Source organism: Saimiri boliviensis, chromosome 1 (genome assembly GCF_048565385.1).
Source record: "Saimiri boliviensis isolate mSaiBol1 chromosome 1, mSaiBol1.pri, whole genome shotgun sequence".
NCBI lineage: Eukaryota > Metazoa > Chordata > Mammalia > Primates > Cebidae > Saimiri > Saimiri boliviensis.
The window spans coordinates 101,780,252-101,834,465 of NC_133449.1; the positions used below are offsets into that span (position 1 = coordinate 101,780,252).

A 54,214-nucleotide genomic window follows, 5' to 3' on the forward strand; every position below is an offset into this window, starting at 1 on the left:
GGGCCAGGGCTCCAGGTGACTCCGGCTGCTGCACAGGCTCCCAGCTGCACCCCAGAACCCTCTGGTCTGCCGCTGGGAAAAGGCTTCCCTAAAGGAAGGGCCCAACCCCCAGTGCCAGAAGACCTCTTGCTAACACCTCGTGGAGCTGACAGCTTACTCGAATTTATATTCCCAGCACCTGGGGCCCTTCCGGTCCCTCAGCACCAGGTGGGACTCAGTGTCTCCAGGATCACTCAGCCTATGGGACCCACTCAGGGCCTCTGACCCAAATCCCTGTCCCCCACCGCCCATTCAGGTGGGATGAGACTGCATGGGTCCTGGCGACAGGCACCTCCACTGCTTCCAGGACGGGGCCCCACGATTGCCCTCCGAGGCTTGGGGGTGTCCTGGGAACCCAGAATCGGTGCTGCCTCCTTTCTTGCTGTGATCCCAGGCTGGAGAAAGGCTTCCTTCCTGACCTCCTGGGAGCTGGAGCCCTGTGTCCTCCCAGCAGGTGACCCCCCAAGCCCTTCCCAACTCTGCTCCTGCAGCTCTCTGGAACTGAAACCTTCCCCCTCCACCCAGTGGTCTCCACCGGAATGTCCCAGCCCCCCACTCCCAAGGCAGATCACCCTGGAGGGGGGCGTGCTCACACGTGGGGCCTGTGTTGCCTGCTCACGGCTCACCCCCACCCGGTGGCCTCAGCGGGCTGTTGGTTGAATGAATGAATGAATGTGTGATGGTGGAAGGAATGGGGTGACCAAGGGGGGCTCAGGAACGTTCCCACACCCAGAACCCGGCGCTGAAGAAAAGAACACGGAACATCAGTCGTAGGATGATTGAGTGTTTCTTTAAAAACAAAAACCCCACAAAAAAGCCCGAATGCCTTGCCCAGCCCAGCCCAGCCCAATATAACAGGTTAGCCATTAACACAAAACAAAAGACATCCCAGCCACACACGTCATTACTCGGCAGAGGGTGTCCGGCCTGCTCGGCCGGCGTCACAGTGGATGGCCCTGCGTGGCTGGGACACAGACACGGAGCAGGCGTGGCACCTGCGCCACGCAGAGCAGCAAGGCTGGGCAAGACCACTGGAAATAAATAAACACGGTGCCGACAGCATCTTAAATTAGTAAGACGTTAGCACAACACAAAAAAGCAAAACGACGGAAAACACGCTTGCTTGTCTTGGTGGGGTGTGCTTTAAAACACGCAAGACCCATGAGTGAAAACCATTGTGGCATTTGTCAGTGGAGGATGGAGAAAAAGGGAAGGGAAAGGGAAGTCTTCCCTGGACCCTGTGGAATTCCAGCACAGCAGGAGGGGAGTGGACACAGCCCCTGCTTTCTGAATTGGGGTCCCTGGGCTGGGTTGGGGGACACCGCCCCATGACCTTCTGTGGAGAAGTTCTTCCCCCTCACAACCCAGATGCCCGAGAGAGACTTTGCAGTGTGAAGAGGGACCCCAGCGGCTGCCGCGATTTCACTAAGGAGCTACTTTCCGCCACGGACACGGGCAGCCCCCATGTCGCCCACAGCCACAGCAGCCAACAGGCAAGCGTGTCTCATGGACAGGCTGCTTGCTCCTGCTTCCTTAAGGCACGTCCACCTCCCAGAGCAGGAGGCCGCCACAGAATGGCATCCCACGGCCCCGCTGGGGGCGGGAAGCGGCAGACACCCACACAGGCCCTGCTGGCCCCCGTGGAAAGCTCCCAGGGGTGGGTGAGACCAGGGAGCACCTCCCCCGTCTCGAGAGCCGTGACTGCCTCCAATGTCCACTGCCTCCTGGGTTCACACACCCGCCCTCCAGGCAGGCTGGGCACCAGCTCTGTCCGTCTCTGCGGCCAGGAGAACAGGTACGGGAGGGACTTGGTGTTGTCTCATCCGACAGTCAGTTCACCTGCCGCTGCCGGTCCTCAGCCTCCAGACGGTGGGCTGATCCCTTGGGCCCCAGAAAAGATGCAGTTCCTATGAGCAGACACCGGCAGCCAGTCCATGGACAGCTGGAAGCAGTGTGGCAGGGGCGCCAGGGCTGGATGGGCTCCTGGGCTCTGGAACAGAGGTCTTCATTCCTCGAGCAGGAGAGACGGACATCTGGCCCAGGACCCCAAACTGTTCATCAGGTTTCTGTGGGCCCACTGGATGCTGAGGGGGTTGGTGCCTAGGCAGAGGGTGGCAGGCTCCACCGGGCACTTGCTCAGAGCTGGCAGCTTGAGCAAGCTGGTCAGTAAAGCTGTGTACAGATCAGTAAGCCTGCTCCAGGGCCTTCTGGCTTGGGGGACTCGGGGCTGTGCCACAGGGCTGCTCCTCTGGCCACAGCTGAGCGCTGGGGAGAAGCCGGTGGCTGAGGAGGAAGAGCCCCCCCAGAGCTCAGGAGGGGTCTGGCAGGGCGGTCTTCTTGTTCTGTGGGCACCTGGCTGCTTCCACAGAGGCAGGGACAGCTCAGGAAAGTGGGCCGAGTCAGCCAGGCCTCAGCTGCCTCCCCCAGGGAAGAAACAGGAACAAGGAAAACACGGGCCGCTAGTTCCACCTCTCCACAGGGGGTGAGGGCCACGCGAGGGTACAGGGGCCTCCAGACACAGGCCGCAGAGAGGTGAGCCGTGCTTGACGCTATCTCCAGGACCAGGACAGACCGTGAGGGGGATAGACAGGGCGAGGAGGTGCCTCGGCCGGGAGCGGGAACCCTGCCCCAGCCAGAAGGGGCTGCTGTGGGGTGTGGGGTGGCACAGAGGCCAGTACTCTGGAGCCTGAGGGCAGCGGCAACCTTGGGCTGGGGACACTGCTGTGTGGGGCCCAGGGTGGGCGCGCACTGGGGTGCCTGGCCATGGCGTGTCTGCCTTTCTTGTCTCTGTTTCCAGAAGACAGAAGTGCAGGGCTTCGTCTGCGTGAACCAGAGCTCGGCCTCCAAAACTGGACACAGAGGCCGCATTGCCTTAAGGCCAGGCCTGGGGAGCTGCAGGGATGCCAGCATGCCCCCTCCCCAGGGCTGCTCACCGGCTTAGGATGGTGTTTCAGGAGTCTCAGGCTAGGACAGGCCATCAGGATTCCAACAGGCCTGAAGCACCTCCTGGGAGGACCCCCGGAATCACCCACCCTGGATCCTTCACCTTGCCCAGCCCCCGACCCGCCCCATTCCAGGCACCTCCACCCTGGTGCCGCCCCACGGCTGAGTTTCTGCTCTGCAAGCCCTCTCTGCAGAGGCCGTGTCTCTTCTGGGACTGGCGGGGAGGGTCCTATCTTGGGTCTTTAAGGCAGAGAGACATAAGCCCATGGGGCAATTTTCACGAATGTCGCCGCATTTATAACCATAAAAAAATAAAGAAGACAAGCACGTGTGTGTGGGGCCGGCTGTCCGGCCATCAGTGCAGGTCTGCGGTCACGATGAGGTTCCAAGGCTCAGTAGCTCTGTTCGCCCAGGGACAGTGATCTGGTCCCTGGCACATTGTGTGCGGGAGAAAAAAAGGGGAGACAGGGAAAAAGGAAGGCTCCTGCCCTCCGAGCCCCTTCAAACATCCTCTTAGTGGTGTCAACTTGACCCCGAATTTAAGTTAAAAAAACAAGTAAACAAAGGAAGGAAGGGAAAAGGACCCAAGGAGGCCAGAAGCCGCTCCTGGCAGGAGCGCAGTCCCCGCCTGGGTCCCAGGGTGGACCTTACTTGAGGGACGAGATTCGTAGGTTCGTACCAGAGTTTCCACAGCAGCCTCAGCTGCCTGACCTGGGAGGGACAGCGAGGGATGCTGGGTGCGCAGCTGAGCTGTGGATGGCGGGGAGCTGGCGTGGGCTCGGGGCTCTGTGTGCTCCTCCGCAGCCTCTCGGCCTCCGGGCTATGTCTCCTGAGGCACCACCTGCATGAGCTTCTGACACAGGACGGTCGTGGAGACTGTCAGGAGAGAAGACTGCTGTGTTAGCCAGGGGCTGGACGGCAATATGGGACATGGGGGTGTGAGTTGGGGCTCCCCCAGCTGTGTCACCAAACCCAGGGCCACCACCCCTCCTGAAATAGCAGAGAAGCCAGAAGCTAGGATTTTAAGGACGCCTCCTGACTTGGGCACGTGGACACAGGGTGTGCGAGGTACTGTCTGCTGCTGAGATGCACAAGTGTGGCATCTGATCCAGAACCCTGGGGAAGGAGGAGGAGCATGGCCCGTGGAGCACACGACCCAGGCCCTGGGGCCTTGGCAAAGTGCAATGGGGAGACGACGGGCCTTCCTGCCAGGCCGTGCCAGGGGCACAACCTGGACATACACCCAGACGGCCAGGCCGCCCTGCAGGAAAAGCTGGAGGAGCCAAGTCTGCTGAGGGGTCCTTGGGAAGACCTGTCACACCCGGGACTTTGTAGAGAAATCGCTCTGGGGATGGAGACTGTTTCAGGATAGAGAGGGGGTTTTGCTTTAAGCTCTTGGTGTTCTGAATGACTTTTTTTTTTTTTTTTTTTTTAAGACGGAGTTTCACTCTTGTTACCCAGGCTGGAGTGCAATGGCGAGATCTCGGCTTACCGAAACCTCTGCCTCCTGGGTTCAGGCAATTCTCCTGCCTCAGCCTCCTGAGTAGCTGGGATTACAGGCACACGCCACCATGCCCAGCTAATTTTTTGTATTTTTAGTAGAGACGGGGTTTCACCATGTTGACCAGGATGGTCTCGATCTCTTGACCATGTGATCCACCCACCTCGGCCTCTCAAAGTGCTGGGATTACAGGCTTGAGCCACCACGCCCGGCCCCTGAATGACTTTTAAAAGCCACCTAGTGACATGGTGATGAGTGTCTAGGCCCGCAGGCACCCTGGCCTTTTTCTAGGAATATGGCCACATTTGCAGGCGCTGAGGGGTCCTAAACTTGGTGGCAAAGCACCCCCAGGGCCGCCGCTGCAGAGAGTACCGTAGAGGGGTTCGTCCCTCTACGGGACGACCACTGACCCCCCACCTCTTTTTTTTTTGAGTCGGAGTCACTCTATCACCCAGGCTGGAGTGCAATGGTGGGAGCTTGGCTCACTGCAACCTCAAGCTCCCGGGTTCAAGCAATTCTCCTGCCTCAGCCTCCTGAGTAGATTGGATTACAGGTGGCCCCATGCCCAGCTAATTTATTTATTTTTAGTAGAGATGGGGTTTCACCATGTTGGCCAGCCTGGTCTCAAACTCCTGACCTCAAGTGATCCACCTGACTCAGCCTCCCAAAGCACTGGGACTACAGGTGTGAGCCACCACGCCCGGCCTCCCTCTGTCTTGCTGGGTAAGTCTCCTGTGGCAGCTGGCAGGATTTTATTACTTGGCTGCAGCAGCCTAATTTCTGGAATCCCTCGTCCTAAGAGATTAGCTGCTGCTAATCTGAGTGCCTTATCCCTGAAACACGTGGGCCGTGAGTCACTGGCGGACAGTGCAGTGACCTGAACTGTCCTGCCACCCAACACACTTGGACCATGTGGGTGGAGACAGCCGACGCCTCTCAACCCCCTTCGCTGCCCCCGGCAGAGGGTACCGCGGGCTATGGGCCAGCGAGACACTCACAGATGCCCTGGAGAAGCCACTTGGGCTTGTTTTTCCACCAGACCCCTAAGAAGTAGACGGGCAGCCCGCTGAGGATGATGGTGAAGCCGATGCCACACTCCACAGGGGTCTTCCAGAAGGAGACGGCAATCAGGAAGAGGCAGGCCAGGATGAAGAACACGGGCAGGGCCAGGTTCACCTGCGGTAGAGGACAGAACCCGGGTGAGCTCTGCGGCTGTGCTGGAGCCCCCTCCTGTCCAGCCTCCCTCCCCCAGCCCCGAGGTTCTTCAGCCCTCCTGGGCCTTCCACACCCACTCGCTGCTGACTTCAGGTCACCGGAATGTGACCTGCACCCCGTCTGCCTCACATACAGTGTCACCTGCCCCTCCCTGGACTCCACACACAGTGCTAGGCCTGTTGCCCGAGGCTCTGGTGGCTGCTGCTGGGGATGGAAGGAACCGGCTCTGTCTCCCGAGGCATCCCATGGGCAGGGAAGGTCATGGTTCCACTCCCATGCCACAGGCCTGGAAACCCTGAGCCATCAGGAGGTGCAGGGGCCTGACGCTTCCGGGAGACAGCAGCCACCCGCGAAGAAGCCAGGAGACTGCCCTCTTGGAGACCCTGCTGTGGACAGGGCTGAGCAAAAGCCCATCCCTGAAGCGGCACCCTAAGCCGTCACCTCGAGCGGATGAACTCCACCCGGCACAGAACCCAGGCAGGGCTTCGAGGAGCCTGCAGGCCCAGCCCGTGACCCGCTGCTGGGCATGGCTGTGGGACTCAGCTGTCCTGAATGCATACTCAAACAGGCCACCCTGGGAGACGCAGAGCTGACTGCGGGTCCCATCAGTGCAGGCTGCATGGCTGCCCTGTCCCCAGAGAACAGATGTCCACCCTGTGCCCAGGCTCACAGTGGGCAGAGCCTATCCCGTGGCCTAGGTCTCCATGGGAGCGGAGCCACTGCCATGGCCAGTGACTGCCTTGTGCCACCTCTCCTGGGCCGGGCTGGGCCTTGGGCTGGCTCCTGCTCCAAGGCCCTGTGGCCAAGCTGGCATGGTAGACACAAGCTGGTGCCCAGGATGGGCGGCTCCCTCCTCGCCCTACACAGTCTTCTCTCAGAGCTGCATCTGGGTTCTTGTACTGACCATCTTTTAAAGCTCTTGTTAAACCGTGTTCACAGGCCTCCCACCGGACCCCAGACTTCAGGAACACAGGGGGCAAGATGGCCCCAGCAGGGGAGCGGGGCTCCCGTGAGAGACATATGTCAGCTGAGTGACAAGAGCTGCTGGCCAACGGCCACCAGGGGCTCTGCGCTCTCGTCCTGTGTCAGGGCCAGGGTGGCGGGGCTTGCTGGGCCCTGGGCGGGAGCATGGCCTCCGAGGGACAGCCCCCTTTTGAGGAAAGCAGCTCAGTGACAACAGCTGCCCCTCTGCAAGGAGCGGCTGGGGACAGGGAGAGCCCACCTGGGCCCAGGAGTTCCTAGGGCCAGGCACCCCACACCTTGCATTCCACCCCCTAGCACAACCGACCACCCTGGGAATGCTGCACCAGGCCCTGCGGGTTCACGCTACGCCCTTATCTGCCTCGCTTCATTCAAGGGAGCTCTGTCCGTCTGCTGTCCTTTGAGAAACCCCAGCTCCTGGTCAACAGTCAACACCGGAATTAGGTGACCCCCGTGTCTGCTATAGAAGCACAGGCAGACAGCCTCATGCCCCTCCCACCACACAGCCTCACCCCTCTCCCACTGGGACCCCCTGCAAAGTAAGCCCTGGTTTAGCTTGATGGGGACGTGGCCTGGCCCAGGTGCAGGCAGGCAGGCAGATGCAGGTCCAGAGGCTGAGCTGGGGTGCCGGCTCCCAAGCTCAGGTCCTCAAACCCTCGGACCCTCCCTCTGTGAGGGCAGCTGGGTAAGCGGGAGCCCGGGCTTACCTTGATGGGCCGCTCAAGCTCGGGCTTTCTGTAGCGCAGCCAGATCATGCCAATGATGGCCAGGGCCACGCAGAGCCAGTTGAAGAAGCTGAAGAAGTTGATGACAGAGAATATGTCCTTGGAGAACGCGTACAGCAGCGTCATCACACACTGCAAGAGAGGCGGCCAGCTGAGCCCAGGCCCACAACCCAGCTGGGAGGCGACAGTGGCCACTGGGACGACCTGGCTGTGCCCAGCTGAGCACACTTGCAGGAATTTTGTTTTAAAGGAGAAACCTCATCTGACCAGGAGGTCTTGAAGGAGGGAAGGAGGGAGCGAGGAGGAGGATAGGGGAGAGGGGGAAGATGGAGGGGAAGAGGGAGGAGGAACGGAAGGAGGGAGGGAAAAGAGGCAGGAGGGGAAGCGGGAGGGGAGGAGGCCAGAGGGAGTGGAAGAAAAGGAGACCACCTCCGGGTTTCAAGGACAGGTGAAGAGCGCAGTGTGCGTTTGCAGCTGGGCCCCTGGGCTGAGGCTCTGTGAGGATCACAACCTGACCTAACCCCTTGTCCATCAAGAGGACAGTTTCCGTAGCCCCCAGTGCAGCTGTCAAAACACAGTCCTCATGGATGCTCCAGGAAGCCCAGAAGTGTGGGCTGCTCTCCCTCCAGCTCCCCAGGCACACGGCACTTCCCAACTCCCTTCTAACACCGGGGAGGAGCAAGGGTCAGGACCCACAGGAGGCACTGCAGCATCCTCTGCCTCTGCTGCTCTCACTGGCTCTGGGGGAAGCAGCTGTGTCAGTGGCCTCTCCAGCCCTGGTCACACCCTCGGATGAGACTACAGCCCCCGGAACCAGCTCCCTGAATTCTTGACTCATGGGAACTGTGAGATAATAAGCGCTTTTCCTTTAGACCACGACACTTTTGAGCGATTTGTGACACAGCAACAGGGAACTAAGGCAATCCCACGGACCAGCACAGAAAGACGCAGGAGAAGCGGAACAACAGCACGTGATGCACCCCGCTGGAGAAACCAGCCCTGAGTGGCGCCTGCGGGGGCAGAGGTGGAGTGAGCAACCCAGCTGGGGTGAAGCTTTTGTCTCCCGAGTTTCCGACAGTGTGAACTGCTGTGGCAGCCACCATATGCTATTTTGGGATAAAACCTAAAGCCCCTTCAGCACTCTCAGGCATTCGGTGGAGCTCGCAGGAGGAAACATTCTGCTGCCTCTCCAGGCCACATGTGAGCTGCCACCCAGTCCACAGCCCGGACAAAGTTGCAAGCTGTGGCGGCCTCCCTCTGGGGAGCCCCCGACAACCCCCAGGGATGCAGGCGCGGGGCTGTGTGGCAGGCTTACCGTGAACACAAGGGATGGCATGGGGGTGAGGAGCTGCGGGTGGATCATGGAGAGGATGGAGGGCAGGTGGCCTTCCCGGGACCCCACGAAGAAGAGCCTGTGGACAGAGCGGAGAGGCAGTCAGCCATCACCTCACAACCCAGGACAGACGGGGACATGGCAGGCTGGGAGTGGATGGGGCCTGTGCCTGGCTTGTCTGGACCTCTCGCCAGAGTGGGGATCAGAACCCTGTGGCTTCCGGCTGTGGGCCTCTCTGCATCCACAAACGACTCGGCTGGCAAGGACAGAAACTCCAGCCCCAGGGGGTCAAGAGGTGGCTATGGGCACCTGGGACACCACAGCTGGCCTCTCGGCAGGGGTGGGAGGTGAGGGGCAAAGTTCATGCTCCCCCCCACCCTTTTTTTTTTGAGACAGGATCTCACTCTGTCACCCAGGCTAGAGTGCAGAGGCACCATCTCACTGCAGCCTCGACCTTCCAGGCTCGAGCAATCCCCCACCTCAGCCCCCCAGGGAGCTGGGACTATGGGCATGTGTATTTTTGTAGTGATGAGGTTTTGTCATGTTGCTCAGGCTGGTCTCAAACACCTGAGCTCAAGCGATCTGCCCACCTGGGCCTCCCAAAGTGCTGAGATTACAGGTGTGATCACTGTGCCCGGCCTATTTGAGCTTTAACAACGATGCATCCCGTTTCAGAGGCAAACCTTTCACAGACACAGAGCATGCTGGCCCTGGCCCTGAGGCCTGGGCCTCCCTCACCTGTAGGGGGTCGGGCTGCGCTCACCTGGAGGATGTGAACAGGGACCCATTGACTGAGCCGAAGCAGGACAGGCCCACAAAGACAGGGATGATCCAGGACATGACGCCCAGGTGATAGTTTCCGAAGTCCTAGGCAGACAGAGTGAGCTGGGCTCCGCCGGGCGGGCCCTTGGCCCTTCCCACCCTCGCCGAGAGCCCTCTGCAGAGGAGAACCTCTCGGGCTGGATCCTGGCCTTTGGGGGGACTTCCCTCTGCTCAGCCTGCTTACAGGGGAGCCCTTGAGGGGCCCCAATCTCCCCACTCCCCTGGAACTCCCTAGAGCAAGCTGTGGCCTCCATGTGGGGATTCTGCCCTCCCCATCTGGGGTCCTTCACAGGCCCAGCATGGTGCCCAGTGTGCGGTGGGCTGGGAGTCAGAGCCTGTTCAGTAGGAAGCTGGCCAGAGCTCCCACTCCGTGTTCCCCTGGGCTGGGAGGGCAGTGGGAGGAGCCTCAGAAGCTGCCCAACAGCAGTGTCCAGGCCTGGCCTCCGTCCTGCCGAGCCGGCAGCAGCGACGCCTTCCAGCAAACCCGTCGGCAGCAGCTGCCAACTTTTCAATACTCAGATTTAAAATGACTGCTGCCCTGAGTCCCCCAGGCATTCTGGCTTATAGCTGGTTCCAGGTGTGGCCTGGAATCAGATTTTAAACCCCCTCTCCCCTGCAACGAGGACGATCCCGACATTCCCTCTGCGGTTGTTGTGAGAGGAGACCCATGACCACCACTCCAGCCCTCCACGTAGGGGAGGCTTGGAGGTGCGGGGTATCCCTCTGGTCTGCAGGCCTCTCAGGGCCCTGGTGGAAGCTGGCGGGTAGTGGCTTACCACAGCCACGGCCTCCGATGACAACATCTGCTCGGTGGACAGGGTGGTGAAGTAGGCCAGGTTGGTCAGCACGTACACCAGTGTCACGATGGGGAGGGAGATGATGATGGCCAGGGGCAGGTTTCTGGAACCAACAGGGGCGACACGTCACTCAGGGCAGCCTGGGCTGAAGGCCAAACCCCGTGGTCAGGAGTCAGGCAGGCTCCCCACCTCCAGCAGCTCTGGCCTTTGTGCCTGGCTTCTCGAAGAAGGCGGGAAGCACCGAGAGCATGGGCTGGGCAGGCGGCTGGGCCTGGAGCGGGGACCTGCAGAGGCCTGGCTGGTGCCCTGGCCGCAGGCCTCAGCTTCCCCACCTGAGAAATGGGGATTCTTCTGGGTGACCACAAGGGCTCGGGAGAGCTACGTTAGGCTGCTGGGTCTGAATCCTGATGCTCTGCTCAAGAGCTGCCAAGCTAGGGACTAGAACCCAGAGCCTGAGCAGCTCCTCTCGACTGTCCTGCCCTGAGTGGGGGCCTCTGCTGCCACCTGTTCTCTGGGGAAACCTTGCCACCACCCCTGCATCCTGCTGGCCCCCCAGGCTTCCAGTGGAATGTGGCTGCCCTGTCTCACATTCAAATAATGAAAAAAGACGACTCAGAGCGGTTGTGCCCTTGGTCGCCAAGATGTCATTCTCAAAACATACTCTGTTGCACTTGGACTCTCTGCCCGCACCCCTTGACCCAGCCAAATATGACATCTCCCGCAATGTGGCGGGCACCAGTCCAGTGGTTAGCCGTAAGAACCAGCTGAGGCCGGGCGCAGTGGCTCATGCCTATAATCCCAGCACTTTGGGAGGCCGAGGCTGGTGGATCACGAGGTCAGAAGTTCGAGAGCAGCCTGGCCAATATGGTGAAACACCGTTTCTACTAAAAATACAAAAATTAGCCAGGAGTGGTAGTGTGAGCCTGTAGCCCCTGCTACTCAGGAGGTGGAGGCAGAAGAACCGCTTGAATGCAGGAGGCAGAGGTTGCAGTGAGTCGAGGCTGTGCCACTGCACTGCAGCCTGGGTGACAGAGCAAGACTCCATCTCAAAACAAGAGCCAGGCTAAACTGAGAGCCCCTGCTTCAGTACGACGACCCCAACTGCTGAGCGGTCCTTGAAGACCCTGCCTGGATTCGTGGGACCAAAGCAAGACCAGCAACATCTGTCCTAACTGCAGACCCATTCCTAAGCTCACGCTTGGGAGCTAGCTCTGTGGATTTGGGCCCCTCTTCTTCTGGTATCACGTTTTCAGAACTGACAGGGATGGGAAAGAAGAACGTATCCGGGAAGGAATATTGGACCAGACGTTTAACCTCTCACATCAAGTCTGGCAATGATGACATACATATTCCTTCTAAATAAAACGTCTATTAATTTAAAAAAACATAAAAAGCACAACTCCATCCATTCTTGCACATACACGTACCTGTAGGGGTTGATCATTTCCTCTGTGACAAAATTCAAGTAATTCCTAAAATTTAGAGAACAGTATTTAGTTGTATGATCCTCATTACAGAAAAGAAATCACCGGGGAGAGAGCATCCTGGGCCGGCTGATGAGACCCCTGCCCCCGGCGGGCTACTTGCTGGGCTGGAAAGCGGACCTGGAGCGGGAGCTCAGCCTCCTGTCTGCTTTGGGGGCCCTGGCCCCCTTTCCAGGCCTCCTGCATGCTCCCTGCCCACTCACCCACAGGGGTGATTCTCAGGCCCTGGTGAGGCCTGCCTGAGTGCAGGAGCTGGGCTGCGGACCTGGAGGAGAGGGGCTGCAGGGCTCAGCTGCCTCCACGTGCTGCCTCTGCCTTGGCTGAGACGCAGAAGTGGAGCCAGGGCAGGGCTGCAGCAGGCAGCCTCCCCACACTTCCTAGGAATGCGGGTGACTCTGGAGGGTCACCTGCCACTCTGTACCGTCCGCTCCCTTTAACCACTCCTAGATGGCTGGGAGGTTTGGGATTCCTGGACCCATCAGGGACCAAGTTCCCTTGTATCCCCAGACCAAGGGACCTAGACATTCCAGAACCTACCATCCTCCGTAGGCAAAGAGGCCGCTGTATAGAGCCAGCACAATGTTCCCCACATCCAATTTGGTGCCTTCAAATGAGAACTTGGGATCTAGATTGGACACATCACCTGGCAGAGGCCAAATAGAGAGAAAGGAACGCTGGGTTAGAGAGCGCTGCACAGTGCATGCTACCAGTTGTGCTTTTTTTTTTTTGCGGGCTGGGAATACAGCCAGGTCCCGGGACCTGCCGGCTGCGGTAACTGAAGGCGGGATCCCGGACGGGCGGGGGTACCAGGGACAGGAGTAGCCTTGGTAACCAGCCGCCTCTCCTGTCATGAGGCTGGAGGTCGGTTATGGTCCTGGTCATAGGATGGTCAGCAGGCAGGGCTTGACCTTGCAGGCCTGGAGCGCCTCAGGACAGGGCATTTCCCACAGCACCTCGGCCAAGACGCCCACAGCCCTTCTGGCCTCCCTCCCCCATCTGCTCTCTGACGGAATGTTCTGGAATGTGCAGACCTTTCACATCTGCAGAGCCCCACTGTGTCCTGCCCACTTACTTCTGCTGTGTGTGTGTATTGGGGGGCATCTGTCCTGCAAGTGGGGAAACAGGCACACAAGGACCTGCCAAGTCGCTTGAGAATCCAGGTCCTGCCACCCCTATCTGGCACTCACAGTGGGAGGGGGTGAAGGTGATTGCTGGAGGCCAGAAACGTGCCCTGTTCACTGTGACGCCCCCCAGACCCAGCCTGGGCTGATGGAAAGGAGGTCCCAGAGCACGCTCCCCACCACACACATCAATCCCCATAACCGACTTCCAGCCTCATGACAGGAGAGGCAGCTGGTTATCACACAGAGGGTGGCTGCTTTTGCTAAGAACAATACACTGAGGCTTCACATAGTGAGGTATTCAGGCAGAGCCAGACATCTGCAGCCCCAAGGCCTGGGTTACTTTTTTTTTTTTTGAGACAGGGTTCCACCACACCCAGCTAATTTTTGTATTTTGAGTAGAGATGGGGTTTCACCATGTTGCCCAGGCTAGTCTCGAACTCCTGGCCTGAGGTGATCCACCCGCCTCAGCCTCCCAAAGTGTTGGGATTGCAGGTGTGAGCACCATGCCCGGCGAGGCCTGGATAACTTCCACTCCGTGGTCACAGTCGTTTCTAGGACTTCAGCATTGTCACAGGACAGCATTCCCTGGGGTGCACAGCTCCGTGCTGCAGCCTCTGAAACTTCCAAGAAAATCAGTACCAGCTGCTCTGACCAAGCAGATTCGTGCCATTGCACTCCAGCCTGGGCAACAAGAGTGAAACTCCGTCTAAAGAAAAACAAAAAGAGCTGGGCACAGTGGCTCACGCCTGTAATCCCAGCACTTTGGGAGGCTGAGGCAGACAGATCACAATGTCAGGGGTTCGAGACCAGCCTGACCAACATGGTGAAACCCCGTCTCTACTTAAAAATGCAAAAATTAGCCAGGCATCGTGGTGCGCACTTGTAATCCCAGGTACCTGGGAGGCTGAGAAAGGAGAATTGCTTGAATCCGGGAGGTGAAGGTTGCAGTGAGCCGAGAGCATGTAATTGCACTCGAGCCTGGGTGACAGAATGAGACTCCATCTCAAAAAAAAACAAAACAAACAAACAAAAAAACATCCCTCGGCCAGCCATAGTGCCTCACATCTGTAGATCTAGTACTTTGGGAGGCCAAGACCAGCCTGGGAAACATGGTCAAACCCTGCTTCTACAAAAAATACAAAAACTAGACGTGTATGGTGGTGCATGCCCATAGGCTCAGCTATTTGGAGGCTGAGGTGGGAGGATGACCTGAGCCCGGAAGACGGAGATTGCAGTGAGATCATGCCATTACACTCCAGCCCAGACGAGAGGCTCCAGCAGGGGAGGCTCAGCCAGCCCCCTCTTCTCCAGCCCCCCGTGTGGCTTCCATTCTTAGGACAGTGTGGCCAGGGCTGTCCTGCTGGGACCTTCTGGGCTGGAGGCTGTCTAGGGCCTCTCTCTGCCGAGCACATAAGGTCCTGGAGGACAGTGGATGTACATGGAGGGATGGCATCCCCCAATCTCACGGCTTTCGGTGCGACCCACTCATCACCCCACATGGGCGAGGGCAGGAAGCCAGGGGTTCAGCTTTTGAGGACTCCAATCAAACCACCCGAAGTGCCTCTAAGCTGCCTGCCTACCATGGACACAGGGTGTCCCCCGCACTGACCAGGGACAGGGTGTGGGGTACATGTAGGAGTCTGGCCTCATAGCAGAGCTGTGGGGTTTGCCAGCCCTGGACTCTGCCAGATGGTGGCTCGGGACGGAGGTGGCTTTGTTGGATGCCTGACCAGAGGCCACCCCTCTCTCCATGGGTGTCACGAAGCAGGTGCCAGGTCTACTGGCCCACAACAGCGACTCAGCCTGGATCCTCTAGAGTTGTCCCTGGGGCTGGGCTGACACAGCCTGATCGGGCTTGGGGGTGCCACCCTGGGGCTCTGCCTGCCTCCAGCAGTCCTGCTCTGATAGCAGCTCTGCTTTAGGGTGGCCTGGAGGGTGGCAGGAGGGACCTGCCTGCAGCCCAGGGCAGCTGGACACAGAGAGGCCACCACACTCATCCGCTGATACCATAAGCTGCTGTGCCAGGCTCCTGGCTACACCCAGGGGAGAGACGCACCTTCCTGGGAGGAGGTGGAGTTGGGATTCAGAGTGTTCAAACCCCGGGGGCAGTGCCCCTGAACCTCCTCAGTGTGACCAGCGGACATTCTGCACGCCGGGAGATGTGGGGTTGTCTCGATGGCGGGGTGGGGTGCCACTGGCACGGAGTGGTGGAGGCTGGGGATGCTGCTGGATTTCCTGCAACGCACAGAACGTCCTCACCCCCAACAGAGGGCCCACGGCGGCAGCTGTGCCAGGCCGAGACGACGTGCGAGACGGCGACATGACGGGCTCCTCTCCGCCTTCTCTCCCACAAACCCTAGACTTGGACTGATCCCTGCTTCAATATCAAGCCCCAGGCGCTGGGCTGGACGAATGACCGAGTGACCCACTCATCCCACAGCCACGTGCTCCAGTGAGCCACTCATCCAGCTGCCACAAGCTCCACAGTGAGCCACTTATCCCACAGCGACGAGCCTCCACAGTGAGCCACTCATCCAGCTGCCACGAGCCTCCACACCTGGATTCTGTGCTCTGCAGTCAGCCTCCACCCACAAGGAGGGGACAGTGTGGCTGAAAAGACAGCGAGGAAGAGAATCACTGTGGACGGATGGAAGAAGTGATGTTTGCAAGAGCCCACAGAGATGTGAGAACAGGCTCAGTGCAAAGCAGACGAGTGGGCCCTCCAGCCCCTTGCTGGTTCCCAAAAGGCATCTTCCTCAGGGGCTGGGGGTGCTGCCGTGAGAGCGAATGCACAGCCAGGCCCTGGGGGAGCAAGCAAAGGGCAAAGGCCACGGTGACCCTGGGACCCAGGCACAGCAGCCTCGTCCCTGGATCCCCTTCCCTTGAGAACAGGGTAGCGGGTGGGAGCGCTCAAAAGGCCCTGGGGAGATGATTTCAGGGAAAAGTGGGCCTTGATCCCTGCGTCAGACAGATGCAGCCATGGGAACCATCCGCCCCGAGGCTGGCGGGGAGAGCGGAAGGCATCCGGCTGACAGAGCCTGGGGCTGCCCCCGGCGGCCAAGTGCCTGTGGAGCAGATGGCGAGCCTGACCTCCCCATTCCCCCGTGAGGTGGCCAACCCGCTGGCTCCTGACTCAGAGGACAAGTCTCTGAGTGGGGAGGCTCTTCACGGATACACAGCCACTGTGTCCCTGAAGAGCCTGCCCAGCCTGGAGAACATGGAAACGTGTAGACAGTGGATGTCCCAGAACCTCGGGGCTGACAGGGCCCCCCTCCCCACCCTGGAAACCCCTCCGGGGACAAGCCAGTCACTCCCCAAGCGGGGACCTCTGCTGTGCTAGAGCCTCCCACCTTCCGGCCACTTTGCCCCTCGGGGCTCTACGTGGAGTGTGTTGAACAGTGTCCCCAAAATTCACGTCTGCAGGATGTGTCCGAGTGGCAAATGCGGTCTCTGCATGTGCGATCAGACAAAGGACCTCGAGGTGGGGTCATCCGGATTAGAGGGGGCATTAAGGCCGATGACAAGCATTCTTAACAACAGAGGAGACAGAGCTGGAGCCAGCCCAGGATGCCCGCAGCCAGGAGCAGCTGCAGGGGAAGGCGGCACCCTGGGTCTGGACCTCTGGCTGCCAGGACCGGGACCGTCCGCGTGTCTGTTGCTAAAGCCACCCAATCTGTGGGCATCTACCGCCATACACGCAGGGGCCAACCGTGCCACCCCGGGGAGACCCCCCCTGCTTCTTCTGAGTGAGTCACAGACATGGTCGAGGGCCGGGCAGCTGCAACTCACACCTCATTTCTCAGTCATCAGCCTGGTGCGCAGCCCATGGCTCCTCATCTAAGACGGGGCTGGCCGTGGCCAGGGCTGGGGGCCTGTGAGCCCTGTGGGCTCAGGGAGGAAGTGCGGTGACCGCCACACGGGTTCAGAGCTCACGCCCTCCTGGGGACCACGCCGCGCTTCCTCTGGTCTGTCCCACCCAGGCTGCGGCACCTCTTTTCAGGTGCCTGTTTCGCGCTGGCTCTCTGAAGTCTGGGAGCCATTATGGGCAGGAATTTGGGCTTGGGGATTCTGGCAGACACCAGATGGCGCATTCTGACCAGCAACGGTGTCTGTCCGTCTTAGAAACGTCCGTAGGAGCAAGCCCTTTGCTTAGGGCTACCAACCTCACACAAGAAGGAAAAGAGCTTTTTCCAACTCCACGGGTCGGAAAAGACCCTGAGAAGTGTCCCCAGCACAGGGCTGTGGCCGTGACGCCTCCCACGTTCACCTTTTCCTGCGGCTGCTCCGGCCTCTGTCCGTGTCTGATCAACAGCACAGGGGGGTGAAGGCAGCGGGAAGACGAGCCCCCGTCCCCATCCTAGAGCATGCACAGCCCCTGCTCCCGAGCCTGCTATCCTCCCGAGGCCGACCGCACAGAAGCATGGCAGGCCCAGGAGGGGACACAAAGAGCTCCCGGAGGACACGGCTGCTCAAGTGTAAAGACTTCGAGGCCCAAGAGAGGTGCCATGAGTCGCGCAGCCTGAGCACCCGCCCTCGGGCGGCCATCGCCACAGCCCTGGCTCCAGGCCTGGCTTGTCTGCAGCAGAGCTGCACGTGAGCCGGGCACCAATCTGGGAGTCCCTGAGCGTGGTGTCCTGCCTGTCCCTGCATGACCCTGGGCCTGTCTGAGACGCCTCACAGAGATGCCCAGGAGTCCCCCCGGGAAGGCCAGCCTGGAAGCCTCCTGCAGTGAGCTCTGGCAGCTCGAGGCGAACTGTGGCCGGCTCCCACCTCGGTTAACACGGGCTGGGCTCAGCTGGGGGTCGCTTTGAGGCCCAGGACTTGCCCTATTTCCTGCCGGGAGAGCAGGGCCTGAAGCTGCATCTGCCCCATGTTAACCACCTGTGACTGCATGTGGACATGGGGCCTCTATGGATTAAGGGCAAACGGGGTCCTCAGGGTAGAGGGGTGACCTGACAGGATTCTCATCCTTACGAGGAGGCCCCAGACAGCTCGCTCTCCCACAAGGACACACAGCGAGGGGGTGTCTAGGAGCCAGGAAGCCCCCAGCCCAGGGTGTCAGGGTCCCTGGCCTGGTGGCGCCTTTCACCGACTGTCGCCCCCGACTCCTGCACCAGGCCCTCCGAGGCTGAAACCTACCCCCAGGCCTGCTCTCACCCCTGGAGAAAGCAGCAGTCAGGGCGTGAGGTGAGGAAAAGGGGCTGTCAGGTCCTGCACGGCACTGGGTCCTGCGCTGGGCATGCGGTGACCTGGGCTCGTCCCTGCAAGGGAGGACAGCCCATTTCGCAGGGGAGGATGCCGAGGCTCAGAGACCCACCCTCACACGCACTCAGGTGGAGCCAGGCCCAGAAGAAGGGTGGCTCTAAGGCACAGCCCAGGGGGGCCTCTCAACCCACCCCTCACAAGGTGACCTCTCCACACCCCAGAACCAGACTGCCAAGGTGCGGTGGAAACGTTTCTCCCACCAGAGCAGCCCAGCAGCTGGGTGTGTGCTGTGACCATCGAAGGGCCCTTTGTCAGAAACATCACCCAGGGCCAGATGCTCCCACCCACAGGAAGGAGGGACTGAGATAGGGCCCGGCACCCGCAGCCGGATGGGGCCAGAGGAGGGCTGACGTCAACCCACAGAGGGAGGCGGAAACTTCCTTCAGGAAGCTCCTTGGGACAGGGATTGGGAGGGGCCCGGAGGGGCTGGCTTCAGGTGCTCTCACCAGCCAAAGACATGCAGGCGGGGGGTGGGGGCCTGTGTCCTGGCTGCCATGAGGCCCACCCACACACCTCTGTCCCCCAGCCGTTCACATCGGGGTTGGACGGAGGCCCTGGAGCAGGGTGGCTGCTGTTACTTTACAGACGAGGCTCAGGAAAGCTCAGGGACCTGTGCGAGAAGGAATGTCCTGCAGACCCGCACCCTCTCAGGAAGCACGTGTTACTCAGGAACCGACCCGCCAGCCTTTCCCACGACGCATGACACCCCACCTGAACCTCCACCCAGGTGCACTCTGGGAAGAGGTGCGGGTCTCCCCGAGGCAGCGCAGGACCCCGCACACCGGCCCAGGTCACAGTGGGGATGGGAGGGACCCGTCCACGGCTCACGGCTATGGGATCTGGGGCGGGTCACCCCACTTCTCTGAATCTAAAAGGCCCAAGAACCAAAGGAAAACCATCATTTCAACAGTGTCACGTGACACACAGATGCAGCCCCCGTTCCACTGCCCGCTGGCACACACATTTACCGCCTGGGACACAGGACCGCCCAGAAGTGCCCTACTCATGGGTGCAGATCACATCCAGGTCTTGGCCACCGGGACCCAGGTCTCAGCCCCACGCAGGGGAAGCATTTTCTCCTCCTGCCCCTCCTCCTGGGGCGAAGGACAGCAAGGGGCATGCAGCGTGGCTGGCCGGGGCTTGCTCTGCTTTCAGTGCAGAGTGAAAGGGCAAGTCTTGCTCCAGGGGAATAATGACCTCCGATAGCACAACGAGGGAGGAGACAGGAAAGAAAGGTTTCATGGAACCCTTTTATCTGCCCAACTATCCAATCTGTAACTGCTCGAGGAGAGATTAGTTTGTTCTGCCTCTGCCTGCCGCAGCCTGAGCAAAGCACAAAGTGCCCCATTGTGTCCTCCAGGAGGGACGTGGCGCCGTTGCTGGGCACGGACAGTAGAGCCCGTGCACTCGCTCCCACCTCCGCCCTGGAAGTGAAGGCCCAGCCACCCTCTCTTCTTAGCAAGAGCCTGAGCACGGGCCTCGGCCTTGGCTGGGTGTTGGGAATGAGGAACCCACCGATAAGAAGCAGGAGACAGCAGGTGAGGGTATACTGGGGTGCCCCTGCCCACCATGGCCCATCCATCTCAGTGGTCTGGGGGCTCTGGGCTCTGCTCCCTAGACTTTTCTCCGCAGCTTCCTGTCTAAGCCACCGTCACCTCCTGCACCCTACCCACAACTTTGGGGCAGCGGGTCACATCTGAAACCTAACTTGAGTACTGTCACCCCTTTTGAAAAGGCTGGGGCTAACTGCAGAACCTTATGTGACACCTAGGCCTGTGCGCCCCTCACCCCAGCCCAGGGCGGTCCCTGCAGATCCGGCCCGTCACTCACCCAGCCACCCCTCCCACCCTGCGTCACAGGGAGGCCCAACCCCTCAGAAGGCCTTTTCTGGTCTGCACTGGGGGCCCTGCCTGTCCCCCATCTGCGACTCTCCCGCTCCCGTGCCTCTGGTTCTCATGTCCCCCCACCAGCTCTGGATGCAGGGCCGTGTCCTCATTGGGACGTGGCACAGATGCGGCACATGGGGCTGAGGACAGTTCTGCGGAGGCCAACTGGGAAGGGGTGATCGTGACCTTCCCTGACGAGGAGGCAACAGGCGAGAGGCTGTGCGATCGGTTGAAGGCCTGCGGGACCCTACGGCCAGTGTCTGCACAGCACAGAGTCCCCCTGGGGGCCCAGGGCAGCAAGGAGGGGCCTTTCAGCCCCGATGGAGCAGGGCGCCCATGGTGTGGGATGGGCAGGTGTGCAGGCCAGGCCTGCTCTGCTAGATTTTTGCTGCATTCTCCAGGCCCGGAGAGGGCTGGCCAGTCATTGCAAAACTGGGGCTGGAAGTATCTGGGGCCCTGCTGCCAGGTACCAGCAAGGGGAGGGGCAGCTGCCAAGAACTTTGCGCCCAGTGGGGATACAAAGTCAGACAGCTGCTTCGGGAGAAAGGGGTGGACAGGCTAACAAGCAAGGCATTCATCTGGTAACAAAACACATCTCTTGAAGCCAAACGGGAGCGAGGAATTCTGCAGACGTGGCACTGTAGCCCAAAGCTCAGAAGGGAGGTGCTGGGGCGGGGGCATGGCGGGGGAGGACGTCTCAACAGCTAACGGAATTACAAATGCACTATGCATTCAGGTTGAACAAAAGCTCTTGGCTATCCCTCCTGAAGTTTGTTTTTACAGAAGTCAGGTGCCCTCCTGCATCTTTCCTGGCTCTCTGACGAGAGCAGCTGAGCAGAGGCCGTCACGCCCCCTCCCTTCCCTGCACACCTCCTGGGGGCACGGGATGAACTTTTCTCCTGCTTGTAAAACGTTACTCAGGCCCGCCCACCTCTCTGGGCAACTTCCGAGTGCCCGGGAGCCATGGAATGAGTGAGTCTTGTCTTGAGTGAGGTGATGGAACCCGAGGTCCCAGTGAGTTTCAGGAGTGGAGTGTCCCACCAGCTCTCGGGTGGCTCTGGCACCCGAGTGACTGAGAATCTCCAGTCAGACACACGCATGGGGGACGGGCTTCAGCTCCTGAAGGGATGACCTGGGCCACCTTCTAGAGCCACCTGGGAGTCTGGTGGGACGTTCCCCTTGACAATGGTGACACAGGTGGCCAATGCCTACTGTGGGCTTTTGTACAGATTCATGTATTTGATAAAGGCAGTCTGGCGCCGGCCCCAGGAGCTCGTCTCCCTGTCGTAGGTCAGTATAGCCCAGCACTGCGTTCCCCGCAGCCCAGGTCACCTGCTGGGCACAGAGCCCCCGCCCCAGCTGCAGTCGGGCAAAGTGCTGTTTGGCCAGCAGGGGGCGCTGGGAGCAAGGGGGAGGCCCGGCCAAGGCGCTGGCTGCATGCTGGGTGGTGCCGGGCACCGTTCAGTTCACAGCCCACCAGCACAGAAAGCACACAGGAGGGCAGCCTGGACCCAAGGCAGGGCCCCATGCAGGACGAGGTGGTATCCACGTGTCTGCATGTTTTGGTCTGGACGTGCATGGGGTAGGAAGGGACAGGGCAGCTCCCAGCTTGCTGGGTAGGGGCCTGCCCTGTCCTCTGCGTCCCTGGGGTCCCACCTGCTTCCCCCACGGCCATGTGGGACCAGGCGGCCTCTCTGTAGCCATGAGCAACTATGAGTCACCAGAGTTTGCATCTGCAAGGTGCCCACACTCAGCGACAGTGCCACAGCTCGGGGTGGAGCCACCTCCACCTGAGGCTCTGGGAGAAGAGAATGAGGACAGTCCTCACTGCTCTGCTCCTCGGCTGGCTCCAGCAGGGATGGGGACAAACTCAGAAGGAACTGCAGGGCGGCATCCGCACTGGACTCCAGCACCCTCTACTCCAACTGCAGCCAGCCACGGGCAGGATCCAGTGCCCAGGGCTGTGCCCCCAGGAGCCGTGACCACCCAAACAGGGACTGCTTATTAAACCCCAGCCCTCCCTCACCGCAGAACGGCACAGTGTGGAAATGGTAGAGCCTTTGCAGGCAGGCACAGAACACAGATCTACGGGGTGTGTGTTGCAGGGTCCAGAGACACCCAGCAAAATGCCAGCTGTGTCAGCCAATGTCAACAGAGCACACACATGCCAGGGGTGGGTCTATTTCACACTCATTTTCCTCGTTATTCCTCCCAGCAGCCCCAAGAGACAGCAGCTCAGCAAAAGGCTCAGAGAGGGTGAGTGATTTCCCCGAGGCTGCACAGGACACGAAAGCCTGGGCCCCCCAGCCTTAAAACTTTCGCGCCTGCTGGCCCTTGCTTGCTCCTGAATGTGAATGGTGGGCACATCTGAGTGATGGGCTTCCAAGGTTTGTTTTGTTTTCCGTGCTTATCCGATCTTTCTTTATAAGCAGACAGAAACATGGAGACAATCCCACCCTGCCGTGGAGTGATGAATAAATCGCAGCACGACCAGGCTCACGGCCCCGTTGGGGGAGGGTTGGCGGTGACAGCACAAGGGACGCTGACAGACTCCGGCTGAGATGGTGCGGGGAGGTCAGCACAGGAGGCACGGCCTCCGCCAGGGCTGGAACGTCAGACATCCTCCGCAGGTGAGGTTACAACGCATCAGCGGGGCACTCGAGACTTACAGACATCACTGCACAGTAAGTGCAAACCGCCAGAGTCCCTCCTGGGGGTGCCCATGCTGTCCCACGGGAGCACTCCTGTGTCCCCTCTGGGTCAGATTTCACTTGCTGGGTAATTTTCGCAGAGGGAAAGCTCCCCGTTGTGTGGGACCGCAGAGCTTTGGACTGGGAGCCATTTGGGGATGGGGACCCCGTGCCCCGTGAAGGATACACAGGCACGGCCTCGAGGGGCTCCCGGTGGGGTGTGGGGGCCATACTCACCCTTCCCGATCTGGACGAAGCCCAGCAGGATGATCAGAGCCAGGGCCAGGAGCTTGGCGGCGGCGAAGGCATCCTGGACCCGGGTGGCGGCCTTCACGCTGTAGCAGTTCACGGCCGTGAGCAGCACTGGAGGGACAGAGGGCAGTAGTGAGTCCCACAGGCAGACACCAGCTCCAGGGGGAGGCTGGGAGGTGACCACCCCACCTCGCGCCAGCGCCAGGGCTGGGTCCACCAGAGAAACAAGCTCCTGAACCAGCTCCGGTCCCACACCAGCCCCTAGGCAGGCTCTGATTTTCTGGGGCCTGTTTTGATAAGGTTCGCAGTTCTTTTAGGTCTAAGGGCTAGATCCCAGGTGCCTGTCAAGGGCTATAAAGGACCTTCCCTTACTCCCTCACTGTACCAGGCCAGAGCACCACCTGCAGTCAGGGCTTCCAGTGGCGGCGCTGTCTCCAGAGACCCAGGTGAGCACGGCGACCCTGCCACTCGGAAGGTGCCCACTTCATCTTCTTGCACCTACTCAGCACCCTGGCCTGCCGGTGAGACCCACGCACAGCCCAGCTGCCAAACTCCAAGAGGATGGAGCCCTTTCCTCAAAGTGGGGTGTCCCGCTACCCTGAAACTACCCGGCCAGTCACCTGGGACAATGGGGCTGGTACAGCATGGGAGGGGCTGCAGGGGCCTGTGATGAACAGAGCTGCACATGCTGAAACCGAAAACAGCACCGCGTGCTTCAGAAGCCTGAGTCCTGAGGGACTCCACACAGATGGCTGGAACGCCTGCCCCAGAGGGCGCTGCTGGCACCCATTCAGTTCACAGCCAGAGCCCCTCCTGGGGGTGCCCACGCTGTCCCACGGGGGCATTCCTGTGTCCCCTCTGGGTCGGATTTCACTTGCTGGGTGATTTTCCCAGAGGGAAAGCTCCACGTTGTGTGGGACTGCAGAGTGTTGGACTGGGAGCCCCTTGGAGACGGGGACCCCGAGCCCCGTGAAGGATACACAGGCACGGGCTCGAGGTGTCAGGTCAGGTACGCTCAGACAGGTCTCCGGAGACCAGCAAATCCTCCAGGGCCCTGTAAGCCCCCAGCTCTAGGCCAGAGAGTGCGTTAGTGTGTGTGCTGGGGTATTTGTTGAGATACGCAGGCACGCTGAGCTGCTATTCAGGGATCTGGGAGCTGGTGGGAAACAGCCACCCCCCTAACTTAGAATGAAGTAAATCACATTAACCCAGAGGCACTGACTCCATGACACCCCTCACTGCCGGCTGCACTACCCTTCACTCCTCTGTGCCCACAAGGTATTTGTTGTTGTCAGGAGCTTGAAATCTGGGAGCGTTTACACCCCAGAAGTGATCAAAGCCCACCACAGGCCACCCGCACAGTGCTGCTCAGGCTGCAGGCAGGTGAGAGCACGGGAAAGGCCACGGCTTCTTCTCTTTCTGCACGGGAGGCATGCTCAGAAGATGCTGCCAGCCGTGGCCTTGGGGACTCCAGTGAGCGGCTTTTCCCCAGCGGAACAAATCCTATGAATTTTTAGTTTGAGCAACAGACCCCAAGGAAAGACATCCATGCTGATTAACCAACCACACCAGGCGGGGAACACACAGGACCTGTCCTGGAGTGAGGAACGGCCGCCAGCCTCCCCTCTCATCTCTCGGAAACTAACCAGCCCGCCACACCTCCTGCTAGGCACCAGGAAAGCCTGGCTGACACATGTCTGAAAGTAGGTGTGTTCGCTGCCATTCCTAAAACGAAGAAAGTGTGCAACTCCCCTCCACTCCTCACCCAAAGTGAAGCAGTGAGGAGTGGGAAAATCCCCTTGTCCCAGGGCTCCCAGGGACACGGAAATGTTGCCAGTCCACAGTCTCCAGTCCAACCCTCGGGGCTCAGCTGGGTTGCTCATGGGTCTGGGCAGTTCCTTCTGCACGGCTCCGGGCGAGAGGCAGGTTCTGGCTTGACAGTCCCATTTACTTAGGGGTTGGAGGGTGACCACAAAAGAAGCCGGGCCTCAGGGACCTGGCCGGCAAGCTCGGGCTTTCCGGGCTTTCCGGATTCCGGATTCGCAAGAGGCTGGCTGATTGCATCACTCACCCCAGAGGGAGGTGGAGGAGGTGTGGCCAAGCTGCAGAGGAGGCTAGGAGGCTGCCTTTCCCCAGGAGACAGCAGGCACGCAGCCGCCACCAAACTCCAGAAACCAGACAGGCGCTGCCGGCAATGGGTGCTGCCCCGCGGCTGTCACCTCTGCTCCGGGGCCGGAGGGGGTCCAGGAAAGGCAGGGATTTGCCCAGAAGTGCTAGCCATGGGCTGTCCTGCCACACTGACATGGTGCTGGGCAATGACGCCATCACAGCTGTCACCGTGGGTGGGACAGATGCCAGCCCCCCCCGCCACACCCCCGCCTGCCCAGTCCCAACCAAAAACAGTCCTCAGGGGCCAGTGGGTGCCAGAGAGAGCGCTCACCGGATCATCTCCAGACATTAAAAATAACCACGGAGCCGGCGGACAGAAGGCGCTGGGTCTTGGAAGTCAGGTGGGAAGCGCAGGGCCACAGAACAAAGGGGACCTTAGCATATTTATTCCTTTTATAACAAGAACATAAATTTTAATGTTTACTGACGTTGGGTGATGAGTAAACAAAGCCTTCATTATTCTCCACAATGTCCTTTTTTAACTTTTAGGATGAAATAAAATCTTAAACAAATACATGAATTCATGTGGGTTCAGCACTTTCTGGCTTTAAGGAGGAAGTAGTCACGGCGGAAGTCGGAGGTTTCAACCTCAGCCCCCGTGGGGACCTGCCCCTCCCCAGCCTCAGTGTCCACACCTCTGAGGGGCTGCTGGCTGACCCCAGGGCAGGGAGATGGGCAGGGCTGTGTACCGAGTGGGAGCGGCGGTGGGGGGAGGGGGCCGGTGGTGGTGAGCACACACGGTCGGCAACCCCAGATAAGTGTGGCTGTGCTGGCCCGCGGGGACAGCTGGGCCAGGAGATAAAGCCCTGTGGCTTGGCTTGATCTGCACATAGTCGGGCACGCTGAGCTGGGAGCCCCTCTCAGACTGGTGTGCTCTTCCCCGTGGTCATCTGGCTGCCTCCCACCTGGCTGGCTGGCCGGGGTCCCTTGGAAAAAGTGCATTGGAGGAACCCCTGCCCTCGTCCCCTCTTCACCTCCACCCCTATCAACCCCCAGGGGCAGATGCGGTATCCTGGGGAGGCTGCCACCACCCGGCATGGGTTGGGGGGCACCCCCACCCACCCCCTGTGCCTCCCCATCTCTGGAGTGAGTTCCCAGAGATACCTCACAGACAGTGCAAGGAGGCGCCTGAACAGGGAAGGCCCACAGACAGGACCGGACAGGTGCGCACCTCGACCCTCACCCTGCTCCCTCCCAACTTGCATGTGCAGCCCCCTCCTCCGACTTGGAAACCAGGAGGCTGCCTTCTCGTGGCCCCTGGCCTCTCCCCTGGGGGAGATGATTCTGAGGAGGACCCGAAGGCTCCCTAACCCGAGGCACCTCCCTGCCTGGTGCCTCCTGAACTCACTTCTGCAGCATCTGAACCTGTCTGCCTCCCCTGATGCTGGCATCTTGGTCGCCTGGTCCCAATTCCGTCCAGCTCCCGATAAAATCCTGCCAGACACAGGGACGCTCCTTCAGGGTCCAGTGTTGGAGGACAGGTCCCGCAGGGTCCAGTGTGGGAGGACAGGTCGGGGGAAAGACCAGTAACAGGGGTGTTCGATGTGGAGAGCAGGTGAGAACCACAGCCCCAGCTGGGTGGGGACCCCAGGCCCCAGGAACCCTCCCCACACAGACTAATGCCTAATGCTTTCCAGTGACAAATGTGTAGCAGGTACGGAGCATGCGTGGATAAGGCTCAGGCCCAGCCGTAAGGAAAATCCTCTTTGATGGCCAGAGAGGCCGACCCCTGAGCCACCAGTCCTCACCTGCCCCGCAGCTGGACAGAGCAGTGAGTACTGAGGGCTCAGCACCTCGGCCTGTGTGTAAGTGGGGGTACCCAATGAGCATGGGGTTTAGGAAATCGGTATCTTCCTCCCTGGCCCCTTCGAGCCTAAGCCTAGCCACTCTGAGTACCCCAGGCACACGTCAAGAGTCCCTTCCACCCCTTTCAGGCCCAATAGGAAGAGGTGCTGCGGTCAGGCCCCCAGGGACTTCCTCCAGGAGTCTTTGGAAAGAGAGCTGCACATGGTTTCAGAGTCTGTTGATACAATGGGCCTGCTCTGGGGCAGAGATGGTCCCAGGCCTGTGAGCCTTGCTGCCTTAGGCAAATGAGGATCATTTACCTAGAACTGCCGGAGACAGCACACAGGAGGTGGCTGGTGGCTTCGCTGGTGGCAGGAAGGCCAGGCAGCCTCGTCCCCCAGAGCACACTTGGCACAGCAGTTGGCCCTGGGCGAGAGAGCGGCAGCGGACCCTGGCCCGACACCGGTCCCGTCCCACCCAGCTAGCCTGCAGCCCTGAGCACAGCCAGCACCTCTCAAACCTGACACCCAGCCTTGGAGCCTGGGACCCCTCTGCAGCTGGCTGGGGGTCCTGAGATAGCTTCTTTGTTGGAACCCACTCGGTACACACAGAGCCCCGAACTTAGTGGGAGCCCAGTGAACATGGGGCTTAGTGAAACCAGTGCCTTCCTCCCTGGCCACTGCCGAGTCTCAACGTCCCCGGCTCCGAGGGCAAGCCTCCACCTTCTCCACTGATAGAAGGCCCCACAATCTCCCAGGTCACCCCCCGGTGGGGCATGTAAAAGCAGTGGCAGGGGTGGGGAGTGGCGGAAACCCAGAGCTTCTGATGAGGCAGGTGTGGGGTGCGGGGGCGCACATCTGCATAGAACAAGCTTGCTTCTAGGGAGGCTGGCACTACTGGCCCACATCCCCCAACCCCACAGACACGGTGCCTTCCTGATGGACACGACATTTCCACTGGGGTCCAGAAAATTAAGGTGTCTGACCCTGTGACCCCTGTCCCCACCCAAGGCCAACCTCTCCCCAGAATAGGCTGGAACGCTGAGCCTGCCCATGCAGCCTCCCCATTGCTGGCCGCGGAGAGAGGTCAAAGTGGTCCGGAAACCCCAAGGAAACAGCAGTTCAGGGGCAGGGCAGCAAAGGCAGTGCCTCCAGTGTGGATGCCCAGTCTCTGTGGAGCACAAGGCCCCACCTGTGGGCCATGTGGACACGAAGCCAACCCGGACCAGCAGAGCGATGACCCAAGGCCCTGGGCCCGCCCACCTGCTCAGTGTTGATTCACTGATTCCTGCGGAAACATCACTAAGAGGCCGGTGTCACATTTCCAAATTCCCTGTCAGCAGCCCGCCAACACATGTCTTTGCGCTTTTTTCCATTTTTACCCGTGGCTGAGTTAGGTCTGACCGCATCGTCCCCACTGGCACGGGGGTGGAGGCGTCAGCAGCTGTCCGGAATGGGGCTGACACACTCGCTTCAAACAGCCCGGGAAGGCGCAGATTTGGGAAGCTTTGAAATCTGCTGACACCCCAAGTCCCGGGGTGAGTGGGAGAACCCGAAAAGGGCAACTTCTCATTTGGTCAGGCTCTCCTGATGCAAGTGTCCTGGGGAATACGGGTTTCCCAAGGTCCCGATTCCAGGAGACCCGCCAGGAAGGGCCACCCCCAGCCTCCGAAGCCCTGACATCAGGCCACCTGGTGCTGAAATGCTGTAACTCGGGCAAGTTACTTCGGGGACTGAGCCTCCCTTTCCTTTTCTAACAGATTGGAACACCGCCTCCCGGTGCATGGGCGAAATGCCTCACGGACTTGTCCTACGTGCCCCACGAAAGCATCACCACTAATCTCATCAGTCCCTGCAGTGCCATTATCTTCGGGGCACAGATGAAACTATGGGCACCAGTGATAAGGAGCCACCACTGCTGGCTAAGTGTGGAGCCTCATGCATCCCAGAAACCCACGCCCCACTCCAAAACCTCTGCAGCGCCATCAGTCAGCCTAACAAAAAAAAGGAGAGAAAATCACTCCAGTCACAGTATTGTGGGGGTGGAAGGACACTTGCGGCAGCCAATGCAATACCTGCATTTTATAGCTGGGGTAAACATAGATCAGAGAGGTTGTCCTACTTGCTGAACGGCACACAGCAGATCCTGGGCAGCAGAGTGAGGATACCCTGGTCTAAATGTCATCTTTGTGCTCTGTCCACTTAACTGGGCTTTTCAATCCTGGCTGTCCCAGAGAAGCAGCAAGGCCACGTGGGCTCCTGGCCAGTGTCCAGGCCAGTCCAGTTCAGCAGCAAGTGGAAGCCAACACCACACAATGAACTCGCCGAGCAGAGTGTACTCAGGCTTAGCCAGCACAGAGCCCGTCCATCCCACAGGCGGAGGCAGCTGTTCAAAGTGAGGCCAGGGCCTCTCCCCAGCCCCGGCAGGCTCTGCAGGTGCAGTGATGGGGAGCCTCAGCTCTGAGCAGGGCCTGAAGCCATCTCAGGGCCTGCGCTGGCCAGGGGCTCCTGCCCTCCTCACCTGCCCTATTACCTGTCAGGGCTGTTTGATTCCTGGCTGGCCCCTCCCCTACCTGACCCCTGCCGCAGACCCAAGCCACCCCAGCCTCCCAGCTCTAAAACAAGCACTCAGAGATGTCAAATGCCTGGCTCCGGGCCACAGAGCTTGAGGGACTCAGAGCTCCAGGGACAGAGCCTGGGCCCTGCTCAGGCCTTCTGCAGAGACCCTGGGCTCTTCCGGCAACTCAGCTCACAGGGCCCCTACATGTTACCAGGTGAAGGCAGAGCCCCAAAAGCCCTCTGGCTCTGAAGCCACATGTGAGCTGTGGGTGGAATCCCACCCCAGCCTCCAGCAGCTAGAGAGCACAGGGACAAAATGCTGGGCTGGCCCCGGGGTCACAGGGCCTTGGTTCTGTACCAGTTGCAGTCTGAGCGTGTATACCACAAATAAAATTCTAAGCTCCCAACCGACTGAATGGACCCCTCCCTCTTGGCCAAGGGGATTCCAACGTTAACCTGAAAATAAGTTCAGATCACGATGGGAAGAGGGGTCACATATGCCTCATTAACCCCCTCCCTCCTGAATTCAGGCACAGCTGACCAGCACTAGCATGAAAACAGAGATCTCAAGGCTGACAGACTGGAGCCACAGCAGCCGACTGTTGTACAGCAACACGTGACAGGGAGCAGACCCTGGAGGAGACGCAAGCATCTTACCCCACAACATACACCTCTGACATTTTAACATGGCCCTGCAAAGCTGTCTCTTGTGGGGAAAATCTACATTCTGTAAAGAACTCCCTTCCCTTTCCAGGGGTTTTCCTGATCCAGGAGAGACTGAAGTGAGCTTGGCACCTTTTCAGGTCTGACAGACACAGGTCCACCTACTCAAGCCTGCTACCTGGAGGGTTCGTCCACAATAAGAATCTTGGTCTCTGGGCTGGGAGTGGTGGCTCACACCTGTAATCCCAGCACTCTGGGAGGCTACAGCGAGTGGATCACCTGAGGTCAGGAGTTTGAGACCAGCCCGACCAACATGGCGAAACCCTGTCTCTACCAAAAATACAAAAATTAGCTAGGCATGGTGGCAGGCACCTGAAATTCCGGCTACTTGGGAGGCTGAGGCAGGAGAATCACTTGAACCCAGCTACAGTGAGCTGAGATTGTATCATTATACTCCAGCCTGGACAGCAGAGTAAGACTCCATCTTAAAAAGAAAAGAAAAAGTAACAATAGAATCTTGGTCTTCAGGACCTCCTAACTTTCCCAGATATTCCTTCCTACTGATTCCAGGTCTTTAACTAGTAACTCTTTCAACCAGTTGTGAATCAGAAAATCTTTGGCATGGTGGGGTGAATCCAGTACTTTGGGAGGCTGAGACGGGCAGATCACCTGAGATCAGGAGTTTGAGACCAGTCTGGCCAACATGGCAAAACCCCATCTCTACTAAAACAGAATTGGCTAGGTGTGGTGGCGCACACCTGTTGTTTTCAGCTACTCGGGAGGCTAAGGCAGGAGAATCGCTTGAACCCAGGAGGTGGAGGTTGCAGTGATCTGAGATCTTGCCACTGTACTCCAGCCTGGGTGATAGAGCAAGACTCCAGCTCACAAATATATATGTGTATAATAAAAGGAAATAAATCAATTTTTGAACCCACCTGTGACTGCAAAGCCCCTCCTGCTCTGGAGATGCTCTGCCTTTCCCGGCAGAAACAAGACCTTTCCATGAATGGACTGATGTCTGTCCGTAACTTCCATCCCTGTAAAATGTACGGCCTTGAGCTGTGGCACAGCCCCCTGGGGCACAGGTCTTCAGGACCTCCAGGCCTTAGTCCTCACATCTGGCTCAGAATAAAACTCTTCAAATATTTTACAGAGTTTGGCTTTCTCATTAACAAGCAGCTCACACAGGACAGTGTCTCAGCAGTTACAGATGCCGGCCCGCCGGCGGACAGGGAGACTCGGTAGACAGCTGGTGCGCAGGCACCACGCTCTGAGGGGCCGAACGAACGGGAAGTCCGGGTCATTCCTCACATAGCGGACAAATCCTGGGGCAGGGGAGAACGGTCCTCGGCCAGGGAGGCAGAGACAGAGATGCCGCTCACGCTCCTGCGGCACACAGGTGCTGGGTCCACCTTCGGAGGGAGAGTTCGGGTCTGCCAGGATCAGGGAAGGAGACACTGGGAGAGGGGCCCTGCCCTCCTGTTGGAACAGGGCAGCAGCGGGAAGGGGGTGCTGCCACAGGGCCTCTGGGGAGCAGGCGGGTGCAGAGTACCAAGCTGCATGCTTACACTCATCCTGTCCCTGCAGACGGGCTGGGCAAGGTCTGTCCATGGCCAGCCATTCAGGTAAGGCTCCAGGGATGGCCAGGTCTACTGCAGGACAGAAGCCTGCAGCCGTCCAGTGCAGCTGCTATGAGTCCGGGGAGGATGCAGAAGGGTGGAAGTTGTGAGGGCTCCCAGGGGTGGCTGGGGACAGAGATGAGCCTCTGACCCATCTGTGTCCTTACCTGGGTTGAACGGGCCACCTGGCCTTGCTGACTGGCACCACCCCAGACCCCTGGCCCCTACCACACTCCCCAGGCATGGCTGTGTGCTCCTCTACGGCTGATGACAAATGAGGGCTTCAGTGTAGAAGTAGGCACTGTGGCCCCAGGCTCCCAGCTCGAGTCTGCCCCAGTATCCCCAGATGTAAATTGGGGATTATCACTGGCTTCAAAGGCTGGGATGGAAAGTAGCGATGAGAAGTGTGAGTCCAAGCTGGGTGTGGTGGCTCATGCCTGGAATCCCAGCACTTTGGGAGGCCAAGGTGGGAGGATCACAAGGTCAAGAGATCGAGACTATCTTGGCCAACATGGTGAAATCCCACGTTGTAAAAATATAAAAAAATTAGCCGGGCGTGGTGGCAAGCGCCTGTGGTCCTAGCTACTTGGGAGGCTGAGGTGGAAGAATCACTTGAACCCAGGAGGCGGAGGTTGCAGTGAGCTGAGACTGCCCCACTGCACTCCAGCCTGGAGACAGAGCAAGACTCCGTCTCAAAACAAAACAAAACAAAACAAAACAAAAAGTGTGAGTCCAAGCATGTGCCCTGCCTTGGACAACACTCTCCAGGGGGCACCTCTCACCCTGGCATGCTCCAGGGGTCTGCGCAGCCCACTGTTCTGTGTGAAGGCGCCTGATACACATTTCTGGGCAAGATTCTGCACATTCTGTGGGATTATGAAAGAGGTCTGTGACCCAGGAAAAAAGGGTCAGAAGTGCCTCCTAGGCTCTCCGGTGTGCCTTGGGGTCATGTGCTTCCGTGGACTTGCCCGGCTGGCCCCGAATCCCATGATGCAGCATGACCTGCCCAGGCGCCGGCGGCACTTTCATGTCTGGCTGGGAAAGTCGGATTTCAGCGCTAATCACTGGCTGCCGCCTGCACCCGGCCCATGGCTTGAGCTTGGGGCCCACCCAGCTCCTTACACACCCAGAACCTTCGTTAGCGGAACCAGGGTCCCAGCCGTAGGGGCGGGGGCGGAAGGATGCAGGCATCCCAAAACCCGACCCGGGCCGGGTTTTACACAGGCCTAAACTGAGAAGCAGGGCAACAGGCTGCAGGCGCTGGACACCCAGGGCAGGGATAGAGGCTGCCAGGCAGCCTGAAGACCCCAGGGCCACACACGCAGGCCCCCTCTGCTCTCTGGTCACTAACTGGCCAACTGGCCTTGGAGTCCACTGACCACAGCTAAGTCCAGAGCTACCCAAACACACCCCTTACACCTTTCAGCCTTTAGGGAGGGGCTCAGAGACAGTTGTTTCGATTCCTACTTCCATCCACAGCCCCAACACTGAGCCTGTGCCGAGGGCCGGTGGGTGGGCTCTGGGTGACACCCCCAGGGCTCCAGATGAAGGGAAACCCTGGCTCCTCTCTCTGTTTCTTCCCTCCCCCTCTGTTCCCTTGCTCCTCCCCTCTTTTTGCCAAAGGAGAAGACAGTAAGCTAGGGGCTACTCAGAGTGCACGGAGATCAGGAGACGCAGGCACAAGGAGGAACAGTCACAGCCCGTGGAACTGGCACCTTCTCACGCGGAGGCCTGGGATCCCCAGACACATGGCGCTAGGGCAATCCCGCTCCACAGCCAGTGGATTTCTCAAAGCCTTGGCTGCTCTCCTGGCCCGACACTAACTGGACGATGTCTCAGCTCACAGGTTCCTAAACGCACACCTGCCCACAATGGATCTGCTGAGGAGTGACGGCCATGGAGAGAGCCACCTCACTACAGGGAGCTTGGCACCATCCCCCATGAGGCCAGGTGTCCTCAGCCACCTGCAGCTAGAGTCCCATGAGACCAATGGGTGTGCCGCCCGGGGTTGTCCCAGCAGGCAGGCTCCTGTCCTTCGCCCAACTGGGACAGAGAACAGGAGGGGCTCCTTCTGCTTTCAAGGCATGCAGGGGCTATCTGCAGGCCACTCCCTGACACCTATGCACTTGGGGAAGTGACTGAGACTCCCATTGGCCTTTCTTCTGAAAGCCTCTCCCTGGAGGCGAAGGCCACCGAGATGAACAGTGTCTTCTGAACCTCTCGCCTGGGCTGGGACTCTGAGCAGATGCTACCCTACTAACAACACAGAGCAAGCTGGGGCCCAGGGAGGTCAGCTAACCTGCTCAAACCAAATCCAGGCCCAGCCAGAATCTCAGCTCCAGCCTGTGTGCCTTCTGATAAAACCCAACGTCACCTAAATTTCCAGTATACGCGACCAAGTCTTCACTAAGCAATAAATAACCCACACAACCCTATTCTCATGCCAGGTTCTACACGGCCGCCCAGAAAGTGACAAACGGAGCTGGTTCTTGTCGCCTTTATGACGAGTGAGAAACGCACCAACACGAAGACACGCGTGAAAGGACCTCATCTCCTAATGAGACCGACAAGCCAAGGGGTTTTTTCCACTTTCACCACCAGTGGGATCGTTCTAAGCAGTGAGGCCAAACCATTTCACAACACTATTATTTAACAAAAAGAAACTTTCTGCGGGACGTGCCTGGGGGACTGAAAAGACAGCCAGCAAAAGTGCCACCCTTGTTCTCCAGTCCATGTCCTCTCCCGAGGCAGCCTCAGAGGCCCGCGGGCTGAGGATACAGACACGAAAGCCTACCTTCTGTAGGATCAGGCTCAAGAAATAACGGGGTGCAAGGTGCCCTTTCCTGTCCTAAGGAGAAATTCTGGAACCCAACCTTATGTGTGACCATTAAGGAAAAAAAAAATCACTTTCTATGGCTTTTCACTGCTCCAGGAGCCATGTCCACAGGCCAAACGCCTGGCCTCTCCTTCACACCCCGGAGCGCTCATCCTGCCCACTGGCCCGGGCTCCAGGCCACCCCCGACCTCCACCTGAGATGCTGCCACATGCACATGCCGTATGACTTCTCAGAAGCCCCCCTATAAGGGCAGGGTCTCCCTTTCTGGGACATCCACTGCCTTCCTATGAGCTGAAGTCAGAGTGACCTGAGAATGGGCTCGGAGTTGTACCAGCCTCAGACAAGCACACCCACTTCTCAGCAGAATCTGCATGTTCAGAGAACACAGCTACTCCTTTTTCCCTTACACACAGAGTAAGAAGAGATTCCCTCTTGCAGACAGCACATCCCTTTCTGTTACTGAAAATCTCTTTCCAAAAAAAAGCAACACACACCACACAGGTGAGTCAGAGAAAAACAAGTACAAACAGCTTAGGAACATGAGAAGTGTGGCCCTCACGTTCCCTGAAAGGGATCCTGTTAACTAAACCCTCCCCTCTGGGCCAGAGCAGGCTGGCAAGGACAGAGCCTCCCTCAAGGCTGTCCCTACCCACTGGAACCAAAAGTCTTGCTGGCAAGCTATTTAAAATACTTTTCAGTACTCCAAGAATGTTATGAAGAAAAAAAAAACTTTTTAGGCTGGGCATGGTGGCTCATGCCTGCAGTCCCAGAACTTTGGAAGGCAGAGGTGGCGGATCACCTGAGTCAGGAGTTTGAGACCAGCCTGGCCAACATGGCAAAACCCCATCTCTACTAAAAATACAAAAAATTAGCTAGGCATGGTGGTGAGTGCCTGTAATCCCAGCTACTCCAGAGGCTGAGGCAGGAAAATCACTTGAACCCTGGAAGCTGAGGTTGTAGTGAGCCAAGATCATGTTACTATACTCCAGCCAGGGCAACAAGAGTGAAACTGGGTCTCAAATATAAAATAAAAAATAAATTAGCAAAAACTTTTTAAAGCCCTATTACCAGAAAATAAATCCAGGAAAGTGTGACTTAGTACAGCCTCTTTGGAAGGCACATTAGCTATTATTAAGCTAGAATTCACACACCCAGCCAGGCAAAATGGCTCATGCCTGTAATCCTAGCATTTTGGGAAGCCGACGCTGGCAGACGACTTGAGGTCGGGAGTTTGAGACCAGCCTGGCCAACATGATGAAACCCCATCTGTACTAAAAATACAAAAATTAGCCAGGCGTGGTGGCACACACCTGTAGTCTCAGCTACTCAGGAGCCTGAGGCAGGAATTGCTTGAACCCAGGAGGCAGAAGTTGCAGCAAGTCAAGATGGTGCCACCGCACTCCAGCCTGGGCAACAGAGTGACTCTGTCTCAAAAAAAAAAAAAAAAAAATAATAATAATAATAATCCACACACCCTTTTACCATTTGCACGAAGCTGGAAAGCCCCAGATGCCCTATGCAGGGGCCTGTGGGGGCTGCGGTGAGCACACTGGGTCTTCCTAGCAGCTAGAAAGCCAAAGGGCAGCCTCTGTGCACTGCCTGGGGAAAATGGCAAGATCACTTTCTTTTTTTGAGATGGAGTCTTGCTCTGTCGCCCAGGCTGAAGTACGTCTCGGCTCACCGCAACCTCTGCCTCCTGGGTTTAAAGCAATTCTCCTGCTGCAGTCTCCTGAGTAGTTGGGATTATAGGCACGTGCCACAACGCCCGGCTAATTTTTGCATTTTTAGTACAGATGGGGTTTCACCCAGTTGGTCAGGCTGGTCTTGAACGCCTGACCTCAGCTGATCCACCTGTCTTGGCCTCCAAAAGTGCTGGGATTACAGGCCTGAGCAACGGCACCAGGCCAGCTAGGGATTCATTTTAAAGGTTAGAGGGCAGGCCATGTAAGCTATTAACCATGTCATTACCTACCGAGCCACCATGTACCTAGGCAGGACGGAGACTCAACCAGTGAAATTCTCCTAAAGACAAGACAAGAATCCGTCACCCCGACACCCACATCTCCAACGCCCAGCAGGAGCCACAGGCTCTCCCACTCTGGTCCTCGTGTTGGTGTGGCTGCTCCGCTCAGAGCCTCAGGGAAGCTGCTGGCCCCGGGCAGCCACAGAACCTGCCAGAGTTTCGCCCTCCGCACTCTCATTTATGGAGAAATGCCTCCCCGTTCCCCTCCCCGCCAAAGTAGAGTGAAGCAAAGAAAGACTCCAAAACCCAACAGCGCCAGCAGGTCCTGCCAGTCAGAAGCCACTCCAAGTAATTACACAGTCCCCTGATCTCGAGGCTCATGACCCCAAACTATAAATTTAGCCCTTCCCAGCCTGAATGTGTACACACTACTGAGATCCAGGCCGATCCTTACATTAGGCGGCAGCTCTCAATGCAAATAAATCTAAGTTTGGGATGGCCTGGATTCCAACATAAACTTCAAAAGCAGGGCACTTCTAAAGCCATGGCATGAGCCTGAGAATTACCAAGACCCGCACCCCCACCCCCAGGCAAATCATGTGGCATTTGGTACAAGAGATTTTCCCCCTGAAATCCCAGAAGAAAACTGTTTTGAAAAAAGCCATTCTCTCTGGCCTGGTGACAAACATACCAGCACTTAGCCCACCACCTCAGGACCACGCCCCATGCCTGCTGGCCAGCGTAACCCGGACCCGCACGTCCATCCACTCCAACACAGACTGAATATGCAGCCAAGCTCCCCTCTCTCACTACTGGGCAACCCTCATGGGGGTTCCCTGAGCCTACACGAGCCCGTCACTACCCTCATACTACTTTATTACTACTGTTTCCTTTCGAGTCAGCCCGTGTCATTGATTCCTGACAAGCCCGTTTGGGGAGCGGAAATGATTTTTTTAACTGCAATTCCCCTCTCACCAACCAGCCAGCTATTGGAGCTCTAACAGTAAACGGGCTGCTCGGCTACTCCACGTGGGTGCCACGCAAGAGGCTGGGAGTATTGCTCAGCAGGGCCGACAGGAGGCTGACACTTGGTTAAACCGCTTAGGTGGGGGAATGGAATGCCCATCGAAGCGCAGGGACCCTACTATCGCCTCACTGGAGATATTCCTAGACTGTGGGGAGAAGCGTAAAAGAATGAATGAAGAAGCGCACGTGGTTTCTGCGACCAATGACCTTAGCCTAGAACCGCTGAGACGGTCCAGGGATGCAGAAAGGTAGAGATGCGGGATCCAGGGGCGCAGGGACCCAGGGACTACGACCCCGCAACCCCTGGCCCGTGCCCCGTACTCACAGACGCAGAGGCAGGCCACGAGCTTGGCAGCCTCCTCGGGCACCGGGCAGGTGGGGAAGAGCGGCTTGAGCAGGTAGGTGGCGAAGACGAGGGCCACGATGTACTGCGAGGAGGGCCGGATGATGAGCAGCTCGATCCAGAGCTTGAGGAAGGCGGGCAGCGAGCCGTAGACCTCCAGCATGTAGGCGTAGTCGCCGCCCGACTTGGAGATGGTGGTGCCCAGCTCGGCGTAGCACAGCGCGCCCACGATGGAGAAGACGCCGCACGCGGCCCACACCACCAGCGCCAGCCCCGGCGAGCCCGCCTCCTTGAGCACGCCCGTGGGCGTCACGAAGATGCCGGAGCCGATGATGGTGCCCACGATGATGGCCACGCCGTTGAGCAGCGTGATGCTCCGCTGCAGGGTCACACCCTCGCCCTCCCCGGCGCCCGCCGGGGCCGCGCCGTCCGCAGGCTGGGCCGCCAGCATCTTCTCCCGCGCCTCCTCCTTCTCCTCGGCCGCCGGGGCCGCTACCGCGCGCCGCTTCGGACCCGCGCCCGCCATGCTCTCCGCGCCGGCCGGGCCTGGGACACTAGAGCCCCGCCGCGCTGCGAGAAGAGTCCGAGCCGCCAGCCACCAGCCTCTGCGTCAGGGCCCGCGCCCGTGCCGCCTTTTATACCCGGGCCCGCCAGCCCCGCCCACCGCGCGCGGCCCCGCCCCGCCGCCGCAACCCGCCTGCCAGGCCCCGCCCCTGCCCCGCCCTTATCCCCGCCCCCTCGGCTCAGATCGGAGCACGTGTGTCTTCGGGCCCAGCCTGGCGGGCGATTCCCGGGCCCGCGTGGTCCCCGGAGGTCCTAGTCCTCCGGCGCCGTGGAGACCCCGGCCTCGCAACCTCCTCCGCGGCGTCCGCGGCGCCCCAACCCGTCCTGCCGGGTGCGCCTGGGCGGGGTCTGGCGGTCAGGGCGCGCCTCTTCACCTGCTAGCCCGCAGCCTCGCGTCCCGCCTGGGAGCTGGCGGTGCACCAGGGATGGCCTGAGGCCAAGGATGGCGTTTGGGGTGGCAGCCCACCCACTAAAGGGAACCGAGGCTCCTGTCCCATTTGGGCTGAGGGCATGGAACCGACACCACAGCCAGCTCCTGGGGCACCCGAGAGGGACGAGAGAGGAAGCTCCCGCAGCCCCCTTTCAGCCTGGGGGAATGCATCACTGGGCTGTGAGCCTCGCCGCGAGATGGGACGAGGGAAGAACCGAACCGACCCCACCCATTGTAATTCCCTTTATATCTCTAAGGAATCTTGCCAAAGACCGGGATCCCTGGCCCACAACTTGGAGAAGCAGTAACAACACAGGCTTTGGGAAGCCATCAGTCTGCCTGAGCTCAATTTAATCAATAGAACGGGGAGCCGTAAGACCCACACCCCTAAATCTAGCTGGGGAATTCAAAGGCAGGCTTTAGGATGAAGGGGCTTTAAGGTTGTTATTCCTGGGGAGTGCGAGAGGTGTTCTAGATAAGAAGGGTTGAGATGTAATTAGAGGAGGGAGTGCAGAATGCCAAGTCACCTAGGCCTGAAATCCGGAAGGAGTATAAATACTTCCTGGAGATTGACAAGATAAGTGAGCAGCCAAAGACCTGTTCAAAGGGTGGGGGTCGGGGAAGAAGCTCCTGGTTATTCCCCCGACCCTGGGTTCCTTGGTGTGTGTCCTCCCGGGTCCATGGAAACTCACAGCAGCAGCCTGCAGGCAGGCGAGAGGCCTTCGTTCTGGTTCACGGTTGGGCCTCCCAGGGCAAACAGGCAAACACTGTTGCAGAGCTGAGTGTTCACAGCGAGACAGTCTGCTGGGCAGATGCATCTGGAATCCACAGAATTCCAAACACTAGCCATGGTGGAGGCGGGTCGGAGCCATCCTGGGACCTCCAGGAATGTCCAGGCCCCATCCTGGGGAGGGGGCGGCTGAGGAATGCCAAGGCTTGTCATTCTGGACCTTGCTCGTCCCCCAGTATGCCAGGCATTTCTCTGCAGTGATAAAACCACCCGAAATCTCAGCAGCCCAGGCAGCCACAGGCAGGGGAGCTTAGAGGTCACGCAGGTACTAACTTGCAATCTGTCGACCGCACTGCTGGCTGGGGAAGGTGCAGAGAGCCCTCAGTCCGCCCCTTTCTTCCCTCTGTGCCTGCAGAGAGAAGGGGATGGTGCCACCACGGCTGGGCAAACTCGCGGAGCAGTCACCGAGTCCTCCCCTGGGAGCTTTTTAGGCAATAGGTTAGGTGCCAATTAGAGCCATTTTGCAGATAAGGAAGCCGAGGCTTAGCAGGGTTACCTCGCTCGTCCAGCCTGCAAGGGGCCTGGGAGGCTGTCCTTTTGACTCTGAACTTACACGGTACTTTTAATCATTCTGCCATTCTTCTTTGGGCAACAGAAGGCCAAAAACTATAACCATGATAAGCCAAGGACTTGACAGGGGGTCAAGTGAGCCAGCAACAGGGACCAGGCAGGTCCAGATAGACTTCTGAGGTGGTGCCTGGAGCGGAGTCCAGAGTAAGTGAGAATTCATAAGGGAGGCACAGGGGGCCCCACATGAACAGACGGACCCTGCACAGTTGGTGCAAGTCATGGTCGGTGCCCACGGGGCCGGGCTGCTGGTGAGGGCTGGAACCCTTACAGCAGGAAGGGTGACAACAGCCATGAGCGTTTTCAGGTCATGTGGCTATTACGCCACCTCGGTCGGTTTTTACTAGGTTTTCTTGTGACAACATCTTAGATTTATCCGGCCAATCGGCTAATGTCAGACTTCTCTGATGCAAATTTGAAGTCCCGAAACGCCTTAACCTGCAAGCTATGACTCACAAATCTTAGCAAAGAGTGCCATCTGGTGGACTAATTCGGCAGCATTTTGTTTTTACAGACGACTCAGCCTGTCAACAGTCACACCAGTCTTTGCAGCTCCGGTCAGTAATTTATCAAAGGTTTTGCATTTTCAGAGGTTTAAAAAAAAAAAAGAAAAAAAAAAGCTGGGCACAGTGGCTTATTCACACTTAAATTGGTTGGGAGAAGAGTTTCTATAGAGGGAAATTTGTGTGTGTCTGTCAAAAGCCTAATTCCCTTTGACTCAGGAATTCCACTAAGGAAATAAGAATATATGCTGTGTTTTGGCTACACAGTTTTTCTGTTTTTGTTTTTGTTTTTAAATAGAGATGAGGTTTCACCACGTCAGCCAGGCTTGTCTCGAACTCCTGACCTCAGGTGTTCCCCCCAACCTGGGCCTCCCAAAGTGCTGGGATTACAGGCGTGAGCACCGCGTCCCGCCTCACAGTTGTGTTTTTTGTTTTGTTTTGTTTTGTTTGTTTTTTTGAGACGGTTTTCACTCTTGTTGCCCAGGCTGGTGTGCAATGGTGCTATCTCCGCTCACTGCAACATCTGCCTCCCGGGTTTAATCGATTCTCCTCCCTCAGCCTCCTGAGTAGCTGGGATTACAGGCACGTGCCACCACCTCTGGCTAAGTTTTTTGTATTTTTAGTAGAGACGAGGTTTCACTGTGTTAGCCAGGATGGTCTCGATCTCCTGACCTCATGATCCACCTGCCTTGTCCTCCCAAAATGCTGGGATTACAGGCGTGAGCCACTGCGCCTGGCCTACACAGTTGTTTACTATAGCTTTATTTTGTTTTATTTTATTTATTTAGTTTTTGTTTTGTTTTGTTTTGTTTTAAAGACAGGGTTTCCTCATGTTGGCCAGGCTGGTATTGAACTCCTGACCTCAGGTGATCCGCCTGCCTCAGACTCCCAAAGTGCTGAGATTACAGGCGTGAGCCACCATGCCCGGCTACTATAGCCTTAAGCGGTAATAGCCAGTGTCAGGTTAGGTGGCTCATGCCTATAATCCCAGCACCTGGGGAAGCCAAGGTGGGAGGATTGCTTGACTTCAGGAGTTCAAGACTAGCCTGGGCAAAATAGCAAGACCTCATCTCTCCCCAAAATCGAAAAGATTAGCTGGCCATGGTGGTCAGCATCTGTAGTCCCAGCTACTCACGAGGCTGAGGCAGAAGGACGGCTTGAGCCCAGGAGTTTGAGGCTGCAGTCAGCTATCATGGTGCCACTACACTCCAGCCTAAGAGACAGAGTGAAACCCTTTCTTGGAAAAATAATAATAGCCCATATTGAAAATAAAGGACACGTCCAGCAGGGTTGCGTTGGTAAACACTGTACATCCACACAGTAGAATGAAGTGCAGGTCACTGGCAGCAATCATCATGTGTCTTTTTTTTTTTTTTTTTTTTTTGAGATGGAGTCTCCCCCTGTCGCCCAGGCTGGGGTGCAGTGACACAATCTCAGCTCACTGCAACCTCCACCTCCTGGGTTCAAGCGATTCTCCTGCCTCAGCCTCCCGAGCAGCTGGGATTGCAGGTGCCCTCCACCAAGTCCGGCTAATTTTTTGTATCTTTAGTAGAGTCGGGGTTTCACCATGTCGACCAGGATGGTCTCGATCTCTTGACCTCGTGATCCACCCGCCTCGGCCTCCCAAAGTGCTGGGATTACAGGCTTGAGCCACCGCGCCCGGCGCAATAAACGTGCTTTTACTTTGCACTGCAGACTCACTCTGAATTCTTTTCCGTGCCATATCCAAGAACCCTCTCTCGAGGTCTGGGTTAGGACCCCTTTTCTCTAACAGAGTGGGTTGATCAGGACAGAGCTTCGCGGAAAGTCGAGAAGCCCATGCAGGTCCTTCTTAAGGCTGTTTGCAGCATACATGAGACCAGGCATCGGCAGCCCCCGTCAGAGTGCCAGTGTGGACGTGGGCAGGTCACCCTCTTCCATGAGGTGAACCAGTCATTTTCTGACTCATTTGGAGAACTGCAGGGGAGCAGCCCGGCTGCAGGGCGCGGGAGGGATGGACAGTCCTGTGTGTTCTCTGTCTTGCTGCGCAGGGGCGGTGGTTTTCATCTCTCAGCACAATGCAGGAGTGAGTGCCTGGGCGGATCCTTGCTCTTTCTTTCTTTTTTTTCAAGATGGAGTTTTGCTTTTCTTGCCCAGGCTGTAGTGCAATGGCACAATCTCGGCTCACTGCAACCTCCACCTCCCGGGTTCAAGCGATTCTCTTGCTTCTGCCTCCCAAGTAGCTGGGATTACAGGTGCCTGCCACCATGTCCGGCTAATTTTGTCTATTTAGTAGAGATGGGGTTTCTGTATGTTGGTCAGGCTGGTCTCCAACTCCCAACCCCAGGTGATCCCCCTGCCTCGGCCTCCCAGTGTGCTGGGATGACAGGCCTGAACCACCACACCCGGCCCCTTGTTCTTCCTTTCAACTCATTCTTTTTCCCAGAAAAACGACTGACCTGGTAAACTCTTTAAATCAAAAACAAACTTCTAAGGGCCTCCAAGTCATAGAAATGAGCTTCCTCCTCAGCCAGGGCTTTTAAAATTTAACCTGAGAGACTGGTTCAGGCCTGGAAGGGAAGTGGAGGTTGGGCAGGTCTCCTCAAACCTGTCCTGCACTAACACCAACACAGACTTTAAGTCTGAGAAGAAGCATTTTACAGCCTGTTCTCTTTGAGTCTGCTGGCTAAAACTTCATCTACATGATAAAACTGTGATCTCCACAACCTCTTACCACAATGCAAGCATTCCTTTCTATTGAGGACAGGCCTTTTTCTTTTTTTTTTTTTTTTTGAGGTGGAGTTTCACTGTCGCCCAGGCTGGAGTGCAGTGGTACCATCTCGGCTCACTGCAGCCTCCGCCTCCTGGGATCAAGTGATTCTCCTGCCTCAGCCTCAAGAGTAGCTGAGATTACAGGCGCCCACCACCACACCCGGCTAATTTATATATATATATATATATATATATATATATATTTTTTTTTTTTTTTTTTTTTGAGACGGAGTTTCGCTCTTGTTACCCAGGCTGGAGTGCAATGGCGCGATCTCAGCTCACCGCAACCTCCGCCTCCTGGGTTCAGGCAATTCTCCTGCCTCAGCCTCCTGAGTAGCTGGGATTACAGCATGCCCAGCTACTTTTTTGTATTTTTAGTAGAGACGGGGTTTCACCATGTTGACCAGGATGGTCTCTATCTCTTGACCTTGTGATCCACCCGCCTCGGCCTCCCAAAGTGCTGGGATTACAGGCTTGAGCCACTACGCCCCGCAATTTTTGTATTTTTAGTAGAGACGGAGTTTCACCATGTTGACCAGGCTGGTCTCAAACTCCTGACCTCAGGTGACCCCCCTGCTTGGCTTCCCAAAGTGCTGGGATTACAGATGTGAGCCACTGTGCCCAGTCAATTTTCGTCTTTTTAGTAGAGGCCGGGTTTCACCATATTGGCCAGGCCGGTCTCCAACTCCTGACCTCAGGTGATCTGCCCACCTTGGCCTCCCAAAGTTCTGGGATTATGGGTGTGAGCCACTGCACCCGGGGATGATTCCAGGTCTTCAGACAAACACAACCAATTGTCACCCAGAACATGTTTGAATTTGCCTCTAGCCTGGAAGCCCCTCTCCGGCTTTGAGCTGTCCCACCTTCTGGGACCAAGCCAATGTATTTCTAAAATGTACTTGATGATGTCTTGTGTCTTCCTGCAATGTACAAAACCAAGCTGCACCCGAACCACTTGGGGCCCCTGCGGTCAGGACCTCCTGAGGCTGTGTCACGGTGCCACCTCAACCTTGGCAGGATCCGCTTCCTCAATTAACTGAGACCGGTCTCGGCTTTTCTGGGTTCACAACCCTTCATGGAAGTCGGGGGGCTGCCTCCCTCCTGTGAGTCCCTCCCGGGCCGGTTCTCGTCAGTCCTACGGGAGAACCTTCCGCCTCCTTCAACATCGCAAGTGTCCTTGCTTCTTCCGGAGCTGTGTTCTGAAAGCCATGCCTTTATCACGCTCAGAGGGTAGCTTTTCCTGTCTGCTTGCTTGACAAGGTGGGGCCGCCCCGAGGACCGTCAGAGATTCCGTTCTGTTTCCAGGCAGGTAGGTGTGGGGCGCAGACACTCCGGGAGTGTTCGGCCTGGGCCAGGCCTTAAGGACTCTTGTCCATCTAGGAAGACGGCCGAGGCAAGTCTCAGTCGTTTTAGGTTAAATGCCAACACAAAGGACGTGCCTGGGAGACGGGTCGATGCCTTTCTCCAGAGATGATTTTGAGGCTTCGATATTGAAAGGGGAAAGGGCGGGACATTGGGAAAGACAATTTTCCTGTGAGGGGCAGGGGAAAATTCACAATTTTGCCCGGTTCAGTGACTCTGCCATTTTACAGAAGGTACGGTAGACAGCAGGGCAGCAGAAACAAAGAGATCCGCGTTTGCCCAGGTGGGCGGAGGGATGGCTCCTCAGTCTGTCCCTCCTCCTGTGAAGACCAGCTCTCAGTTTACAATGTCAGGATGAACTTGAACAGAAACGCTTCAGGGTAAATTCCTTATGAGCAAAATGTGCTGGAGCTGTGTGTAGCTTTTCACCTTTCTGTTTGAGATGGAGTCCCACTCTGTCACCCAGGCTGGAGCGCAGAGGCAGGACCCTGGCTCACTGCAGCCTCCACCTCCTGGGTTCAAGTGATTGTCCTGCCTCAGCCTCCCCAGTCACTGGGATTACAGGCATGCGCCACCACGCCTGGCTCCTTTTTGCACTCTTAGTAGAGACGGGGTTTCATTATGTTTGCCAGGTGAGTCTCAAACTCCTGACCTCAAGTGATCCACCCACCTCGGCCTCCCGAAGTGCTGGGATCACAGGTGTGAGCCACCGCGGCCGGCTGGGCTTTCCTCTCTGTAGCAACCTGTTCCTAAATCATTAGAAACCGAAACGGGAGGCAGGTTTGCGGGACACAGTCCCCAGCTGGACTTCCCCTTTGGCGTACTGAGTGTGGGGCCAGGATTTAGTTTCCTTTCACACTCTATGCCATTCGATGTTTGCAGCAACCATGGTTAGTCCTCATTCATGGTTGGAGAAATGGGCAGTTCAGTGAGTGGCCGATTCCGGCTTCGGATCCAGGGCGGCCTTTAATCCTCCTGGATTAAAACCACTGGCAGTGCCCCTTACACAGGCAAGCAGATTAACAAGCTCCAGGATTCTCCCAGTCAAAGAGAACTTCTTTTCAGCTGCTCCTGTTGGTGCCTTGAAGCCTCATTACCTCTTCATTGGAGACATCCACCATTCTTTTTTTTTTTTTTTTTTTTTTTTTTTTTTGAGAACTGTTCTCCTGGGGCCAACCGGTGGAGGACTCTGAGCCCCTGGTGTCATCCTCACTGCACAACTGTGCTCCTGGGGATGGCGGGTGGAGGATCCTGAGCTACTGTGGTGTCCCTGTCACTGCAGAACTGTGCTCCCAGGACCAGCTGAGTGCCTGGCTTCCACCCTCAGACTCTTTCCAGTGTGGGCGGAGGGAACATGAAAGGACAGCAGTCGCAGCAGCCCACACTTGCTGTGTCAGGTGTGGTCTCTGGCTGGAGCGTGAAGATGGAGGCAGGAATGGTAGTGGGAGGCCCAGAGTCGAGGACACCTGGAGCCCCTGGAAGCTGGAAGAAGCAGGAAGTGTCCTGGAACCCCCCTCGGGAGCCTGGCTCTGGCCCCCAGGACAGTGAGAGAAGGACTTGCTGCTGCCTTAAACCTCTGTTTCTGGTGCTTCGGTGTGGCTGCTCCAGGGAAGCAGTGCTCCCACCCTTCCTGTATCTCAGACACACACGTGCAGTGGCGAGTTCCAGCCCGAGGGGTGGCCTTGCGGGTGTGACCGCAAACAGGCCCGCGGACCTGCTGATTGTCCTGCACCAGGGACCAATCACCTGATCTGTCCTCCAGATAGTTTTACAACACGGCGAGTGTGTACTGGACATCTCTCAGAGTGCCCGGTGCCCACGGATCTGTCACAGCATAGAAGCCTGCACCCAGTTCACAGCCTTCCCAGGATGGCTCCCTGTGCTGAGCACCTCTGTGTGTGCTCCCTGTGCTGAGCACCTGTTTGTCCCTGCAGGAGCACAGCTGTTCTCTGCCAGGGACACTGTGGAGAGTCCCCTGCCTCTGAGGTTGGCGGGAGCAGTGAGGGAGGGCATCCCTGGCCACTCAGCTGCGCACTGGAGCTGGGGGCAAGCAGAGATGCAGGGTCCATTGCCAAGAGCTGGAGCTTCCCGAGTTGGGTAAAGTCCAGTGTGGGCTCATGCAGAGGCTCACTTACTTCCTGGGTTCTTCACTTCCTGCCCCTTGCCCTCTGTCTACCTCTGGGCACCTTGTGCTGTCTACTGACCTCAAGTGATCTACCTGCCTCAGCCTCCCAAAGTGCTGGGAGGGAGGCTATTTATTAGCCAGGCATGAGCCACCGTGCCCAGCTAATAAATAGCTTTAAATGTTGAGTTGCAGCCGGGCGCGGTGGCTCAAGCTTGTAATCCCAGCACTTTGGGAAGCTGAGGCGGGTGGATCACGAGGTCAAGAGATCGAGACCATCCTGGTCAACCTGGTGAAACCCCGTCTCTATTAAAAATACAAAAAAGTAGCTGGGCATGGTGGTGCGTGCCTGTAATCCCAGCTACTCAGGAGGCTGAGGCAGGAGAATTGCCTGAACCCAGGAGGCGAAGGTTTCAGTGAGCCGAGATTGCGCCATTGCACTCCAGCCTGGGTAACAAGAGCGAAACTCCGTCTCAAAACAAACAAAAAAAAAATGTTGAGTTGCAGTGAAGTTGTGCATCGAATTATGAAATAAAACAAAGGAACAGGTCACAGGGATCTGTATGACAAGCTCCTCTCTCCGGAGATGAAGCCCCGCCTGCGTGGATGGGTACTGTCTGACTTCTGCACCTCTGTGTATGTGGTCAAGAACCTACCATGTGTGTATAGGGCGGCCTTCTCTGAATTCCCAGGATTTGATAAAAATGATCAGCAGATTTCATTTTGTTTAAAAATAACTTCCTGCGTTAGGAAACATCTTAGCGCTACTAAAAAAGATTCCCAAGCTGACAGGAAATTCTAACAAAGGGAATAATCTCAACATGGAAAAAATATGGCCTTAATCTTTAGCACTTAATCTTTAGTGCTGCAGGTAGCAAACATACCTTTAGAATGGCAGAACAGACCGTTAGTAGGACAGATCCTTTTTTCCTGCGGACAGGCATTTCAACATTTCCAGAGACCCGGAAGCCGGTTCTCCTCCTTGGCCACTGCGCTGAGCCAAAGCTGCATGTTGTTAAGTGATTGAACGCGTCGATGCTCACCTGGAGCTTTCTTCCACTCTGCCCTGGGTTGCAAGAATTCATTGCTCAGCCCGCATCCCAGCATGAGGCTGGAAGCCGCTGTTGAATTCTGCAGGCCCTGGAGGGTGCTGCACCTTTTTGCAGCCGCCGCCTTCAGCGGGGCTTGCTGGGGCACAGTGGCTGTGGGCAGATGCCATTCAACCAGGTCAAATTTACATTGTTTTTTTGTGACAGAGTCTCAAAAACGAGAAGACAGAAAGTTGTAGGTTATAATTCAATTCTCTATTTCGGAAAATATCCACGTGGATGTTGTTTACCACCAAAACAATGCCTTCTCTTTTTATTTTATTTATTTTTTATTTTTTATTTTAGAGGCCATCGAGAAGCAAACAATGCCTTCTCTTGTGTGCATGCTATGCCATGTATCCGTGTGTGAGTGGTGCCTGCTCCATGTGTGACCCATGCTTCCATGTGTGATCCATGGTGCTCCATGTGTGACCCATGCTGTTCTATGTGTGATCCATGCTTTCCATGTGTGACCCATGCTGCTTCATGTGTGACCCATGCTGTTCCATGTGTGATCCATGCTCTCCATGTGTGACCCATGCTGCTCCATGTGTGATTCATTCTGTTCCATGTGTGACCCATGCTCTCCATGTGTGACCCATGCTGTTCCGTGTGTGATCCATGCTGCTCCGTGTGTGACCCTTGCTGTTCCGTGTGTGACCCATGCTGCTCCATGTGTGAGTGATGTCTGCTCTGTGTCTGTTCCATGTCTGATCGCACCTGCTCCCTGTCACTCATTTTGTCTAGACTCAGTGATGAGAGCCCCCAGTTACCCTCATTTAAGGTAATTTCTGAACACTTGTAGCCAGATTCACCTAGTATCCTGCAATTCATCTGTCGACTCATCAAACATCTCACAATGGCTAGACATACACCTGGCTTTGTGAGAACACGTGTCCCGTGACACCCCAGCCTGCAGGTGACCCATGAGTGCACACATCTGTGATAATGTGGGATGTGCAGGAGCCTGGGGTGGGGAGGGGATGCTGCTGCCTGGGGCTGGCACCAAGGAAGCTGTCATGGAGAGGGGGTGCTGGGCTGGGCCTTGGCAGAGAGGAGAAAATGCCCCTAGCAGAGCCAGGTAGGGCGTGCCCAGGAGAGGGAGCAGCGCTGGGAGGTCCTGGGGCAGCACACAGCAGTCTCTGAGCTTACAAGTGAGAGCACTGCAGCCGGTGTCACCGGAACGCGTTCATTCCGTGCCGTGGGCAAGCAGAACCCCTGGGGACTCACATTCCAGGGGGGATGCAAGCATCATGCAGCAATTTGTGCCTGATGCCAGCAGCTGGGGAGGGGATACAGGGAGGCCATCGTTGGGGCAGGTGGCTGAGAGGTAGCTGAGGATGGGAAGGCGCGACTCCTGAAGCAACCGTGGGGACAGCAACCCAGCCAGAGGCCCACGCTCACGAGGTGACTTGGAAGAGGGCTGGGGCTCCACATCTTGTGGGAGAAGCTCTAGCTCAATCCCAAGTCTAGTGGGAGGCCTGAGTTTCGAACTGGGCAGCAGAATGGCCAAGTTTCAGTTTCTCAAAAAAAAAAAACCCCAGTGTTAAAAGAAAAGTGGATTTGGGGGAACAGGGGCAAAAGCTGGAAAGGAAATGGCTAAACCGGAAGGCCAGCTTGTCACTCAGGTTGCAGCAGAGGGAACGGAGAAAACTGGACAGACTTGGAATATGCAATTGTTTGGGGGTCCTCCAGCGGAGCCAGCTGCTGCTCTGGGTGCAGGGAGTGAGGGGCGAGGAGGGCCCGAGGAGACTCCCTGTACTGCCCGTTTTGGGTGAATTTATCAAGACAGAGCCATGGGTTCAAGCCATTCTCCTGCCTCAGCCCCCCAGAAACACACAGTAGCTCAGGGTCCTCCACAGGCTAGCCCAGGGAGCTCAGTTTTGCAGTGATGGCCACGCCAGCGGCTCAGGGTCCTCCACCCGCCAGCCCCAGGAGCTCAGTTCTGTGGTGACGGTGATGCCAGTGGCTCAGGTCTTCTACCCGCCATCCCTGGGAGCACAATTATATTGTGACAGGGACACAGCAGTAGCTCAGGGCCCTCCACCCGCCATCTCCGGCAGCACAGTTCTGCCGTGACAGTAATGCCAGTGGCTCAGGGTCCTCCACCTGCCAGCCCCGGGAGCTCAGTTCTGCAGTGACGGCGACGCCAGCAGCTCAGGGTCTTCTACTCGCCCCCCTGCAAGGAGGCGGGTACAGGTGTCTCCCTGCTTCACAGAAGAGGAAACTGAGACTTGGAAAGCTGCGTGGAGTCGCTCGCCTGGCACTATGCTAACCAGCAAAGTGGCAGAGGTGGGATCTGAACGCAGTACCTTTTGACTCTAGGCCTGAACTGCTTTTATTATTTTGATGTAAAATTCGGATAGCATAACATTAACCGTGAGTCGTTTAAACACGTAAAAATCCGTGGCGTTGAAGTCACCCCCAATGTTGGGCAACCATCCCTATCATCTAGTTCCAAGACCTCTCATCACCCCAAAGAGAGTGCCCATCTGCTCAGCCGTCACTCTCCATCGCCCCTGCCCCCAGCCTTAAGCAGCCACAAATCTCGTCCATGTCTCTGGATCCTCCTGTCCCGGACGTTCGTGCACACGGAATCAGCCAACACGTGGTTACCGACCTGTTCAGGAAGCCCAGTGTTTTCAGGGTACACCATGTTGCAGTGCTTCCTCCTATGTGTGGCTGAAAATCTCTCCAAGCGATGGTGGATGTGGGAAGTAGAAAAGCTCCTCCTTGAAGTTTCCTTTCTTGTTAAATAATAAATTTGCTAATAACTCTTTGTGAAGCCCTATCCTATGTAGCTGTTGAACATGCCATGCTTACAGGCACGTGGTACATTCTATGTCCTTGTACTTTAACCAAGATATCTGTGCTGGACGTGCTCACAGGCATGTCCCAGCTCCCAGCCTATGCCCCTTACCTGTTTGGGAAAGTTTTAACTTATCAACCAATTGCGTTTTAGTTTAGAATGTGAGGTCTGGCTCCAAACAACAGAGATCAGACACGGCAGTACGGATGGCCCCACACGCGTGAGAGATAAATGTGTTTGTTTTCCTTTGTCGGTTGTACGCTCGTGGTAAGATGGCTAGCGAGGGTGCCCTTCCTGCAGCCTAAGAAGTGAAAACTGCTTACTGCGAGATCTTTGTCTCAGTGCTGATTTTTCTTTGTGGCACCGAGCATCTGTTTCCAAAAGCGGACCACGTTTGGTTGAGCCAACATCCACTGACAGATAGGCCTGAATTCTCCTCTGACTATTGCTTCCATGTCATTTTTTTTTTTAAGACAGAGTCTTGCTCTGTAGCCCAGGCTTGAGTGCAGTGGCATGATCTCGGCTCACTGCAACCCGCCTCCCAGGTTCAAGCGATTCTTCTGCCTCAGCCTCCCGAGCAGCTCGGACTATAGGTGTGTGCCATCATGTTCAGCTAATTTTTGTATTTTTAGTAGAGACATGGTTTTACCATACTGGCCAGGCTGGTCTCAATCTCCTGACCTGTGATCCGCCTGCCTCAGCCTCCCAAAGTGTTGGGATTACAGGCATGAGCCACCCGGCCCAACCTATTTTTTTTTTTCAAGATGGAGTCTGTTTTGCCTAGGCTGGAGTGCAGCGGCATGATCTCAAGCTCACTGCAGCCTCGACCTTCCCGAGCTCAGGTGATCTCCCAAATCAGCCTCCCGAGTAGCTGAGACTACAGGTGCACCACCACCATACTGGGCTAATTTTTGTATTTTTTTGTAGAGGTGGGATTGTCCAGGCTGGTCTTGAACTCCTGGGCTCAAGTGATCCTCCCTCATTGGTCTCCCGAAGGGCTGGCATTACAGGTGTGAGCCACCACATCTGGCCTTCCATGTCAACTTTGACATGCAGAGCACGTCTGAGAGCAGCAACAAGACTAAGGTTGGGGGTCAAAGCTGGGAAGTGGGGCCGAGCCCTCCCTGGTGGCGGGTCGTCAGCCCAGAGCCTGACATGCAGGCAAAGCCTATTTTTATTTCACCTAGTTGAACATAAGCAAAAAATCTGACCCTGTAATCTCTAACTTTGCTTCTAGCTGTTAATTAGCAAATTGCAGGCCTTCAGATTTTACTTGCAGGCATGGACACTGTTTACCATGCTCCCATTCCAAATTCAGAAAACAGGGTGACGACCTGAATGTTCAAACAGAAGCAACAAGGATTTGGTGAAGGAAAGTCATGGGTTTCTTTTCTCTAACAAGAATGGTAAATGTGGCTGGGCACAGTGGCTCACACTTGTAATCACAGCACTTTAGGAGGCCAAGGTGGGTGGATCATGAGGTCAGGGGTTCAAGACCAGTCTGTCCAATACGGCAAAACCCCGTTTCTGCCAAAAAATACAAAAATCAGCCAGGCATGGTGGTGCATGCCTGTAGTCCCAGCCATTTGGGAGGCAGAGGCAGGAGAATCACTTGAACCCAGAAGGCAGAGGTGCCAGTGAGTCGAGATTGTGCCGTTGCACTCCATCCAGCTAAGGTGGGAGAGTCAGACTCTGTCTTAAAAAAAAAAAAAAAAAAAAAAAAAAGAATGGTGGATGCTTCTAGTAAAGAGGCTATGGGGGCTTCAAGGCTCCACCTGAAATGAAGTTCCCTTTCTTTTTCTTTTTACTTATAAGCGGAAGTTGAAATGAAGTTCTCTTTGACTAGGAGAATCCTGGAGCTTGTTAATCTGCTTGCCTGTGTAAGGGGCACTGCCAGTGGTTTTAATCCAGGAGGATTAAAGGCCGCCCTGGATCTGAAGCCGGAATCGGCCACTCACTGAACTGCCCATTTCTCCAGCCATGAATGAGGACTAACCATGGTTGCTGCAAACATCGAATGGCATAGAGTGTGAAAGGAAACTAAATCCTGGCCCCACACTCAGTACGCCAAAGGGGAAGTCCAGCTGGGGACTGTGTCCCACAAACCTGCCTCCCGTTTCGGTTCCTAATGATTTAGGAACAGGTCGCTACAGAGAGGAAAGCCCAGCCGGCCGCGGTGGCTCACACCTGTGATCCCAGCACTTCGGGAGGCTGAGGTGGGTGGATCACTTGAGGTCAGGAGTTTGAGACTCACCTGGCAAATTTAGTGAAACCCCGTCTCTACTAAGAGTGCAAAAAGGAGCCAGGCGTGGTGGCGCATGCCTGTAATCCCAGTGACTGGGGAGGCTGAGGCAGGACAATCGCTTGAACCCAGGAGGTGGAGGCTGCAGTGAGCCAGGGTCCTGCCGCCGCGCTCCAGCCTGGGTGACAGAGTGGGACTCCATCTCAAACAAACAAACAGAAAGGTGAAAAGCTACACACAGCTCCAGCACATTTTGCCCATAAGGAATTTACCCTGAAGCGTTTCTGTTCAAGTTCATCCTGACATTGTAAACTGAGAGCTGGTCTTCACAGGAGGAGGCACAGACTGAGGAGCCATCCCTCCGCCCACCTGGGGCAAACGCGGATCTCTTTGTTTCTGCTGCCCTGCTGTCTACCGTACCTTCTGTAAAATGGCAGAGTCACTGAACCGGGCAAAATCGTGAATTTTCCCCTGCCCCTCACAGGAAAATTGTCTTTCCCAATGTCCCGCCCTTTCCCCTTTCAATATCGAAGCCTCAAAATCATCTCCGGAGAAAGGCATCGACCCGTCTCCCAGGCACGTCCTTTGTGTTGGCATTTAACCTAAAACGACTGAGACTTGCCTCGGCCGTCTTCCTAGACGGACAAGAGTCCTTAAGGCCTGGCCCAGGCCGAACACTCCCGGAGTGTCTGCGCCCCACACCTACCTGCCTGGAAACAGAACGGAATCTCTGACGGTCCTCGGGGCGGCCCCACCTTGTCAAGCAAGCAGACAGGAAAAGCTACCCTCTGAGCGTGATAAAGGCATGGCTTTCAGAACACAGCTCCGGAAGAAGCAAGGACACTTGCGATGTTGAAGGAGGCGGAAGGTTCTCCCGTAGGACTGACGAGAACCGGCCCGGGAGGGACTCACAGGAGGGAGGCAGCCCCCCGACTTCCATGAAGGGTTGTGAACCTAGAAAAGCCG

The 54,214-nt window shown here is 57.1% G+C and overlaps 1 protein-coding gene across 1 annotated transcript; it reads right to left on the minus strand.

The window, feature by feature from the left end:
- Positions 1 to 810: 810 nt before the first annotated feature.
- On the minus strand, positions 811 to 38,626 carry SLC7A5 (solute carrier family 7 member 5). Its single transcript, XM_010333697.3, has 10 exons — positions 38,003 to 38,626; positions 23,043 to 23,168; positions 12,378 to 12,483; positions 11,784 to 11,828; positions 10,336 to 10,459; positions 9,501 to 9,604; positions 8,720 to 8,816; positions 7,387 to 7,536; positions 5,482 to 5,659; positions 811 to 3,858 (listed from the first exon to the last, which is right to left on the minus strand). Exons 1-10 carry the CDS (start codon positions 38,544 to 38,546, stop codon positions 3,803 to 3,805), a joined length of 1,530 nt encoding a protein of 509 aa, XP_010331999.2. The 5' UTR covers positions 38,547 to 38,626; the 3' UTR covers positions 811 to 3,802.
- Between the last annotated feature and the right edge of the window lie 15,588 nt (positions 38,627 to 54,214).

Coding starts and splice junctions, on each gene's coding strand:
- SLC7A5 (XM_010333697.3), bottom strand. CDS start 38,546: ATGGCGGGCGCGGGTCCGAAGCGGCGCGCGGTAGCGGCCCCGGCGGCC. Junction 23,169..38,002: donor CGTGGCCTGCCTCTGCGTCT/GTGAGTACGGGG, acceptor CTGTCCCTCCAG/TGCTGCTCACGGCCGTGAAC. Junction 5,660..7,386: donor AGCTTGAGCGGCCCATCAAG/GTAAGCCCGGGC, acceptor CCTCTACCGCAG/GTGAACCTGGCCCTGCCCGT.